This window comes from Homalodisca vitripennis, chromosome 8 (assembly GCF_021130785.1).
Source record: "Homalodisca vitripennis isolate AUS2020 chromosome 8, UT_GWSS_2.1, whole genome shotgun sequence".
Lineage (NCBI taxonomy): Eukaryota > Metazoa > Arthropoda > Insecta > Hemiptera > Cicadellidae > Homalodisca > Homalodisca vitripennis.
Window position 1 is genome coordinate 74,728,341 of NC_060214.1, and position 72,089 is coordinate 74,800,429.

A 72,089-nucleotide genomic window follows, 5' to 3' on the forward strand; every position below is an offset into this window, starting at 1 on the left:
AAACGCCAGTCGGAACTATACGCGGTTATTGAAACTGCACTGCTTTAAGTAAAACCTTCATTGTAATTTTAATCACTATTACATTGTTTTGTACTCATGGTTTGCATTATAGATGATTGCTCTCTAAAGTACACAGAATATTACATAATATCAATTTCAATAATACGATAAGCTGTATTAGTTAGTTTTATTTATTTATTAAAGACTAGTTAGTTGAATGGAAATGACTAATTAAGAGAATAAAATTGTTACATTTAATTGGAAAACCACGAAAAATTAAATAACTAGGAGTAAATTTCAACTATAAAGGGAATATTAAAAGCGAGTACAATTTTATATTACGCATTTTAAAGAAATTTTATTATGATCGTGTAATATCTTTCAATAAACTTTCAATTTAGAGTAATCTTATATAATAATCGTGTAACTAAAAATTATTGAATTAACTATTCAATAAATCTTTCGATAAATCACTGAAAAAAATGTTACCTACATTATTATTATATTTTACATAGTCCATATAGTTTATAATTCCTACTACGGATAGTATCAGTTACAGCTTTTTGTAATGCATTCATGCAGATTACGTAAAAGTTAAAACTTGTATGTGAGTTACAGCCTCTTAAGACGTAACTAATCGGTATTGATTATCAGGCTAACCATGTACAGGACTATACATATGTATTAGTTAAGTAACCCCTTAACAAATTACGGCAACCGAAAGTTGAATTTACACTTATCAGTTAACTAAGTAAACTATGTTACCTTTAGGATAATAAAACTTATATGGAATATGATTACATGTCACATAATTTTATTATACTAAAAGAAAATAAATGTATTTTTGCTATAAATCCAATTTCTAAGTAACAGATTTCTAATCCTGTAAAGTTTATATCAACATCTGAGTGCTACCGAGAAGTAAAAAAACCTCAACGCCCGTTTGTTCTTAATATTCTAGCAGTGGAAGTTCGCTTTCGGTATTACTTGATACATTACCATTCACTATTGAACTATCTAAATCTATCAGTAATGTTACGTTATTAAACTATGGATCTAAAACGTGTAAAATAATTGAACATACTTTTTCACGAATAACTTTCAATCATGTTACTTTTCCCTTGTTTCTTTAGCACAAAACAGTTCCGTTTATGCAACAGTAGAAAATTAATTTTTGTTCCACCAAAGTCAATCCATACTTGGAGCAAATGTTTGCTGAAACAATTTTACATAACATTGTGCGTACGAGTACGCTATATATTGCACACTGCAATCCCTGTCGACGTAATGTCTTCCTTTTACCCTCTGGTCGGAGAAGAGTAATAAGAAACGCTCAATCCTTTGTTATTAATATTTTGATCGTATTTTAATTACCATTTTTTATACTGATGTCCCTATAGTGTGAGCCGGTTCAAAGTCTTGAGCCCAGTTCTCCCCGGCTCATGTATGAGTGTCTTTATATAGTACATATAAGTCTTGTTCTTTGTGGCTGCAGAAGGCACTGTCTGTACTGTAAGCGTGTTCAAAGCGCTCTGCACATCCTTTTCAGAGTGGAAAAGGAATTTATGAAATTCTTTTATGTTAGAGGAAACACTTGTAGTGAACTTTTTCCTCTTCAAGTTATTTTTGTTAATTTCTTTTTATTTTCCCACTAACATGGTGTTAAGTTCTACATTTCTCACTGACGAGGTTTAGGAGAGGAGCTCTTGCCTCCTGCTACTATTCCATCATGGGTGGTCGCAGACACATTCGATTCCAGGAGTTTCCTGCTCTGTTGGAAAAATGGCCTCCATGTTGAGATGAAAAAATACCACTAGTCAAACAACTGTGATACTCTGCTATTTGTTTAATTTATTTATTTTGTTATTGTTGCCAGTTATTATAGTTTATATTTTGTTGCATATTTGTTATGTTTAGTTTAAATGCTTTTAGTTTATAATTTAATAAATGCTTAAATGTTTTTAAATTTAGTTCTATTTCTTTGTTTTCATTAGGAGCCCGCCCTTAGCCGTAAGATACCGGATGGAATTAGCAGTTCTTGTTTTAAATTATGGATGTTCTTAATTTTTGCATTAATCTAGTTGCACCTGAGACACATGACAGATATTTTTGTTAACTATAGTCATGACTTTTTTTTTATTTGTCAGGGCAATAGTTGTTAAATTGACAGGAAGGCCCTTATCTTGGTTAAAGATGTCTTTGATTTTTTTCAACTCTGTGTTTTGGTGGTGACTTTAAATTAGTAAATGAATCTCAACACGCTATCCGTTGTGTCCTTTTTTCCCTTTAGGTTTAGTTTTGATCCGCCATCCCGTTCGCCACCACAGGTGCTCGTTTCCTAATTGCCTACTTTGTTTGTGCAATCACACATGTTTCAAGTGTTGTATTACAATTATTTTAAATAAGTATATGCGAGTTAAATACAATTTTAATGTAACGTATGTAATAGGAAAATCTGCCTATGGTTTCTAAAACCTGGCGTCTGCTTCACGTTTTTCTGGCTCCAATCCCAAGAGGTGTCATAACTCGTTAGTAAGCCTGACTTTTTAAATAATTTTGCAAAATCATATTGTTATAAATAGTATTGCAGAAACTAATATTTGTGTACTTAAAATAGTTCATTGTTTTTCTTCTAAAACTACATTTAATATTTTGTTGGGCTAACAAATATAATTACTGATATTTCTGCTAGTACCAAAAATAGGGCCGGAGGTGGCTGCCCCTACCCTTTAACTAGCCAAACATCGCCTTCATGTTTAAGTGTTTCAGAAGTCCCGCTGGTGTTACATGTGTTCTCGTGCTCGTTACTTGGGACGGTTACTTGCTACATATGCATTGACAAAGCCTGTGTTCATTTTCACGTGTCTTTACTCCAAGTTGATTCGCGTATATTTAATATTTTCTGTGTCTTATTTCTCTTTTCAATGATAGTTAATTGGTTCAGGTTCTATATTATATGTAGTAAAAATATATATCTCACCAGAATTGAAGAGGATGGATTTTAATATAAGAAATGATGTGTTATATACATTGTAATGATATGTTTGATTTCCTACTATCCTTTCAAACTAGAGCACAGAATAAGGTAGCATGCGAGTATATAAATCTTTTATTAATTTAATTATTTTAAATAATCAAGTTTCTCAAGTACGTCCTTTATTGTAAACAACGTTGTTGATGTTTTATTTTCATTAGGCAATAAACATAGTCTCAGTACTTAAAATCTTGTTAGAAAGGCCACTGTAGTCAATACATCTTTCAAATAAACCTAAAAAAATTCTGGAATAATATTTTATGGCCTATTAAAACGCCATAATATCAGGTTTCATACGCATGCAATATAGTGAGAGGCAATGATAATGAGGAGGCATTGGTTGAGGCTAATTGAAGGTCCGGAGGTAGAGTTTGCTGGTTGGGCAACGAAAATACCCATAAAATATAATTTATGTCTCTCTTATCACACTATTACGCACTTTCGTTTATGCCCTTTCTTTCTATGTCGTAAGAGTTTTTTAATTTCATACGCCTAGTCTCATCATCACAACATGTCTTCAATCTAGTATGTTTTTCTTTATAAAAAATCTAAATCATGTATAGCACTAGCTGTATAGCGATATATGAATTAACGCTAGTACATAAGTTGGTATCTAACATATACATACTTATACATTTTTTTAGTAATTGCATCTACACAAAACAAACTGTGTAACTTTAAATAAATTAGACCTGGTGTAAATATCAATTGCTAGAATCAACCGAAGTTACCTCGGTTGTGTCGTAAGTGATGTAAACCTTTCACTTTTACTAGAAGTAAAGGTTATCTATGACATTTAAAATATGAGTATTTTAGACTGGAAGTAGAATACAAGTGCTGATAGCCAAAAGTATTTTCCAGGTAGAAAATTACCGTATATTGTATATTTTGTCTTTTTCGTATCAAAAAAGGGGAATATCAACTTATGACGTTAAGATATAACGTAATTAGTTTACAAGAGCCGGAAGCAGCATTCTTTCTCCGAAGTAGATTTGGGAAACCAGATAGTTGTATACATATTTTATTTGTGCGAAAAATAAAGTTAATCGTTCTACCATCATAAATATATTATTATACCGAATATAAGTTTTTTTCTTCAGAATGACACTGTTGTACTGCTTGGCAATAAAACCTCTATAGACGTAGGACTTTTCAGTCGTATTGCTTCTGAAATGTTACATTATCAAATTAAAGCCAAAATAATAAACGTATTTAATTATATACTAGTGTGATAGTTGTAAATTGCTGTAACTATTTACTTCAACGAATACTTTCGAGCATTTATTATTAAATTTTGGTTTTGCATTAGGTGACACTTTCCAAAATTGGAATGAAATCCAATGGACGTTCTAGTCTTTCGAAGAAGAGTTCCGAAAGACAGTTAAATTGTCATTAGTTGAAGAAAATTCGCTGGTTGAGTTGAAACTCCTATTCATTTTACTCCTAAGTCGTCTTTAAACAGACATAATTAGTACTAGTAGTGATAACTGGTTTACAAGAATATACCAAGTAACTACCAAACTTACATTAAGACATTTGATAGGGTTTTTTATTACTTACTTGCGTTAGCGTCTTTTTCAACGTAGTACTTAAGAAACGTACAGTTTTAGAATAATGTCAAGCCACAAGAATAAACCAGTCAACCTAAAAAGCCTTTAAATATTGTATTAAATTTTTATAAATTTTCATTTTAGAAAATACATTACATTTTTTTAACATATAATCACAATGCGTACATGGACTCACAGAATTGTAAACGTATATGCGTGTTGAAGCAAGTAGAAATACGTTTATTTATTAATTAGTTACAAGTGAGATTTGATAGTGGTTTTAAGATACTGTTGTAAATTATAGTTTTGTCCACACAAAAAAAGAACTGATGCCTTAGATGTATTATTAGATCCAGCTGAGACATCCACTGAACAGATAAATCATTTTAAACGGTTCTGTAAGATTAAAATAATTTTAATTATAACAAAAAAATCTAACACTTAAAACCTTTAAAAAGTTTGACAAATGCGACAAAATACATATTATCTAAAATTTAATAATATAGTATTAAAATATATAGAGGTAAAGAACTGTATCATGGTTACCCATACTTCTTCTAAACGTGTTACTACAAACCTATTGTATGAAATATTATCCTAAAGGAAAATAAAGTAAATATTAAAACGGTTTTTTTAAATAATTTTTAATAACTAGTCCGTTATTTGAAAATTGTAAAGGTAAAAGGAGCACTATAAATACAATAAACACACAACAAACAATGTAAAATTGTAAAAAGATTATAATTAGACTCTATAAAGGGGACGTTTTTAATTGCAAATAATTTAAAATTTTTGGCTTTTTTAAAGATGTTGACAGAAGTAATCTATAATTAATTAGTTTAATGGAATTAAAAGTAGTTACACTTATTAGGTTTCAACTAAAAATTAATTTTAAATTATAAAATTTGTATTAATATTTAATATGTAAGATCCAATTGTGGGCGGGGAGATAGTGTGACAAGTCTAGATGTTAAAGGTAGTGAATTTGCTACTACTAAATCTGCTACTAGTTCGCCTCAGTCCATCTGCTACTAGACAATATTAAAAAATAATTTTGGATTCTGCCTCACATAATGCTATCTTTCTCTGAAAAAGATGGTATACTGGAGAATAATTGTTCCAGCTTAATAAAAAAAACGCAGCATTATATTTCTTGTAAAAAAGAAATATACAGTACAAAATTTTGAAAGTTTGTTTAATTCAGAAAAAACAAATATAATTAAATAAAAGTAAATAATTCCAGAAATGTTTTAAATAAAACTTGGGATAAAAAACAGACACACAATTGCTCTAATGACAGTTCGAAAAATCTATTGGATAAGAAACTATAATATGAAATCAATAAATAAATATTCAGATAAAATATCAAATCAACATTTATTCCTTAAACAAATGCACACTTTAGAAATACAAATTAAAATACAGGAATAATCCCCGCAAAGACTGTAGGTCTGTGAGCGGGGAGAGTTCAACGGAACAGTTGCACATATTATTCTAAAAAATACAAAATAAAAAAACTTCTTACACATAGTTCTTAATTAAATATACATACCATAGTTATCAAGTGAAATGTATATTTTTGTTAAATTAGTTATTGTGTTTTCATAGCAATTATATAAGTAATATTATTGAATATTAAATAAATATATAATTAGTAAGCCATAAAATATATACTTATCGCCAGAATCATATTAATATTATAAATTTCGTGTAATTATGAATATTTTACAATCAAAGATTGTTATTAAAATCCATTAGGTTAGATTGTAATACAATAAAACTTCTTATTTCTTATAACATTTTATAATATTCATAAAAATGTCTTATAACAATATCTATTTAAGGTTACACAAACACACACACATTTAGTTTACATAACGAACGACGTTAATATTTTATATTTTAGTTACATTTCCAAATAAAATTAATTTTTAGTGATCGTGTGTCCCTCATATTTTGTACTATTGCGTATTACTTATAAAATGCTTAATATGGTTTACAGTAAATTTTATATGTCTCATTTTTATAATTTTGGCATCAAAAGATTTTGCAACAAAACTAGAGCTACGCCAAACCATACTTATCAATCTGATAATAATTATATTTGTCTAATACTTTTGAGTGTACACTAAACATAAAACTTTATTGCGAACCAATCATCCATATACACCGAAACTTTACTGTTTAGGTTCTGGTAGCAATAGTTACTATAACCTGCAACAACACACAAAGCTTCATAGTTGATTGAATAATACACGCAAACAGGAATAAGGAAAAACTCACAAACAATTAACATGGGTCCATTGAAATTTCTAGTCTATTATCTGATCAATTTATTCCAAAATTGACAAGTTTGTCATATGTAATTTTACTTACTTACGGGCTGAAATATTTATAAATTTTTGTATTTGCATATTTACGCTAAATGGAATTTTAGTACTAATTGTAATAAAAATAATGTAAATATTTGTTTGCGGAGTCGCCTAACGAAGAACACTTTGGTTTCGAAAGGCCCTGTGCAAAAAAAATAAATTGTATTGAAAAAGTGTTGTTTTAGTAAAATGTACTACTATATTAATAGAAATTTTAGTCGAACAAGATATTGGCCACAGATAAGGCACTACAGACACTCAGTAAAGTTATTTGTCTCAGCTGTGCACTTGGGTCTGAGAGCTTTGATGAGTTTTGTAATAAACTTTCAGTAAGCAACTTACATTCATCAAGTGCTACAACTGCTACAAATTAAGTCTCGTTCTATGACTACAAATTATGATCCCTAACTTTTATACTATCTTAATGTCAATGAATACAATTACGTAAGTCTAAATTTTATATATACATATATATATATATATATATATATTTTTTTTTTTCATAGTTAATTGAGAATATATTTTATGGGCTTTTATATATTTTAGGTAAAACATTGTATGTTGATACTAATACTCAGAGTTAGAGTTAGGTATAAAGCCTGAAAATGGAAATATATAGTCCAAACTACTAAAAGAGGTATAGTATATTTTTATAAATTATAACATATCACCATGTATGCCTTTAGTAAAATATACGATGTTATGTATCAAAACTTATGATTGATGTACTTCAAAAGTAATTATATTTCAACTTTATACACTTATTCTATATAGGTATAGATGTTCGCCTCCCAGTCGTTGTTAGGTTAACAATAAATACATCTACACGGATTGAGCTAACATGGTAGTTCTCTGAAATAGATTGATCAGCTAAAGTCTAGAATAATCATTATAAACAACCCAAGCATATCATAATAAAAATAACTTTAAAAATGCTTTACTCTCTATAATAACTCCTAAAATATGTTAGGTGTTCAATACAATTCTGTTTTACAAGGCAATAGTAACCAAATAACATCTATTTTAGAACTGAATGTTTACAAACAACATTGTTGATCAATCACACTGAAAGTTTAGGCACGCATTTATGTAAAATACATTATTTATGATTTATTTATAGAGGCATCGGTTACTTGTATTCAACAATAATACTAACAGAGAAGTGCAAACTTTGAAGGATTAAATCCTATTAATTAAACTGAAATTTAATCAGCACAAGATTTCGACAGTTAATCGCTTAGAATGTTTTAGCCCATGCATAACCTTTGCATGTAGATATAATCCGTTTAAAAGCTATATTCTATTACGTTTGTACAGTTACTGAATAGCAGGGGACTTCGAAATCAAGTCATGTTTACTTTGGAAGTAATTTTGGAAACTTACACTTGAATAACAATAATATAATAATACTTTAAAAGTTCCATGATTGAATATTCAAAGACCGATACGGTTTACTAGCTAAATTATGATGTCGTCTGCTGTCACGTGCAATATAATATTAAGTTAAAATGTAAATATAAAGACGATGATTGAGTTATATAAAATTTGTTTATGTTTATATCCTATAAAGGGCAATCCATCGAAAGGACCAATTTAAAATAATTTCTTTATGTCTATGAATTTACCTTTTCTAGATATTTAATAAGTCAGGATTGATAGCTTGGAGGACAAAAGTTTTAACTCAATAATGAGTAGTGTAGTTTTAATGTTCTCTTACAATCCTTATTAGCATAGATACATTTGTTGTTAAACTCTTTACTAAATTGCTTTAGTAATTTTTCTATTGACAGCATTTTGAGTAGGGAAATATTACCAGATATGATATTTATAAGGTATAATGCACGTTAAATCGTTATGGTTATGGGTAGTTTGTTCTAATATAACAGCCTTTGCATAGTGTCATATATTGACCATATGTTAGTGTAGCGTAAACAGACTTACCGTATATGATAACAGAGAGCTCGACGCTCACCACTCGGAGCTGTTGTTTTGCTTGAACTTCCAAACCTACGTTGCTAGCGAAAACAAACTTCTAGTGAATGAATCAACTCTATATATTAGGAACACATCACTAGATTATACAAACTTGTGTTGTGAATGGTGAGTTCCAGCTATATTGAAACGTGTTTATTACCGACACTCTAAACTGTCTGCTCGACACAAATCTGTACCTTGGCACGGAGTCCTTGCACAACTTAGTACGCTAAGCGGATACCTTTACATACACTGTTATATAATACCAATACTATGATATTATTATAAGGTTTTAACTTTGTGATTGTATAAAAGTTATAAATACACTAAATCACGGAACGCGTAACCAGCTTCAGATATTATTCATATGATTGTACTTCGTTTCTTTGAAAATTTATTTATTCTGCTCATTTATTGCTGCCATTATTGTTAACCATAAGACCAATTTAAATTATTCACCAATGTTGATCTAAATGATTTCAATAACATTCTGTAGATAAAGCTTCACGGAAATTCTCTATGGTGTAGACACATTGACTAACAAAGATAAATCAAATTGTCGTTCTCCTCGATTAATGAGGCACAATAACGATCAGATATTGAGTGTAAATGTTATTTAAATCTATTTCCACTTAAACACAATTGTTTATTTGCATTATAACACCAAACGTTAGAAACAGAAATAATTATAGTATATTATTATCACGGCATTTGTTGCATTTATAAGTCTTTATCTATCTAAAAAAATCTAAGGTAAATAGTAATTGCTGTCCTAAACCAAAATAGTTACGAATTAATTTATACTACGGCTTACCTATAAATTCATAAGTATTTGTTTACAATCACCTCATTATTTGGTTTTTTTTACATAATTAGTTGACTAGAAATAACTTCGAGTATTTTATCATTCATCTAGTCATAATTAATTATTATTCCGATCACAAGTAGGAGCTTTTACCTGTTTTCATTGACTTCACTGACTGGTTTTTATCGTTACAAAATATGTGTCTTATAAAGTCTCAATCGGGCCTATTTTATATTCTACCAGGAATAGATATAACCATTTATAACGTTCTTATGATGTAAAATGAAAGTAAATGAAATATGAATTATAATTGTGTAGTGCAGAGTGCAAAACTATTAATTATGTTCTTAACCATATAAAATTTACAATAACCAAAACAATTCCTCCTCCGTCAAAAAATTTACATAAAACACTTGATTGCCTTCCAAATGAAATTTATTTCACCAAAAGGTTTTATTTTAATGGACAATCAATGTTTATTACCAAGCGATAATGAATAATTGATACTAATTTAATCACAACTGGTTTCAATTGAAATACTTATCTGGTTTGTACAAATAAGTCAAAACGAAATAACTTGTTATATTTTTTTTACAATCCAACGGTAAGTAAATGTGCAAATATTTTCTCACTGGAAACAAATGTTCCAGATAAAGTTAAATGATGTCAATTTAAATATTTACATTTTTGTTTATGAATTAACGAATCAAAGCGAGGCTTTTAAGGGCATAAAGTACATATATATGGCAATATTTGGTTTGTAATGTGCTGTTAATTTCACTTTACATGTCTAAAAATAATTAAATCTAAGGATTACAGACGTTAAATATGGGAACGGACTTTAGTGGTAACACGTGGTTTGATAAAATACATATTTAATTTTTGGTGTGCTTTATTTATAATGGATTAATTGAAACAACAATTCAATTTTTATTATATGTTTTTATTTCAAGAAAGTTTCGGAATAAGCACCTGTTTTCTTCTTCAGGTTTTAAATTATTGCTACTGGACCACATTTATGCTCAGTTTTACGAATATATAATTTTTATTTCAATTTATATTTTTTGGAGATTAAAGGATTGAAGTAAGGAGGATTATTCCAGATTTGGGTTCACTAATAAAAAAAGTAAACCTCGGTTTCAGCAATCAGATCTGGAATCTGTAGTTCAGTTTAATAAAGGCAGTTGTCTTTCTTTTGTATTAAGTGTTTCTTTTATAGTTAGTGATGTTGACACACAACATCGTGGTCGTAATTCCTGACACATGCGTGTCACAACGCTCTGGTTTGATTTATTTATTTAATCTAGTTTGGAATTATGTGTTAGGTTAGATTTTTACCTGAAAAGAGGATCAGATTGCATATATCCAAACGTAGTTATATGTAATTCCAAATATTAAATCTAAGCTATCAAAAACACTGACTTTATGTGAGTGACTTATTGGTGTTATAACAAAAAGTTGTGCCTGGTATCTGTCCTAGTGTTTAATACAGATATAAAATCATAAACCGTACAGGTTATTTGTCTGCCGAGATCCTGCCGTAACCCCACACTTTCCTACTGCCTCCTGGAGTCAGGCTTAACGCTTATACCCGGGTATTTACTGACTATATTTTTGCGATCAATGCCCCTCATAAGCGTACAACCTCCCGTCTGTTGGACATATATGACCTGTATTTCTAATGGTCTAATGGTCCCTCACATTTTATTAATTACTCCCGTGCTTTGGGTCTTAACAGGGCGATTTATGAATTGTAGCACACCAACATTTATGTGTGAATACAACTCTCACCATTGTATTATCCAGAGTGTCTTAAGACCCTCAAACTCAGAGGAAAACAACACTTCTCGACTGCCCACAGTAGTCCTACCCAAAGCCGGCCAAACCTACCGATCAGTATCCAACGGTATCAAATTCGGTGTCCATATTTTCTCTGTATCTTATACTGTGAGCCTTCACTCACATTTCTAACTTGAACATCTTCAATAATTGTATTCGGATTTGTCCATATATTGGAAATCTGTATGGGGTTACCATAGTCCATATATATATATATATATATATATATATATATATATATATATACATTCATTAAATTTGTATAAATGGCAATAGCCGAATTGTTACTGTGTATATATAATTGTTGTATATATAATGTATACAATAAATATATATAATTTGATTGAAATAATAAAATTATATATATATATTTATATATATATATATATATATATATATATATATATATATATAATATATATATATATATATATATCACCTCGAACACTCTTAGGAGATGTGCCCTCGTGAGATCCAAACTTTCACCTTTGCTACATATGTTTCAGTACTTTCAGCATCGACGAGGTACTTAAAATCCTTGACCGTCCATCACAGGACCTTATAGTGCTTCACCTGGATTTATATCACTCGGACCATCTTACAAGAAGGTGAAGCCGGCAGTTTTTTCTACCTTTGGTGGCGGGAATAACAGCCATTGCGTCATACATAGTTTGCAAAAAGTGTAAGCGGGTCGGCTCTTCTGAGAGACTTGATCGGAGTGAATGTAACTTTTTAATGCATGGGGCGCTGGTGGCAGGGCCATTGCAACGTATATAGCCCCAACCATAGCTTCCCACTCTCACTCCATAGTATAAAGATACAGTATACCTGTATACTACCTTCGGCAAGCTGATCAGCACAGCCAGTCTCCGTCCACGTCTCGTGAACAGCGTTACAATTTTGCACACAGGGCCGCAACATCTTCAAGCCGGAGAATGTCCATAGGACTCTTTCCATGCCTTCATTTTCTATTTTTTAAGGGATCTAAAAGTAACATATCGGGGATTTAAATGGTGTCCATGAATTGTTTTATAATTTAGTTCATAACTTTTTTTAATCTTTGTTAAGATCTTTGATTTCAGCAAAGATCGCAGAATTCCTAGAAGATACGTGCAAAGAGTACTATTTATACTTAAGATTTCAGGCTTTCAGACGCTTATATCTTATTAGGACAGGACACTTTCATTGATTTAATACTCATATAGGAAATCTTAGACCAGAAAGAATTAGTCTCTTGGATGGCCCTATATACGAGAATTTGATAACCAAAGTCTTAAAGAAGATTAAATCATTTATTGGATTATTTAGAAGTGGGGAGAATTCTCACTGATGCATGAAGATTCCAAGAGCTGCAATCAATGTTATACTACCCAAAGAGTGAAATATCTCAAATGGGTTTATGTACAGAATCAAGAGATCATTAAATATCGGAACATTCATTGAGTAACAAATCTGTCACGCGATTTTTGAATCTATAACTTGAATTAATTAGAAAATTCAACGAGTTGAGAAATCTTATAAATTTAAAAAATCGAGTTACTTCAAAATCCTAAAGCCTTCTGACTCCCAAAATCCTAGAGTTGTTTTTTCAGTAGCGTTTAAAATAATTATTTAAAACTAATGTTTTAGTGATTAAAACAATTATAAAATCAATGGAAAACAGTATTTATCTTTTTCATCAGTACTACATTTTAAACAAAATTTCTAGATGTCTTGATTTCTACAAACATTGTATAATAAGGACGAACATAAGACACTTGTTTTATGCATTAGTTTGCGTCAGGAAAACAAACTACATTGTAAAGGTCACTATTATCACTTAATACCTTGGTGTGTAAACATTTGTTAATTAAAACATTGCTATGAATTACAACCTGATAAACCAACATTTGATAATGTTATTTGTCAAAATATCTCGACTTTTATATGAAACATTCACTTTAACCCTTATACATACAGAAGGATGTGTAATATTTTGTAAACATGATTGAAGCATATCACTCAATAGGCTGGCTTATTTCCTCTTGTGTATACCTCAGAAACTTAAAATGTCTTTTCAGTATGATATTTATGTCTTTTAGCAGGCATGTCAAGAATTAAATAAGTTATAAATTATAAATTATGCACCCTAAGCTTAACTTTTTCATTAACAAGTTGCCTATTACACCTTCTTATATAAAATCTATTATATGTATTTTATAGTACGAAAGCATAAATATTTAGACTCGATAGTATGATAATAAGGTGCTTAGAGCAAACATTACAGCCCGAATAGTCAGGTAACTGCAGTATTTACTCTACTAGCAATGTTTTTACTGTCCCTGACAAAGCGTTGATAAATAATAAACAACGAAACTCGTGTTAGTCAGTCAGTTATGACGAACAAAGTGATTTTTAATAGTTATTTTAATATTCGAAAAATTTATACTGTATTTTATACAGAGTAAATATGGACATAATAGTTTATTAATGAGATGCTTAATGCAAAAATTAGGACTGGAAAGGTCATGCGCCTTTTGTATTTGTTTCACTAATAATGTCGATACTTCCCGTCACGATGTTTTTACTTAGTTGTGTAAAAAAGTACTAAATTGAAAATTGTAAAAAGCTGTTTTATTACAAGTATAATACTATAACTTTATTTACAGTTTAAATGAGGTCCTTCATAAATAGGCTTTTTTAAATATTAATGAATGCAAAGTTTTTTTTTATTTTAAATTATATTATACATTTGATCTCAGTTAGGCACAAATCAAATAAATATTCAAAGATGCAACTAATGTGTAATCTAAAAATAACATTTTATTTCATGACATTTAAAAATTTTATTTCAATTGAAAGATATTAATTGAAAAAGCTTTAGAAACATTAGTATCAGAGAGGCTGTCTAAGAATCCAAAAAAATAGTAAGGAAAGTCTTCAGTCCCATATAGTGAATACCTTATTAAGAATAAATACATCAATGTGCAAAACGTTTACTATATTACTGCATATTAATTTTAGCAATAACTTATACAACAGAGTATTTAATTATATTGGAGTAGAACGCCCAATTGAACGCAACGACAGAGCAGTCGGACGGTCGGACAGATGCGCACACAGACGGATGGACTTTCCAATAAATCAAGTTCTTTTTTGGATTAGGTTTTAAGTACCTACGATAAATAATAAGATACCGCATAGACGCCCATAGCGATAAACATTAGCACGACTATTGAGTAAGCCCGTCGACCATTTAATAATTTAGGAAACAAATCTTAATAAAAACCAATGATCAACACTTTTTAATTTTACAATCAAATGTATTGCTTATTTTATATATATATATAAATATTTAAATCGGAACGATTTATAATTAAATGGTAGAATATTGATTGGTTTCCATTTTTAAATTAGATATAAAAATCATTATTTTATTAGTATATACATGTTATGATTTAATCTTTGGGTTTGCAATAATTAATTAAGGAAACACGTCTAAACATTTCAGACAGCCGAGTCACGAAAGCACACAAACTAAATCAGTCCTGGGCCCCGCCCTCTCTTTATTGAGCACGAATGGATGTTTATCACGCAATAATATATTATATAGATAAACTTAAAATATGAAATGTTAAATATTATTTGAATTGTGTGCTTTGTGCTAGTAGTAGTATTTGGTTAAACCAGTAGTTTTTTGTAATATGAATGTAAATTATTAAAGGCCGTATTAATAAAAGTTGTATTTATTATGGGCCTTCATGATGGCTGCCATTTTATATGTTTGTTGGTACGCCTGTCCTTCCATTTGTGTGATAACTTTTGATATAAAACCCCTAAAGTCTTGAATGTCGGTATACAGGTTCTTTTTTGTCCAAATAATAGTAATATTGGTTTCAGAGTCAAAAGATTACATGTCATTCCGGCTGGCTCTCAGTCTGTCATTCTGCCCATCGCGTAGATGCGACACTTCTTGATAGAAATTCCTAAGAAACATGACAAGTAGTAATGGGTTACTCTTGATCCAAATGAGAACCCTTTCGGTTTTGGAGGGAAAATGTCAAGAGCTTGCCTACGAGTTATGACTTTAGCTATATTCTCCTGCATCTTTCCTACTCCGTTGCTTTGATTAATTCTATTTTGGTTTCTACTGTTACTTTTAGGAGTTTGGCAATTTTACTGCATGATCAATGAACTTACCATACCATGCGAATGAATAGTAATTATTATGATATTGTCTTTTACTTTATGACGTAACGCCATGCTGTACTGTAAAGGTTTGATTCAATAGAGGTTTGAAAGAAAATGCTTTATAGAGTATTTATAAAAACTATCTTGTTGGATATATGACCATATTAATTCTAGTTATAACAACATAGGATTAATAAGGAGTGTCAATTCTATTCAAAATCTTTTGTGAATATTTATGTCAATGATTGATAATACCCCTACTTCAATTAACATTACCATTTCCCCTCTCCACAATATAATTTAGTTTATTATGTTCACTATTACAGTGTGTATCAAAGAAGTAATAACAGCTTTTTATTGTATGATTCTAATGAGAAATTCTAATATACTTATTTGTATTCATTTATTTTATACATATATATATATATATATCAAAAAAATTAAATAAAAAACATCATTTGTATGGTGTTTATTGTTTATATATATATATATATATATATATATATATATATATATATATATATATACATATATCAATTTAATAAATAAATAAAAATAAGTATATTTGCATTTCTTTAAAACACACACACACACACACACACACACATATTAGAATCCATGCATTAAAAAGTTCTTATTACTTCTTTCATTCACATAATTTATATCTATGTTTGAGAGCATTGTAAAAAACGTCAATTTAGAACATCAATAAACAGTAAATAATATAATCTCTTAACTTATGACATTTTGACCTATTCACCTTAATATATATATATATTATTTTTAAATGAACATTGAATCACAAAAAGTACTTGCTCCACCGGGACTCGAATCCGGATCTCTCACTTGGTAAGGTGAATGTGCTACCATTACACCACAGAGCCCTACATTTTTACGATTCAATTATAGCATATTTGGCCTTATCTGTCACATATGCGACAGATTTTATTATATATATACATATATATATATATATCAATATGTATTCTCTTCATGTAGAAATAAAAAACCAAATATTGGTAAACTCTGTTTATGAATTTTCGTATGTCAGCATACTTCTTCAGATAACAAATGTGTATAAATATTTACAAAATTAAATAATGAAACTAACTAAATACAAACAAGAAAATGAACTGAAATAGAATAATAAACAGGGGAAAAATACCTCACAGCTGATGTTTCATCACAAATACCAAAGAGTAAAAAATTTTTGAAATTAACGAATGTTCAAACCTAAAGGAAATTTTGACTTTAAAACAAGTTGATGAGCAGTTTCGCTCCTTCTCAAATTAAACCTATTTATATTTTCGTTGGCATTCAATGGAACATTGTTGATGCCTTTTAATTTGTAACAATTTTCAATTTTGTCCTGATTATGTTCTCTGGAATGTACAGCGAGGGGCTTGTCATCTCCATGAACAATACTGTAACGGTGACCTGTCATTCTTATACGAAGAGGGTTAGAGGTTTGGCCAATATATTGTTTATTACAAAAATTACAATTTATCTGATATATTATATTACTTGAATTACAATCAATTGTTCCTTTAATTGGATACGTTTTATTCGTTATGTTACTACTAAAATTTTGACTATTTTAGTATAGTATATATATATATATATATATATATATATATATATATATATATATATATATATATATATATATATATATATATATATATATACAATAAGAAGAATTGGACAGAATGTCATAAGTTAGAATATTATCTTATTTACCGATCATGGATGATATACTTTTTTATATAATATTGCTTATGATATTATTTAGCTATTTTTAAATAAAAGAACAACATAGATTTGCGGATAAAAAGTTTTTTAAATAAAAATTCTGTGAGTAAACTGAGGGAGTAATCAATAATCATCTTATCCTCAACAAGATGTGCATTGAAATACTAGCTTTATAAATTTGTTTTTAAGGTGGATAATGTCACAAAGGGAAATATTCAAAAGTTTCAGCAAAGAAGTTTCGGATCGTTCCAGTTTTCTTTAAGGGTGCTAGTACACGATTGTGTTTAGTTCTTGCTTTAATTGTGATTTCATTGTAACTTAATTTACCCAAATTAAATTATGACAATTTTATATTTACAATATTAAAAATATTATTTTTCAACAAACATTTTTCTAAGAAAAATACTTTGAAGTTTTAAATATATATACTAAGTTTTTATATAAAATGTAAAAATATCCAGAATATGTGGTTAAATTTAGTTTATTGTGTAGCAATTACACTGCTACACATTAATTTTAGTATATTGTGTATGTTTAGTTTGAGTTTTGTGCGTTTTTTACCTGATAAAGCGGGAAGATTTCATTGCTCCAATGTGTTGTGTTAATAACAACGTAAAAATGAGCTCAAATTAAATTATCACCAACTTTCCACATTTAATTTTACTACGTTGTTCTGTTATTTTTTATGCATGAACCATGTGATATATAAATATGTCACTAATTAAATTTGAATATGATTGTGCTCGGCTTTATAAAAACATATATTCTTCTATTTTCTCGTTGACATCTTTGTTATCCATAAGACTAATGTAAAACTATTTGCTAACACCCTAATGAGTGACATGTGCCGTCCTACAACTCTTTTTAAATTCTTTATTCATACATTGTGCGGAAAAGAGAAATATAATTTTTTTCCACAATAATAATAGCTTTCCTTAAAATTCAACCAATTATTTAGAGGTATGTAGTTCAGTCAATACTGAAGCCATGGTATGAAAGTTAGAAAGACAGACATTTAAGAAGTTTTTCTAAACTCCCAGGTATTAGTGTTTGCTAAATCTCGAATAAGAATATTTAATTGTATTTTATAACGTGATTTAAAACACATTCACAGCATGTTTCTTAAAACAATGGCCAAGACTTATCTTATAAAACGTGTTTTTATGTAAATATAATGTGTGCGCTCGCGCGCTTGTGTGTGTGTGTGTGTGTGTGTGTGTGTGTGTGTGTGTGTGTGTAAATATAAATCAGGGAATGCGTCACTTAGTTTTTGTTTTTGGTTTTTTTGTCTTTTTCGAAGTCTGAAAGAAATGCTTGTTTAACTAAAGCTGAGAACACTCGAGACAGATTGGGGCCTGCAGCTTTATTCAATTTGTCACGCCAGGCTGTTCTGCTGGGCTTGTTAGTGGATGTTGTTTTTTTATGTTATACATTTTATCATATGCGTTAAAAATAAATATAACCATTTTTTCTACCATCTGTTAGATTATTTATTCTGACAGTTAAATCATATGTATTATATAAAAAAAAAGTATTTACTTTAGCAATAATTTGTAGAAGTTTATCCGTAACGTTTGATCATACAAATATAGATGAGGTACGAAATTATTTTATAAAATATATGGATGAGCCCTAATTTCCATTCATCAGCTGCCATATAGCAGAAAATGTATCTATACTTCTTAAGACATTGGCTCATATTTCTTCTATCATCTGTGATGATTGTTTTAATACAAAAAAACTTATTTCAGTAATATAAATATCCTACTATTTCAATTAAAATATGGATTAATTGATTCCTTTGAACAGAAAGTAACTATTGATTCCCCTTATAGAACCATTACATGTAAATTGTAATTACAGTACGTAAATATCAAATACACAAATAAAGATGTAAGCTTAAATGAGGCATTTGTAATATTACTTGAGATTTATACATTGGGATGTAATCAGAAAGCCATAACTGGTACTTCTCCTTCATTTAAATTTGAAGTTATGGATAATGTATATTGTAGTTTTTTCCCAAATATACTGTGAATATAATAAACAATTATTTATAATTTAATATTTACAATGTACTAGATTTTTTTAATACGTCACTGGTGCAATGTAGAATAACGGTTAGATATCGACTATGCACTTACTCTCTCTATTAAACTACAGATCGAGCACTGTATAAATATTATTTTATATAATTTTAATGTAATCAAATGTTTTATTCGATTTGTATAAATTCAGGTAAACATGTCAAAAACCACTCTTTGTCACTTTTAATTTCTATGTTCGTGGATCTCCAAATATGACATTTTCCATAGAGTCTTTGAAGTCTGCACATAGCCAAATTATGCTGAATTTATTTTTGCAAGACAGAGGAATGTAAAACTTGTATTTCTTATGATGTACGTGTTTCCATCCGACCGCATGAAATCTTGAAGGGGGAATTTTATACCCTCACATTTCTATCACCAACAAAACTATTGCTGCCGATAGTACATTTTTAAAGAACATTTTCTCAGTTTACCTAAATGAATACTACGTTGACTTTGTGTACTCTAAAATTGGCGACGTTTAGTCTCTTATACGAAATAGTTTTTAGATATTTTAACTTATGTTTAAGTATGTCTTCCTCACGAGATAGAGTACAGGTTTTTGTATTCCATTTACTACAACTAGTTTAGAGGTCAAGATTAAAATAGTTTAAAATCTTAATTATAAAAAATGCAAAGAGGTATATTTTACATTATAATTGGATAGATATACTGGACAAAGTATTACATTGTCTTAATCGTGTTTTTTATACGTAATATAGTTCTAAATATTGTAATTAAAAGCTGTAAACAGTTTCGATACGTTAATTTAACAATTTTCTACTATTTTAGTACATTGTTGACTCATTCATATTAGTAAGTAGCCTTAAGCCTTTTGTTTACGGCGGGTTTTCCAAGCCTTAAACCTAAAAATTAATAGATCTATGTATAACATAATATGAACTGTAACTATAGGACTGGATCAACATGAAAGCTAAAGCAATATTTAAATGATACAATCAGAGAGCCATTAAATGTATTTTACACACGGAATCGTTTCCCGATTCATTTATAAATATTAAAAATTATGTAGAATATTACATGAAATTATGTTCATACCAAACATTTATTATCTTAAATAATAAGTTATGGCTTGACATTGGACATGCCGCTCGACTATAGAACGCAAGTGGTCCCTGTCACGACACTCTCCGCGAACCTCTGACCTTTACTCTGCTATTTCCAATACTGTGACTGTACATGCCATTGGACATGCCGCTCGACTGTAGAACGCAAGTGGTCCTGTCACGACACTCTCTGCGAACCTCTGACCTTGACTCTGCTATTTCCAATACTGTGATTGCACATTACATTGGAGCCACTTTAATAACCACTAATACTACTGGACACTGCTTACTTCCATAAGGCCATTTGAAAAATGCTACAATTAAGTTACCAAGCAATATGTTTATTAGTCATTGTTTAGTTCTACAGTAAAAGAACATTTGTTTCCCTGTTTAATGAACTTTCAACAATGAACGTCAATGAGCAACAATAATTACTGAATTCATAAAGACAACTTGCAATAAATATATTAACATTAATAATATTGAGGTAAAACATTAAATACATCAATGATCCACAGGTATTTAATTTGAATAAGAATATTGAACCTAAACACTACATTATAAACGATTTAAACGTTCCAGGAATACGTAATAGTCTTAGGATTTTGCCTTGTGTGTGAGGCAGTTTACGTATTATCGAAATACGCTGTCTCGAAAGAACGACCTACGACTGGAATATTTTTGTTAAGCTTCATTGACAGACTATCATTGAGAAAAAAATTTGTTATAAATATTATCTATAGTTAAGAATGTCCTTAAAATAAAGAAATAAATATATTTTGGAACATTAAAAGAAACTCTCTACTCTAAAATATGTTTCGATAAATTATAGTCGTTTAGTAAAAGAATATCACATTCGGGGTCTGGAGTCTTTACATATTTTAGTCTTGATTAAATAATGTACAGCAACATCTTCTAAATCAATAATATTTATTTTTATTCTTTGCAAGAATCCACATTCCACTTAGTGCACTGAAGTCGCTTTTGCTTTCAGTAAACAAGAGTCAAAATGTAATTCACTTATTTAAGCTTCATAAGCGCTGATACGCTTTACGTAACCTAACCTGGCATTATTAGCTAACTAACAACTACACTCTGTGAAATTGAGTAACATTACAACAGGAACTATGTACGTGCTTTCAGTGTGTCTGTACAAATAAATCGCAGCAATACTGTAATAATGTTCTTAACAAAGGTATGTGATATCTAAATATTCATTGTTGATACCGTACAGAATTTAATTATATATAGATCTTAAATGTCATGTAAATGCCAGTATGAAAACATAAATGGATCTTAAGAGTATGACACTAGTTATATATTAGCTAACCCATTCCTAGAAAATATTTATGTATTTCACAAAATCTGTTAATTTAATAAAATGTGTGGACAATACCTCAAGCGGAACAATTCCATAAATACTAGAGATTGCTATCCGCCCAACTATACAAAAGTGAATAAGAAATCCAAGAAATGAATCAATAATAATTTGTGCTGGTACTCGCAGAAACTCATTAATATTTAAATTACTATTCACCACAAGTAAGAGGTAACGTGCATGACTCTGCAAATTACCCATTGTTCTTGAAGCTATTTTCTTCTACACAATTATGTAATGTAAATGTATTGAGTATATAAAATAGTACTCGTAACACCACAGTCGTGATTCACTGTACAACACACAGTACCACTATTCGTGGTTCACAGTACATCCAATCATGATTTATAGTACTATGAAAATAGTTCGTAGTAACAGCAATCTAGATTTATAATATCGCTATTCGTATCGCTATTTGCATTACCACCGGTAAATATATGCAATGACATGATTCATAGTAACTCCTATTGTGATTAACGGTACAAACAATATGGCTCACGGTATCACTAATCATGGTTGGTACCGCCATTCTCCATTCACAATACTGCAAATAATGATTCAATGTAACAAAAGTTTTGGTTTATTATATAACTAATTGTGATTAAAAGTACCTCCAATTGCGATTTATTTTACCTCCAATCGTGTTTAAAATTACAGTCAACCATGTTTTATACTACTGTAGGTCAATATTTATTATTTATATTACTATAAGTCGTATATATTATTAGGGGGCTAGATATAGAAATACTGTATCAGGTGACTAATCCCAACATGGTTGAGGTTGGGCAACATTCAATATAGACAGTATTACCGGTTAGAACAATGATATATCACAGCTAGCAAACCATGGAGCTTCAATTACATGAGCACCAATTTCAAAAAAATAGTCAACTTACATAATGTAGTAAAGTTAGCCAATTATCACAAGTTAACATAACCAAATTCATGTAACAAATAAATTCAACCTTAAAGAATGTATCGGATTTGAGGAATTTTCAAAACGTACATCAGCTGTTTTAGAACTCTGGGCTACGGATTATCAAATTTTAAGATGAATAGATAATTTTTTAAATGGAATTTATTTCTTGAAACAGATATTCTATATAACAGTCGATGGATATTTTTGGATGGTAATTGCGGGTGAATTCACGGTTAAGTGGCCGTAATCTATAAGGTAAGTTACTTAAACTAAAATACTTTAAAGCATAGATGGAAGTTTTGTTTTGATGTGCATCCCAATAATAAAAAAGGCATTCATGAAAGGTCCTTAAAAAGTCATTCGTGTTGTTTTATTAACGTCATGGGAATAAATGGCTAGTTTATATCAGAAAAACTAAAGGTAAAATTCACTTGGGTTAATTTGAAATTCGTCTTGTGTTAAAAGTCTCTTTCTTAAATAAGCATCATAAATAAGTGTAAGCGAGGAGAGAGGAAGGCAGTAAAGAATGTTATGTCGTCACTAGGAGACTGCGGTAAGATGAATTGAACGGGCGGTTAAACGTCTCTCCTGCGACCAAACATTGTATAGCCTCTGCCTCTCTTGTTTACACCCTAGTACGTATACACATAAAATGACAGTTATATTTCAATTATATGGCACCAATCTAGTATATGTTTTGTAAAAATAACAGTCTTAAACCTTTGTATAGTAACGATCAGAATGTTTAAACCCCAAAATAACACTATTCATTACAGGCTGAAATGTGGAGTACCCTACGACTCGTGAGGTTAAAAGAAATGCATTTCTTTCCGACTGTCTGTATGTCGGTCGACCTGCGTCTGTGTCCGCACCATACTACAGAAACACGCAGTCCTATAGACTTGAAATTGTGAATGAAGTGTCATTTCTAAACAGGAAACAATGAGTTCAATAGAGGGGCATGCCACTTTGTGAAATTTGTCTGAGCGTTAGCGAATGTTTTTACATCGGCATGAGATCAATATGTTAACGTGTTGGCATCGAGAAAATAGCAGTATAAATCTAATATTTAAACAAACTTAATACTAATATAATTATTTTACATGTTACCACATGTGTTCTACTTAAAAAACACATTAAAATGAATTTTTGTGAGTTAGGTGTGTTTGTTATTTACGCTAATATGAAATCCAATTTAATAAAAAAATTCTCACCGAATCATGTAAAAATATACGTTGAGTCAGATTTCTCATATGTAAACTTTAAATTTTGAATGCTGTTTTATTTAAGTAATAATGAGTTGGACGATGCTTTTTTATCCGCCTGTCTAGTTCTCCACAGGAAATTCCGAGAGAGAAAGAGCCTTAGGTTTGGAATTTTTCTTGCAATCTAAGCGAAGCCTGTTGCTACGCCTGATGTGACGCACTTGTCCCTAGTACATACCTAATGCTATGTAAGGTATCGTATCCACTTAAGTTGGATAATTTTTTACTGAAAACTAGGTATTGTTTGAACCCCATGTTGGGGTGATTTGTGATTTCGTTGATCACTGTCAGAATGGTGTGGAGCATATCTCTAGGTAATGTTGAGGCGCAGAGTTGTAAACATTAAAGTTTATTTTAACGTTTTAAAATTTAAATTGTTTGCTTCTTATTGAGCATCCTTAATCTTGTCATTTAAATTACCATAAAACTCATTCTTTTGAACTAAGGATGATAAGTCATTGGAAAGAATTTCTGTCTTGTTTAGCGGTAACTATCAAACATTCAATTCAATAATACTTTCAAAAATTATATAATTAAACTTAGGCTAAAAAAATTCTAATTTATCATCTTATCTATACCAAATGTACATATTAATAATACTTTAGTCTTAATAGTTGATTATTTGATAAAAAGAAAAATTACATATCTTCAAATGAAAACAGATATATGTGTTTGTGATATTTTCCTATGGGGCTACTTAAAACTCAAGGTTTTTCAAACTAACCCAAGATATTTTAATGAACTGATACAAGATTACAAAGAAGTTAGTCAGTTCCTCAAAAAATGCTGGAACAAGCGTCAGGCAGCTTTTTGAGGCGTCTTGCGAAATTTCAGCGGGTTCAAGTTCATCATTTAAAGGTATTATTTTTAAAACATTACTTTATAAATAAAACATTATACTTCATATTATTATCGTTGCCGTTATATTTTACTGAGCTGTTAAATGTGGAAAGAGTTAAGTTATTTGTCACGTGAAATAAATATGAATTTCGATCACTAAATTGGGTTTCTTGTTTCTTGATTGTTTAATTAATAAAAGTGTACACGGAGAGTCACCGTACAATGATGTTTATTTTATACAGGGGTGCTGAAAAGTCCCGGGACGGTCTAATAACTTTTGAACTAATTACAATATAAGAACCAAAATTTACATCAAGCTTTTGCTCATATAAAACTATTATTTCATGTATTTCACCATGATATCCTGCTATTGGGGGACGTCTACAATCTTAACCTAAACAAAATAAACCTTACATGGTGGAGGCGATAAAACTGGATTGGCATTCAAATTCCTCACATGGGCGAGCACATAGATTTATAGGCTAGCTGTAAATTAGAACTAAATAATATTCATAAGAAAGTATTTAACTATAATAGCCTACTTTAGTGACAAACCACTCATTTACCTTTAAGACTTAGATTAAAATTCCAAATAACTCAAAAATCTTGGCAAACCCGTAATTAGAGTATCGCTAAGTAAACTAACTAGGGATGTCAATTGGACATATATAAATAAATGGAAACCATACTACATGAAGATGTAATACCATTAGACACATACAGGACTTCCAAAAGTGACATAGTAAAAATATTAAATAAAAATGGAATACAATCTAGAGACACAGACACTGTAGCGGACCTCAGACCTATCCTAGCGGCACTTAAGAACTTAACACTTCACAAGTCACCCTAATATTAAAACCATCTTTAATAATTTATCTACACGAAAGACTCACCTTAGTGAAGAGGACAGGGGAAACTATAAGTATCTAGGTATAATCGAGGGTTTTCTAGCGCAGAGAACAAATTTATATGGCACAGTACATAACCCTGAGGCGGACATCAAGACACAAGCACCCCCAACGTTAACACAAATTTACAACCATGGGTGAAAACATAGCGTTAATATCAGCTGGGATCTACACAGGTCTCCAGAGTGAAAAATCCTCTAGATTGTTTAGACAAGTTCCTAGTGGCAGCAACTTCAAACAGATGGACAAATAACACTAAGGTTAATTTATTCCCATCACATTTATCAGGCACAGCATTAACTTGGTTCAAACACTACAAGCAAAAACAACGAGGGGAAGCCATACAATGGGATCGACTTGCTAAAAGTTTCAAAGATGCTTTCACTCCATTAGCACAAACCCAGAGTATACAAATGATTTTACAAAATACAGGGAGAGAACGAGCCAACACTAACCTATTTTTTAGATATATTACCAACATGCCGACTATATGACCCTACAAAACAGGACAAGCAAATTATAGCCTACATTTATTATACAGGAACTAAAACCAGAAATCTGTGAACGAGTTATAGGTTTCTAAATCGACACCTTAAGTGATCTAGAGACTACCCCAAACAAAACCAAAGGCCACCTATGATTAACAAAAAGTCGTCGGAATTCAGATCGATTCCACTTTATTTATTTATTCCACTTAATTTACTTTTTGTAAGCTTTTATCATTTTAAATGTTCACTAACTTTTATGTTTTTAGGAACAATAACTTTAGAATCTTTGTTCATTTCATTCAATGAAATTCAGAAGAGCGTTAGTTTAACCCTGAACTATATTTGTAACAAGAAAATAGAAAAAATAATAAATTTGTAAACAAACTCAGTACACTTTTTATACATTTAACATATATAAGGTGTATTTTGATAGATTAATTTTGTGGAATATTATAATGTATTATGAGCAAGGGCTGTTGTGAGAGGATTTAAATAATAGGTTCGATTAGCGATAATAGGTTAAGATCTATGATAGGAGAAGACAAAACCATTCCCAAACACAACCCGCTAGACAAAATATGTATTGCACTATTTGACGTGCAACGTTCATTAACTCCCCAACCCCAAAGTAACCGCTTGGCATCTAAAACGAACAATACATAAGAGATGTTCTGCAGGTACTGCAAAAGAACAAACCACAATATCGAATCATGTTACAAGTATTATAAACAGAATCAACCAAAAAAACGGGAAATAGGGGGAGGTCATACTAACCCTTACCGAACTTCCCCCTTACCAACCTCAAAAACAAGTAAACACTATAGATCTTAACCAAAGGAATCGACAAAATTACAAATGTATAAAGTCTACGACATTTAAACCCACTAACCCCAAAGTACTACCACTATCAACCCCTGGAAAGACCAGTTCAGAAGTGATATTTAAAGCCACAGATTATAATCAAGAGTTCCCACCCCTAAATAAGATGCAAGAAATTGAACAACCAAAAGCCTATACACACCATACAACTTCAATCTGTGTTCAATCCAACCCCAACCCTAAGCAAACCAAACCCCAAGGGGACATCAAATATAAATAAACCCAGCTTTAATAATAATATGATATTAAACATAATTGGTGTTAAAGTTTGTGTTCAATATTGCGGTTGATGATATCCATTGTTATTTAAAATTTTAATCAATATAATGAGATGCTATTACAAATAAAATATGTGTTGGTTTATTTGAGGGTGTTCTATTCCTAATCGAAACTTTTATTTAAATTTTCTCACAACAGCCCTTGCTCATAATACATTATAATATTCCACAAACTTAATCTATCAAAATAAACCTTATCTATGTTAAATGTATAAAAAGTGTACTGTGTTTGTTTAAAAATTTATTATTTTTCTATTTTCTTGTTACAAATATAGTTCAGGGTTAAACTAATGCTCTTCTGAATTTCATTGAATGAAATGCATAAGCTTCTAAGTTATTGTTCCTAAAAATATAAAGGTTAGTGAAAATTTAAAATAATAAAAGCTTACAAAAAGTAAGTTACGTGGAATAAATAAATAGAGTGGAATTGATCTGAATTCCGACGACTTTTTTGTTGTTCTTCAGGTAGCAGATATACAGATTGGTATTGAATTATTCGTACATATTATATGAAACTGTTTTTGTTAAATTATTCTATACTAAACTTACGCCCTCGATCTGAAACTTTATTGAATGTTTGTTTAATAATGGTCAATCAACAGTGATCATAACAAATCGCTTTCAAAAATAACCATCTTGTAGCTTGTTGAATTAATCGAGGAGAGAACTTCCGAGTCGGTCCTAATTATTCATTGCCAGGTGTGCTTATTTGCCCTGTAAAGGAACAGTAATATATTACTTTCTTTTGTAGTAAGCATAATTTGAGTGTTAAATTGTATTGTTAAGTTGATATTTACACTCCTTGCATGGATAATATTGATTGCTGTTATGACCTGGCCTATGCTCAACTTACTGCTGCTATTATTTGATTTAGTATAGGAGAGAGATGAGCAATAAATTCGCATTGAGTAATCGTATTTGAGTAATAAAAAAGTAAATTTATTTTATTAGGTTTCAATAAACTTATAATTTCATAAATTTTTTTTTAAACACAATAAATGTGTTAAATAAGTTTCAAGCCAATTTAATTACTCAAATATTGTGTTAAGTTGCCAATAAAATTCTGGAATCCCAACATAAATTTGTTGTTTAAAACAAAACAAGGTTTATGGGTTCAATATAACTAATTTTAAACTTTGTATGATGTTTTATGATGTTATGTAGGGAATAATTTCACTATATGATATATTATATGTACTTCAGTATTTTTAGTAATAAGAAAATAATCAAGTAATATAATACAATAGTTAAATTTAATTTTTATCTATACATTATTTGCTATGTATGAAATAACCATAGGCTATTGTATATCATCATTTTACAATTTACTGGGTTAGTTATAAATAGTAATACCACATATTACAACTGCGAAATTATAGAATTCAAAAGTTTGGTAGTGCAATTTGAGTAATGCACAATTATGTAACTCTGCTGTTTACTTAAACAAATATGGCATGAATTGATGAAATTGAAATGATAAGTAAAATTGTGAATTTTACGAATTTTCTAAGTGAATGCTCTTCATATTTTTTTTCACAATCAGCCTAATCATTTCGGTACACGACCTTGAATAAAGAACTGAGGGATATACAGGACAGCTGCAGATAGCGGAACAGAGTCCACCAAACAAAACCACTGCAGTTGTATTTCAACAACAATGGCGAGTGGCTCTGACCAGAACACACGGATTATCTATTGTTGTGTGTGGAAGTTTATTGCCCACTTTTGTTTGTGTTCTGTGTAATCTGTTGTAAATATCATACAGTGTCAGAGTGCCCTGAATGTGTCTGACATGCAAACTGGTAACCAATAAGAGATAACATGGCTAAACCAGTTACTGTTATTCCAAAGACTTTCTAACGGGCTTCGGTCAGTAAAATCAAGATCTAATAATATTGATTGATAATAATTGTGGTTGATGTTTGTTTAGACTTGTATTAAATTTTCATACATCAAAATCTGCTCAACTGATCATATAAACATCCCTTAAAGTAAATCACTTAATTTATATTCATAACAAAGTTAACATGGCTGGGTATGAGGGAGGTGATACTTTTAAGGCACCTGGTATACATGGGGTGTTTCGAGAGTATAACTAATAAGTAATTATACAGCTATCATTGTAAATATTAGTACAGAAAGGACTATGTAAATATACCATGAAATAGAAGAATATATTTAGAAATTGTTGAGGGAAGTCCAGGTACAAGCATATCAAATATTTAGAATGGACTAAATGTAAACTGCAGCGTTGTGTAAGATCAACTCCAATGGCCTTCCATTTCATCTGAATACAATCTAAAACCTCCAAGAATTGAGTTTTTTATTTGGTAACTTTCAAGTCATATTCACAATATAACTCATTTTAAGAAAATATTATTTACAGAAGAAGCTACATTATCTAGAAATGATATAACAAACTCTAACAAAATGCATACTTGGGAAATAGAGAATCCTCACTAATTAATAATTAGATCTCACCATCAGCAGTTATGTTTCAATGTGTGGAGACGTATACTTGGAGATCACTTACTGCGACACAGATTCTTCCACCCCGTCCCAATCGAAATATTTACTTAGAATGTTTAGAAAAACTTTGGCACATTTTGTTATAACATTAGAATTTCCACAAGAGAAGACACGTTGTTTATGCATAATGATACGCAGATCCATGTCAGTATTATTGTAAACGACTAACTAAAGGCTTGTTGCCTTCTGAAATAGATTGAGCCTGCTGGAACTTAAATCACTGAACCTCAACACACCGTATTATTTTTATGGGGTCTCATAAAGTACAGTAACTACAATAATAATTATATATTGCTGTGAAAAATTTTAAAACTATGTATTTCAAATGTTATTTATAAAATATTGTTTTAAAATTAATGCTACCTTAGTTATGTATAGGTACATTCAATTAAAAACAGAGGTGTACGAAACTAAGACTTCTAAGGTACAATAAATCCTCCTACATATGCAAGGACGATGTGAACCGTGAAAAGATGGCGCATATTGGGCAGCATTTGTAACTTCGAATCTTAATGTAAACTTTGTATAAAAATTAACTGTCCTGTGCTGCACGTACATGTTTTATTGTATAAAAAATCTGTTTACACTCAATGATCATTAAATAGAAAAATATTACATGATTCTGAAAATGTCAGTGATAGGAAGAAAATTAACAAAATAAAATTGATAGAACTACATTATTTCTCAACCGATTGAAAAGAATTTTTAATGTCAGTTTGTAATTAAATTAAAAAAAAAAATAGATTGTCCTGCACTTTTAACGAGTAAGTAGGATTCACATTTCTTTGGATAGAAAAGATTTAACATTTTAAATGTTGCCCAAAATTTTCAAAAGCAATTTAAAATTTAAACTTTACACATGGTACATTTGCATTACTGAAGTCCTTAAACCCTGCTCTAGCCTTTATCTTTGATTATGATACGGTCAAGAAAACGTACGTAACCTTCATTTGTACTTCGTAGCGTAGCCTACACAACTCTTAGCACATCCATGTTGTTTTAAAAAACTAAACCTCTAAAAATATGCATTCCTAAGCAATTTAATATTGTTTTTTCCAAGTGTACATCAAGGATCTGTCAAGAAAAAAAAATCATTCATTTTCTACATAAATGATCTATACATGGTATTGTACAAGAAAAAATAACTTATTTTCTTGATGATACAGCTCTCTGCTAATCAAAATATAATTGTAAAAGTATAACATCCAGTATAGAAAATTATTTAGAAGCACTTCATATTTGGTTTACTGTTCTTTACAAACTACTAAGTGTACAGAAAACGAAACATATAAATTTAAGTCTCAAAGATATCTACTTGGTCAATAAAATTTATTACAAATGTACTGAGTATCTAAATATACTAACCGTTTGTATCGGGAATAGTTTTCATGTTGTTGATAAAGCAACGCATATACTTGGAATATTGGTTGAGAGTAAAGTTAATTGGAAATTCCTCGTAAATAATTTTATAAATATAATAAAAAATGTGTTATTCTTTTTTTCTTGGAAGATTATGTATGTCTTTTTACAAAATTTATTCCATTCTTATTTTTATTTAAATAATTTCTCATAAACTAAGCAATCAAATAAGCACTGATTGTAAGAATTAGCAGTGGCTGAAACGAAATGTATAAACATGCAATCTTTCACAGGTCAACTGCCTTGGAGGCCTTAAATTTTCTCTTCTGCTTTTTACAAAATTCAGTATATTTACAAGATATTATAAAGATTAGATATGTAAGAGGACTGCTAAAAGTTGTACTAAGTAAAATTATGTGTTTTAAAATCTACAAATATGGTAAAATTTTCTTTTAGTTAATTTAGTAAGTCTTGACAAGTGTAATTATATTTTTTATTATTCTGAACTATGTAAGTTTTTATTTTTTTTTTCGAAAAAGGTGGCAGCGTGACAAAATAAATACATGTATGATGTATAATTATAATTGATAATACTTTAATCCTACGTCAATCTTTTCAATTTAAAAGAAAAATAACTATTGCAAAAAATTTATGTTTAAATAGTGTTCCTGAAACGACATATTTCTGTGGAAGTTTAAAATAATAAATGTAAATAAGGGAGTCGTTATACTACTGTAGTTTGGGGTGTATTCTATTGATTTTAAAGTATATTTGATTATATTTGCATATCTCACTAACATTAAAAGGATTTAATATTAAATTTATGAGGAATAAGGTCAGCCGATAAGGAAGTAATTGTTTGTAAATACTCTGTAATAGCTTTTGTTTTTATTCATGATTATGAATGTTTCATAACAGTTGATCCAATTCTGGCAATTAATATCACATTACAAAGCGTAATGCAAGATAATTTCATAATACGAGGAGAGGTCAAACATTTACAATGAAAAGTGGCAATCGGATTACATCTAAACGTAATGTTGAGATTTAAGTGGTTTTGATGAATTTATCCTCCTTTGTAATAAAAAGTGTTTAAAATATATACCTAAATACTAAAATGGTAGTCTCTTTTGATATAAATTTAAACCACTTATATTATTTTAAATATTCACATAAGAACTTAATCTAATTTCACTTACTAATTTTCAAATTGCTGGTTTTGTAGTTATAATTTACGTTACGGTATGGCTTCTCAGAGAGCAGATGCGGGTTTCAAAGCCGAGAACAAAAATTACGTACGTGAACAGTTTATTGAGATAACTCGATGAATCGAGGCTACACTCCGTGTTTGTGTACAGATAAATTATGTCACCATAGCCGCCACTCTAGTATTGGCGATCGTTGTTTAAATATACGGATAGAACTGAGTATCTAAGAACTTTCCATAACCTATTGAAAGGTTTAGTGCATATAAACGGAAAGAAAGGCATAGAGTAAATACCTTTTGCTTTTTACCATAAAATCAACAGGCCTATTTCTTAGGCCAATAAGTAGTTCTATGTTTTACATTTTAAATCTCTAAGACCTTTTCTTGAAATGTATTAGCTCAGGCTGATAGGCAAACAGACTGAGTGTCATTTTCACTTTTCACTTCAAAACTAATAACTGTAATTCTTATACCAGGCGTAACCTGTGTTGCGAGTTTTAAGTTTCTATGATATTAACAGTAAAGTATATGACACAATCGGACATCCAATTATTGAACTAACCTTTTTTATTTGACCTAAAAACCATCTTAGATCATTACTAGTATAAGCAGTTGTAACATATAGAGAAAAAAATATTGAATCACTAATACACAATGTTAACAAATGGATTCCAAGCATTTATATTTAAAAACTTAACATTACTGAAAAATTGAGAAATTCGTTATGTGTATTCTACAACATGGAAATGGAGATCAAATAAAGATTAGGATAAATTTACCTTAAGGTTACGACAGTTTTATTATAGAAGTTATTATCGAATACTCATCAGCAGACATCTGCATTGGACAGAGGTGATTAAATTAGTGTAAATACATTTATTATAATGGGAAATAGTTATAAAGCTACAAAATATGAACTAAACGACTACCTAGTTCAATATTATAATGTAGAGTATAATAATTAACTACAGTTGGTTTGTATATTGAACGCAGTATTTGATACTGACAAGATCACCACAACCACATTCACTATGGACAGACCGATCACGACTGGTAATCTAATTCTGTCAATCAGGAAACGAGAGCCGAATCTGAAATATGGCAGGCAATGTATTTATGTGTTTCATTGGATTTAGTTTATGACGTACATTATAATTATACAATTTTTTTTTCTTTTCCTTGTAAACAAAGCATTATTTACAGTACAATGAAACTCTGTTGAAAATTTTTTATTTTATACAAAACATTTTAATTAGACATTAAATCCAGAATTTAAAAATCGCTTGTATACAATATAGTTTATTTTTTCGTTCATGTGTATTATGAATATAATACATTATTTATCAATACAATAAAGGTTTGAAATTTGTCTCACATTTAGCATTTTGAAATAAATAATTAATCATAAATCTCAGATCATGACAAGACACCAAGCATCAAAAGTTAATTATAAAGAAGTAATCTGTGGCCACGTAAAGTAATATAAAAAACTTAAATGAAGATATATGAGAGTTCAGTTATAAAAGCACGTTTAAAGCTTACTAATATATAATAAGGGAAATAGAGTAATGTGTTTTCTTATCAAATAAAAATCAATTGAGATTCCCGGTTTTGAAGAAGTGTTACCTAATTAATTTTTATCTTTAACGTGTTTTTATTAACATTTATTAATTATAATTTATACAAATCTTTGTATACATTGTGTTTGAGCAATTCATTACCACACTGGATGTCAATATAATTTCACATATTGTACTACAGTGATAAGTTTAGAAGAGAGGTACTAAAAGTTTGTTTGAAAATACTAAACTAGGTATAGTTACGATTCAAAATTTTCTACTTAGACACTTCTAGCAGTCAGTGAGAATTTTAAATCTACATTTCAAATGTTTGATTTATTTTGATTAATAATTTTGTGGTAATATTTTATTGGATAGCTAAGAACAAATTCATCCATAGGTCTAGTAAATTTTCGACAATGGTCTTTACAGTGAAAGGGAAACCCTTATTGGTCAAGATCTCAGTAATCCAAAACATGAGGGCGAAACCACCTTTTTTTACCTGAAATATAAGTGTTTGAAACAGGAATTAAGCCTGACCTTCTTCCCAGGAGGTGTAGCTAATACAGTGCCATTTACAAATACTTGGTGGCTGTGCTATGGTAAATCGGATTTAAATAATCTCAAACCCTCACACTTAGCCATAATAAATATTCTGCTGTGCAGAATATCTTTCAGGTTCAAGGGAATTAATACTTTGACCACTTTCTATAAAGTGTAATACTTTGATAGAAATATTTTCTGTACATTAGGCTAAAAGAACATTCCAGATTTTATTGAGATCCGGCTAAAACCAAAGTCAGAATAGCTGTTGAGGGCTCATAAATATTCGAGGGCATTTAAATATTCGTTACAGTGGATCCAATAGAAACAAGCTTTAGACTATTTGCCTGTGTGATGAGTTTTTTACAGTTTTTCCTCCTTTGATTATATAAGTATTCGTAGGTTTTTATGAGTGAATAAAAAAGTACACGTTTCAAATTTTATCTGTTATACTGTTTTTATTCTTAAATGCATTTAAAAATTTTTAAAATCATTACAATTACGAAATTAAAGTAAAAATTTGCCCTCTGTGCTTAATATATTATAAATATAATTAAATATTTTATCAACAAACTATTGTTACAATTTTTAAGTTTTCTAAAATTAATATTCAAGACCACATGAATACAGAGAAACTAGTACACTTATATAGGACGAAATTTTGCTTGCTTGAAGAATTATGTTAGCCTATTGTACCTCTATATTACAGGACAGGAAATATCTCGCAAAAGTTTACGTATGAGGGGTTGGATAACAAGCCAATTTTGCGATCTCTTACCATCTCAGAGAGAGATGAGAGCCGTTTTATGCACAACCAGCTACAGTCCTCTTACTAACTCTGTCCTGTGGTTATTTCCACAAATAAAAGTTATATTTGATAGCAAGGTGTTACTTTTGTTTACTTAAACATGTAGGTTATCATCGGTTTCTGAGAAAAGTAATGCGTTATATGGTATTGATTTTAAACTTAAATCAAACATATCCGTTTATAAAAAATGCGTAATTGTAGTCGTTCTCAATTTAGGATTTACTGAAATTGCAATTAATAATAGACTCTAAATATGACAGGTAATTAGTTTTAGAAAAGCTTATGTAGCGTATTCACTACATTTAAGCTCCATAAATGTCGAAAATTCCTTCTAGGTTATTGAACATTAACTTATAGTAAGAATAAAAATCTTAAAGTTTCCATTAAATCATCTAATCTAAATAAGGTTGCAAAAGATCGAATTGAAGAAAAATCTACAGTAACTAAAATACAAATGATAAAATATGAAGAAATAATATATAATTAGCATTCAGCTAAAATAGTTTCATTGTATAAGTTACTACAGAAAAATGAGGGATGAAATTGTTTTATGTTACAAAAAACGGACATTTGACAAAATCTTATACGTCAAATTTCTAATGGATGCTAAAATATTGTATGATTTCCATAATAATAACATTTTACAAGTTAGAGAACGATTATTCTAATATTTACTAAATTACATTCACCGTGATTTGCTTTGTAAAATTTACTTACCTTGTATTTAACTATTTTAATTTTATCTGACAGATCTTTTCCCGAATTACAAACTATCGTTTTTTGCAGTTTTTCTCATATTAGGGATATTGAACAGCTTTTGAAGCTTATGATCAGTTCAACGTGTTTACAAATGTAACAAAACATATCACGTGTTGTCTAAAGTTCCAGGACAATATTTTGTAGTTTATATAAATTATGAACTTACAACAACAATAGGGAAACCATGAACTGATACAAGATTCAGGAAAAGGATCGGCGGTATTAGATACGAACGTAAGTTGACTGGTAAGACGAGATCACTGTATTGACAGGATATTATTGCCTCAATAACAGTTTTCTTCGATATCTTTCTTCATCCGTTGTAAGGGAACTGTATTAAGTTGCAAAATATGTTAATCAGTGAAATTTTATATTGCGCTTTATATAGCCACGGATAAAAACGCTAAAACAATAATTACATTACATGATCACAAAAGTGGATATTTTTCGAAATTATATATAAGAATATCTACATATTATTTCTTTGAAAAAAATGTAATAGTGTGTTACGTTTTGTCCCTTTGTCCTAAAATACGTAAATAAAGGAATAACAAAGTTATTTTATGTCATAACAAACTGACCGTACTGTATTTTATATACACACATACGTCGCAAAAACATATTTGACAGTAAACAGCTAGAGAAATTCGAACTTGATAGATTTTGAGGTATGATAGATGTATGTATGGTAAATATAAAACTCATAAGGTTATGTTAACAAGGTTTAAACACGGTAATATATACATAATTTTGCATTATATTTTAGGCACTATTTTTTAAGCGTCGAATTTGAGTGATATCATTATACCTTTACGTAATTTAAATATTAAAAAATTATATTATAAATTTAAAACGAGCCTTACCTTAGGTAATAATTCAATCAGCGTGTTTACACATGTATATAATTATTCTATTTTACAAAATAATGCTGGTTTTTCGATATAAGTGTTACGCAAAATGTATTTTATGTTCGGGATAACATGTGGCCTGATAGACATATAAACAATTATACGGACAAATTGTACATCCGCTCTGCTCACAAAAGAGAATATGTGGAAAGTTACATAGTGACAGACTTCCATGACGCTTATGGTTAACTATCTTAAATATATTAGTAAAAGTTTGCAGAAGGTTTCTTATACTAAAATAGCGGTGCTGTCCCAGTAGGCATTTGAAAAAACGTTTCACTTTTTAGACATTGTAAACTTATTAAATAATTATAATTATAATGATAGAATTCACTATAATTACATAGTTATAATATAATAAATAAATTGTATTGCTACGCAGAAACTCTCGTCACAATAGTGATTGGAGAGAGACGTTTAAAGGCAACAAACAGATCATCCTGTCTGATCATAATGGCGACTGCTTTGCAGCCTAATGAGATGAAAAATAGAGGTGAATTTTATCCTTTTATTTGTTTCGCAACACAACTGTATATTAACAAAATTAATATTGAGTCATAACTAAAATTGGTGTCTAGTTAAGATGGGTATACACACTTTATATAAACCTAAAATGCAATACTACCGTTTACCACCTAATAAATGGTTAACTTGAAACGGGTGTAACATTTTCACATACAAATAAGCTGATATAAAATTGTTAAGACAATGTTATATCCAATGAGCTGATAGTTTTTGATTAGTTGATTGTGCATAACTGCCTCAATTAGCAACTCGTGTGTTTTAATAATAAGGTGATTAAACTATACGTGATAACCACATAAGTTTAATATTCAGAAAAACAGAAAATCCAAGACAGGATTTCTACTACCCAATTTAATTAAAAGTTCATAAAAAGCACATCTAGGGTGGAAGAACATTTTATTAATTCATCTATGTATACCAGGTTAAATAATGCTAATAGTCAACTAAGAAATTCAATATATTTTATATTATTATATGTTCAACAAGTGTTTTTATTAAGTGTTTTTCAAGTTGCCAAAATGATGTTTACCCATTTTATCTATGTAAAGAAAGTTACTTTTTGAACAAAAGGAGTCAAAATTTCAAATGTTTTACTACCATAAATTGCAATTTTGAAACGGTAAATGTACACATTTTCCATCAATAAACGCACTGGGCCATTTTATGCAGCAGCTATCATGTTTGCAGGAAAAGAAAAAATTCGATTTTGAAACTTTGATACATAAAGTTGCCGTAGAAAATCGAGAACACTTTACGAATAAGATTTGGAATATGGAATTTCCAATTAACTTGGATTAAACTATATCTTAGATTTTTAAATCTAGTTGTCTAGCATAACGCAAGAGTCAAATTTGCTTGTTTTAAAATTTATTCGTTGTCGACTCTTATCGACCTATTCGGACCAAAATGGCTCCAGCAACATTTTCCAGAAGCTTGTGAACGAAGGTGAATTGTAGCTAAAATTAACATTAACATTGATAATGTCTGCGTGCAGGAAACGAAAGCTGAAACAAACTTACGTCCTAACGACATTCCTCGCTAAAGTAAGGGTCACTTTAACATGCAACAGGAAACCTAGAAAAAACCTGTCGTTGGGTTTGAGTAGGTCAGGTAATTTTCTTTTGCTACATTCCGTTTCCTTCGCATGTTATTTTTAGTGAACGGGTTGATTTGACATTAAAATTGGGTTTTGACTCGATAATGAATAGAGTGAGTAATTGAAGGTTTTTTAGTTTATGAATATGCAGTACATCACGAGGTCGGAAATATAGTGCCTACTCAAAGTCAACAGGCCAAGCTCGCCGAATACTACTTTACACTACTCTCATTGATTTAATTTTTAAATGATTCCTACAGCTATCTTTTGTGTTCTAAGCACTATTAAGGGGGTACTCAGAACGGCCACTCTACAAACTCAGACCCTATACGAAATGTGGGTGTATTAGGCCAATGTAAGCTGTCTGAAACATATCCAAGGAACAGAACTTTACCACATTGTTTCAGAAATAAATTCCCGAGACAAAAAATATACACATCTATGTTATCGTCCCCATGTCAGCCGTCGATTACGGTCCATCCCAAGGAACTTAGTGGATACTTACTCTTCTATTATGGAATTATACTCTATCAATGATATTATATAATTTTAAGTTAGTGTGTATATACACCATGTATCTGTAATAATATTTCAATGGAAAACACAATTTCATACTATTATTTCAGCATAAGGAAGAATAACTTAACATGTATTACATTGTTTTATATGTAAATCTCAAATAATAAACTAAAATACTTTTAAATATTTAATTACAATAATAGCTATTAAATCCCCCTGAATATATGTTTATACTAAACGCATTCACTTTTAACTTAAATCCATTTAAAATGTATGGGATTGGAAGCTGACTCAACAATAGTGCAAGCAAATTTCCCACAATAAATGTCTCTTTACTACTTATCGGCCTTTTTTCTTCCCATGTTTCATTTGTTCCTCCCTTACTCAAGCTGAAGAGATCGTCCTGGAGGATCACAAAGGAGTTTAGCATATCCCTGCCACCTCACACTCCTATTTAGGTTGTGGCTAATAATATAACCCGTGTATTGGTGAACTGGATCACACAACAAAAAACCATAAAGTAAATCAAATATTGGATTGTAGTTTCCAGTTTGTCTGTTGGTTTTGGAAGCGATTCCTCGATCCCAGGAAATACACGGTCCATTTTAAGCTGAGACATCTGAGGCAATTTCACCAATATTCTAGTAAAGATTTTCCATCAAAAGCGGAATATTTCTCGCACGGTGGCTACGAATCCTAATATTTGCTGATAACAAACAGGAAAACATCGGAAAAATTAACTGCTTGTAATTAATGTTATTGGCTTCTTTGCGTGGTAAGGATAATATTTTTACTAACACTTGTGAGTTAGAATTAAAGTTAATTAAGATATTAAATTAATTTTAAATATTTTACCCAAACCATTTCCTCTTCCATCGTACCTATTGAAATAAATATGTTCACCCAACACAATTACTTCACTAAATTATAAAGTACTTTTAAAATCATGCATAGAATAACTACTACGTAGGCACGACATTGACTTTTGCAAATTTTTGTTTGTTTTTCTCATTTGGTTCGGGTTTATACAAAACTGTTCATTTCAGACGTAAGACTTTAGTGTAGAAACTAAATTTTTGTTTGTTAAAAGTCAAAATTTATGTATTAAATGCTTAGAAAAACACAGGCTGCTTTTTAGAATTTCGCAAATAAAACGAGGGAAGATATCAAGGTTTTACACTTTGTGATTCATAATTGAAAAATTTTCCGTATTACCGTTATTATTAGAGAGCATCCGTTTGCAAAGAACTTTAATGAATTAAACAGGCTCATTTTTACTTGTTGGCAATTTCTATTCTATTCCTAAGAGTAAATTTACATACCAATACCCATACCTTGATGTATGTTCTACGTAATCAATAGTCATATGCTTTACTAATTCCGAGACATGATACGGCAATAAAATATACTAATTATTACCCTGTTGTTTCGCTACTGTTATAATGAATGATGTAAATACATTGCATAGTCTTGCTGTTTTAAACATTATTTTAAGGTTTGCATTTATCTTATACAGGTTGAACATTACACAGAAAAATATATTTACAATGTAAACAGTTTATTTCATCCCTGTTAAATTTACGTATTCATAATATTTTTTTAATTGTACCATAAATAAAGGTTAACGGAGAGAATGCAGTAAACAATGTTATGTTGTCACCAGGAAACTGTGGAAACAAGTATTCATTATTTTAACGGTGAAATATAGGTTGTAAGATACTAAAATTAGTATAGCTGCTATTTTACTTTCTTAAACTGTAGTACCAGTACACAATGAATTTATACAACCTTAACATTGTTAGCCAGATTTTACTAGACAAATTAAGCTACTTTTCGAACAATCGGCATAGAGCAGCTCAAGGATCGTTGCTGCATGCAAGGTATGATATAATTCAAGGAACTTTTGTTGATCCTGGGGTGAGTTTCTCTTTTACTTGCTGGGTAAATCCTACAACTGCCCCACAAGTGAAAACGATGTCTGTGTTTCAATCATCATTGGTTTTATTAGGTCCACATTACGTCAGGAGTAAAATCATTTAACTCCTGAAGTGTTAATCTTTACGAAGGCCTCTCAAACAACCATCTACTCTTGTATGCTTTAGAGTAGACCATACAAATGAAAAAACGTATTCCAAATAGTCATTTTTCCGAGCATCTTGACATTGATTTTCCAAGTCTCTAAGATTAGATGTAATCATTTAACCATTAAGCTTTTGGATATGATATCATCACAGTAGTCATCTCGTCATCACAATACATGCATATCGGATATACACCTTCACATATTCGGTGCATGTATGAGTGACCAGTTCTATACTGAATGAAGTAAATATTAATGATCAACTTGTGTATTTAACTCGAATTTGTAGGTTCCTAACATTTATAAAAACAACCATTGATGAGCAAACCATTGAAATTACTCAGCAGTTAGAATATGTTCTTATCTGAATGCCTGATTATATAAATATGTGAAACTGAAATCGCTCATTAGCGAGAATTTTTTTCTGATCTGACTTCCTCGTGTTGTAAATATTTGATATTGAAATTAATCAGTAGCTAGTATATTTGCTGCTCTGAATGCCTGGCGCTAATATTATTTGCCATTGGATTAATAGCTGAATAATTCCTGATATAACTGCCTGGTGCTGGTAATATTTGTTACTGAAATTACTCAGTAGCTGGTATATGTGTAATTCTTCTCTGATTTTCAATATGTCTGTCTAGCTATATCCGCACAAAACCTCTAAAATAAATTTGATTTAAACGTGAGTCTGTTTCGTGACACGTGTATTGGTATACTTATGCCATATTACATAATATGATATGAGTACGCGATGTACCATATACATTAATAAATACTCAATTCGATAAAAATATTACACCACGAACATAAATGTAAGCAGCAAAGGTAAAATTAGCACAAAGGGTACACACATAACGTGAGTATATTATTCTATCTCAGGTAGTCGTGATTAATTGTTATTTCGCTCATTATTATTGCTCTAAATAGAGGTATATTCCAGTACAAAGTTTCTTCAGTTTCGAATCTGTCACTGACTATATATTACGGTTTTTACTATATAAATCTTTTTATGAATTAATGAATATTTAACCTTATTCATTGCTATTACTTCAAAAATTCATAATTGTTTCTACAATCTCCCATAATAGTATAATTAATTTCTGTCATTGTTGTGTATTTATATCCACATATTACTTTAAGCTGATATAAAATAAAAAAATTAATAAAATTATTGTGCTTTTTGACTTTTCTACACAATTATCTCAACATTCTTTTATAAATAGAAAGTATTAAGAGTAACCTTTAAAGTTACATTTTAGTAAATACATTTCTTTAACTAATTCTACAAGTTATAATACCACCATGAAATAATTTTGAGTTCTCAACTCTTTAACCTCGCTAATAATAATTTTAAGAAGTAAGGAGATAAAGAGTATGAGAGCCAATCATACAAGCTGTTGGAACTTTTTGTGAAATAAACAGGACATAACAACAAATTTTTATGTGAGCAGCGTAACTTACTGTACATTTACAATTTCAACTTGTCAATATGGAGTTTACCATAATGCTTCAGACAGTAACAATGTTGTGTATTGATTTAAAGACCTATTCAGTTGAGCATTGTAAAGCAAAACCAATCTCAGAGAACACGCAACTCTAGCTATTCGATGACTGGCTCCAATATGCTGTTGTGTATATATGTGATTAAGTCTGATACTAGAATGGCTGGGATTACGCATTACATCGTAGTTACAATACAATCAAAATAAGATGAATAATACTATTAATATATAAGTTTTACTTCAATGACATAATATTATTGATGATTAAATAATTTTTCAAAGTAATTGTATTTAATCAATAACGTATAAAAATTCCTACTATCGGATCTTACATATTAATATATTTTCTAATTTAAAGTTATAGTTGTCTACATTACTGCACAAGAACAAGTCGTCAGTATTATATGTTAAAATTTGATATGTAATACCAACTAATTATATTCTAATATAATGTTTACAAAATACACAACTATTTTATCTTGGTTCATGAAAGTATTAAATTCAATTTCAGCACCCCGATCGTCTGAATGTCTACCCGCATACCCGTCTAAGCAAAACCTCTCTCCATAGTAGAGGTTCAGGAGAGAAGGTACGCCGTCGGAGAATTTCAGGCAATTCCCTGAATGAAGTATTAAATTTCACGTTCTTTATGTAAAATATCTATAAAATATAGTCACGTACGATTAGCGTGTATGTTTTCTAAATTAATGTGAACTATTTTAGACATGTACAAAAAAATCCAGGAATACTAGTTTCCGTTATATTTACTTAGAAGCGATGAAAATCAATTGCAAGAAATACATCAGTGCCTTATAATTTTAGTAATTTATAAATTTGTTCCAAGATTAATCCTAAAAATTTCGCGTTTATTCTAACACATTGCGTTAATATTCAACATTATTATTTCTCATGTTTTCCTAACCAGTCTGCTTTTATTTTTTCAAAATTCTGGGAATTTTTAATCGCCGCAATCGTTTTCCAAAGTACCTATTTTAAAATATTTGCAAACACTCAAATAAATCATAGGTAGAGTCATCGGTCGTTATCGAATACATTGCTGCTTATGTTGACTTGAAAATAAAAGAAAAATGTCCAGTATATATTCATTTTAGAGTTATTCTTGCGGACAGAAATATAGACATAAATTAAATTTATCCAACCCCTATAATGATTACCCAATATGATAAAGCTAAGAAAATAATTATAAAAATGTCTTGGACAACCTAATAATGATGCATGGAAGAAATATGTTCAACTGACTATAAATATATTAATATACTGTTAAATGACCGTATTATAATAAGTAGTTTTTCATAGAGAGTGTTTAGCAACAATACTAATGTAAAACTATTAGGGAATCTAGCATGTAATATTATTAATTAAAAACAGTAGGGAAGAGATATTAGAATTATAGTCCTATTTTTATCTTTAAATTCGTTTATTTTGGCCACTAGAAACGTTTAAAGATTTTCAATAATATTCCTTGTAAATTAGTTTCAGTGTTTGAAAAGTAAACATTTCAATGATGTTACTTTGGTTGTCACCGAATTTACAGAGATCAGTAGCTTTCGCCCTACCTTTTACTTGGCTTGTCTTTAACCATTACAACTACATAGAGTAGTTAAATGAATTATGGTTTTGATAATTTAAGTATACCACGTTATACAAATATAATTTACTACACACTTTGTTTCATGGAAGGGAATAAATATAGTATATTCCAACTTAACACGCTTCTACAAATTCAAATGAAGCTATACCATTCCTGATCTTGTAAAGTATAAACCAATATGTGAGGAAATTCCAATAACTGACTGTGGAAATTCTTCAAAGGCTGTTTGCTCTTAATATTCTGAGAGCTGAAGTTGACTTTCAGTTAGGATAGGTAATAGATTAAAATTGTTGTGTATTTATCACCATGATAAAAATGTTAAATACTAAATAATAGATTTATTACTCAGGGAGTAATCCACAAATTTTGATTGGGGTATTTAAAATTAGTCTCTTACACATCTGTATTTTTTATTTTATTTTATAATATAAGCTATTTAATAAAATAGTCATACGCAACTGTGGAAAAAAATCCATAGTCTTCCTATAAAAAATCCCAACGTAATACGACTAATCGTACGACTAATTTGTATTAGTACTAATACAAATATATTTTTCTATCGGAATAGAATATATATATATATATATATATATATATATATATATATATAGTACATATTATTTAAGTGTTCATAGGTAACAGGTCTAAATTGCGACTTGAAATATTAGGTTTTTCACGCGCAAAAGAATTTCTGTTTGGAATGAATTTTATTTCCAATGTGACAGTTGAGTTAAAATTGTTTACCCCTATAGACACGAAAGTCTCGAAAACGCAATCTATGAAAACTGTACATTATTTATACGATTTATAAAACAATTTGTGCTTAGGCTATAAGTAATATATATTTGAAAACAGCTTAATATCCCATGGGATGATGAAATCAGTATAATACTCACCTTTTTTGTATCATTGATTAAAAGCTATTAAAGATAATGTATTTATATGTTAATGTTAAACTTTCTAAATCATAAAAACTTTGATTTTATATGTTTCCACTTTTTAATTAATATATGTACAACCTTTTATGTGACAAACCAATATTTATTCTCCCAATATTACGAAAGTTTAGCATCTGAAGTACTTTTCACCGGCTTCAGCCCCAAGAGATAACAGTTTTCACTACCTTGTTTGCGAACGTAATTCAAGTAAAAGTTCTTTGTAAAAAAATATTTCTATAAGTTATAACCAACAAATCTAATATATTCATAATCTCATATGAAGACGTCAGGGGAAAAACAGGCTCAGTCCATTTTTTTTCAAAAATACGTTTTTTTCTATTTATAATAAAATTGAACATTGTTAAACATATCTATACATCAATTTTGGGCAAAAACAAGCTCAGTCCCCTAGTAATAAGAATAAGAAAAATCCACGTCCTGGGGAAGAACGAGCTTAGTCCTACTTTTGTGGGGAAAAAAAGGCTCAGTCCAGCTGAGAACTGTGGGAGTGGGATCAGCTGATCTGTTTATTTTGTCTTTCTTGGATTGGATTGGTGGTGTTGTTTTAAAAGTTAATCCTGTTAACATGTTCACTCTGTTATGATTGTAAAGTTCCTCTGCAAGTGAAGATAGTAAGCTTATGTTTTTATGTTTGTAGTTGAGCTAAAGAGGGAAATGTGATGTAGGCTAATTTTTTTAGTGAATGTGTCAGAACAAGTGCAAATTCAACATAACCTCCAAACATTAGTTGTGTGAGTAGCAAGATAACTGTAGATATATTGCTTAGGCCTTGTATATTTAAGTTATTGGCATGGATAGTGGAGAGGACGATATTCCTCAAGTGCAATGCCTTGCTGCAACAAAGCAAACCAACGAGCAGCTTTCAAAAAAAACGGAAAAAAAAATATGGCAGGATGTCGGCTGTGAGTAAAATGCTAAAAATTCAAAGCCATGAAATGGGCAGTGACTGTCAGTGTTTGCGTGGCTGTTTCAGACGAGTAAATGAGACATCTCGGAATAAGATTCTCTCCGACTTTAATCTTATGAGGTCACATGATGAACAAAATAGCTATTTATGTGGGTTAATAACTGTCATACCTGTTCAGCGTAGAAGGCCTAGAGTAGAAAATGCTAGAGAAAATCAAGCATCTTATGCCTATAAAGTACGAGTATTGAAAGATAACATGTTAGTAGAAGAAAGCATTTGTCGTAAGGCATTCATTTCTATTCACGGAATTTCCAAAGCCAAAGTTGAGTTCTTGGTTAAGAGTCTTAAATCTGCTGGCACATCACCAAAGGACAAACGTGGTAAACATTTAAATAGGCCACATAGAGTATCTAATGAAACTGTAGATCTTATACGTGATCACATACAATCATTTAAAGGAAGATCATCGCACTATAGCCTCCACAAAAGTAACAAAACCTACCTACCTGAAGAATTGAATGTTTCGAAAATGCATCAAATGTTTCAGACAAAATATCCAAATGCAAAGGTATCATATGAAACATATAGACAATGTTTTTGCAGTGACTTTAACATCAGTTTTGGCTACCCCAGAACTGACACTTGCAGTAAGTGCGATGAACTAACGGCCAAAATTACAGGGCTACAGAAACAATTAAAAAATAACAGAGAATCCGATGATGTTGCTAACATTAATAAGGAAATAACTTCTCTTGAAAATGAAGCAAAACTCCACAAAATCAAAGCAGATGTGTTCTACAAAAGGAAAACACGTGCCAAACAATTATGTAAGCAATCAGTGGAACATGAGGCCATAAGTATGGACTTTGGTAAGAATTTACAATTGCCGAATATTACCACTAATGACATCTACTACAAGCGGCAGTTATCAATGTATGCTTTTAACATACATGAGTTGTCTAGTGCGAAAAGTATTTTTTACCTATATCCTGAGACTGAAGGAAAGAAAGGGAGTGATGATGTTTCTTCTTTCCTACACAATTTTGTCTATGAACATCTGGATGAAAAAAATTAGACACCTTCACATATTCTGTGACTCTTGCTCGGGCCAGAACAAAAACTTCACAATGATAAGATTTTTACATTATCTTGTTTATGAAGCAAAGAAACTTGACTCCATCAAAGTAACATTCCCTGTGCGTGGCCATTCATACATGGAATGCGACAAGAATATGGGGCTTGTCAACACAAAATCTAAGGCAGAACTTCCTTCAGATTGGATTGAAGTTTTTGAAAATGCTAGAAAGAACCCTTTTCCCTTTAAAGTTGTGAGTATTGACAATCAATTCTGTAGACAGTGGACAAAATTCTTGGACACATTATATATGAAAAAATGCCCATTTGCTACCAGGACTATAAAGGAGCTTAAAATTTCCAAGGAAGGCAATGGTAATGAACAAAAATTGATGCTGAGGAGTTCTTACTATGCAGCGTGGGACAAATGTTCAATCCTGCCAAAGAAAAAAAACCCATTCTTCAACAGTATGTGCTGAAAATGAATTTCTAATGCCAGAAAAATCTTATGATGGTAAGTGAACATTTTAAAGAACCTAATTTAACTGTTAAACAATTTTAACTTGCTAGGCCTTATTGCAATTTATTATTTTGTTACAGGTCCACTGCCTATCAAGAAGGCCAAATACAATGACTTGAAAGATTTAAAGATATTTTGTAGTAGTGCTGCCCAAGAATACTTCACCAATCTTCCCCATTTGGATGAATAAAATTAGGGTCTTAAATGAAGCAATCCAAATTAAATTATATTTTCAATGTGCTAAGTTTTATATGTAAAATAAATATCTGTATTATTTTGGACTTGGGTTTGTGTTAACTATCCTAGTCTCAATCCTCGTTTAGTACGATGGGGAAGAACAGGCTCAGTCCGGGACTGAGCCTGTTTTTTCACTGTAAAAACTGTACTTTAACCAAATATTTTAAAAACGTTGATGTTAATATTTATTTTTTTTTAAATACACTATTAAATAGTGAAATTAAAAGAGTTAAATATTAACAATAGCATTTAAAAAATAACCTGACCTTAAAACTAACTTAGAAACTAGACTTTAAACTTTAAAATCTATTTCCTGAAAAGTTTGCAAAATGTGACTGAGCTTGTTTTTCCCCTGACGTCTTCATATGTGTTCAAGATATATTTAGTTTTACATATCATTTGTTATATAGTTTTTTCACCACCTTAGTAGATATCGTACTCTTTTACTAGTTTACCGTCGATAAAACATTGATAGAAAAATGTAAGCTTTTATTGTTTATTTTATAACTATTAGACTATAAAAATAATAAAACTTGCTTTTGCCTTTTCATTTTCGTAAGAGATGAGATAACTGAAATGTAATTTTAAGTAAATTTATTGTTATTATTACAATTTATTGTACATCATTTTTTAAATTTTTAAAAATCTTTTACCAAACTCGGTTAAAATGTTGTTAACTGTTATTTATAAGGTACCGCTGTAATTGACATACTTTATATAAAAGCAGTAGTTCGTAAACAGTTTGATTGTAACTACGCTTTTTTCCGAATGTTTTTTACTACTGATTTACGCGTGATAAAATTGATTTATGTTTATCTTAGTTTAAATAGAACTGTAATAGTTTAATTAGAGAACTGTAATACTCAGTATTTAAATATTTATGTTAGCGTAATAGTGGATCTGATTTACCCACAGTGTGCCATTTATTAGCTTTTAGACTATTTGTGTAGTCAGATGCTAGCTATATGGGTAAAATAGCTATGTATTATTGCTCATTAAGGATGGTTTGAAAGGAAACAATTATTTTGTACATTTAAACCTGTAGTATATAGATAGTACAGAAAGTTCTGTGTCACAAAACTTAAGGATTGTAGTTAAGGATTTGTTTTTAATACAATTTGTTCAATTGTCAAGTTAGAGTTTGGCGAGTCCATTGCTACACTTTCATTTGTTATTAATGGTTATGCTTGTATAATATTAGCAATAGGTCCAAATAGAATAAGTGTAGTTGCCTACGTAGAATTAATTTTTTGGAATTGATATTCACGGAGCAAAGAAAATCCCTAAGAAGATTCAGACGTAACCTCCGATTCTCATTGAACAAACTCATCGCATGGTCCTGTCGATCTATCTCTATGCTTATACATAACTTCTCCCGACGTCCGAGCCGGCGGTGAACCGTCGAGTTCATTCTGAACATTACACAGACCGGTTTGAGGTAACTCAACAAAGGTTCCACCCTTTGTTCTCTTGTCTTTAGTAAGTTTTGTTTAAAATTCACAGCCATGTGAAGTAGCAGAAGCGGTATTATTTTTCTCTCTACCAAGGTTCGTGGGTACTGAATCCCCTTTGTATAGCTTGTTCGCTGTATCGTTGCCTTCCTGGTCCCGATGCCCTCTGTTCTCTCGTTTGTAATGCTGATATTTGCGACAAGCAGATGGATATCTTCAAATGTGACCCTCCTTCTTGCAAGTGACTACTATAGTGACACGAAAAATTGTCGTAACCCGTTCTTCTATCCATGGTTCTCGTTTTCATTGATCCTGAAAAATAATCCTATATTTATTTATATTTGAAGGAGGTTACATTTTTTATCCTGCAGTTTTACCCGTTTCCTACCTTGTCACGCACTTATTTTATTATTATTCTTAACATATATTGACTTTAGTAAAGTACAGCCGCACATCTGAAAGTAAATATTTTCTTACCTAGCGCAGCAAATTTGATTATTTATTATTCTAAACTACATAAATCTGTTTATCCAAATGCGTACATATTTTAGCAAAAAAATGGGACAGAATATGCATTCATATTGCGATGCATGCCTTAAAAGGTTGGGTAAAGCAATATTACTGTAACAAATGCTATGGAAAACTTGGTCATCCAATAATAAGAATAGATTATTTGTAATTCTTTTGATGAATTTATACAATGGGATATAATTAGAAATATAACTGTACAATAAGTTACAAAGGCCATTTTATTGACATAATTTAATATATTTTACGACATGTCAGTTTATTAGTAGATTATTGTTAATCACTGGGATGGAAAAAAAAATTATCAGTGTTTTATATATACTACCATTTGTTATTTTATATTAGTAGGGTTAAGGATAGATATATATGGATGAGCTTTTTGCAGCTTTTGTGGTCAGACGATAAATAATCCTTAATACGAATACTCACATATACGAGGTATACTCGTAAATGAGATAAGTAACGTTTAATTCACTGTTTCTAGAACGCACTTAGAAGAAATACAGTTGAGACAATACTTTGCGTCATGCCAGTTTATAAAGAACGTCCCAAAGTAGAAGTCCTTGTTTAACTTAAAGTCTGAAACACTCGAGACAGATAGGGGTTGGCAGCTTTATTCAATTTGGCACACAGCACGTCACAGCTGTAACTGTTACTGGATATATTTCTTTCTGTGGTATTCTATATTATAACGTAAATAATAGACGTTTCGAAAGTTCTACCAATCATGGATTTTAGTGTTTTAAACTGTAAACAATATTTTGTTGTTATAAAATTATTTTATTCATCGAAAGTCTTAGGAAATGTCAACATACATTGCTTACTATTTTTTGTGATTAATTAATTGCTATAATAATAAAACTTTTAATAAATTAAGTGAATAAGCTCGAACTTCCATACAAAATTTTAATAAGGTATTCAATAGTATTTTAATTACCTGACAGTTAAAACTATCAATAAAAAATAATAATAACCATCAAATTACACTTTATTTGTAGCCTATATGTAAAAATTATTATATTTAGTATTGTTATTTACTTATTATAGGCTGTTTTATTTACTCTTCAATCATGTACTGCCGGTCTTGTATTAGTGTCTACCAGATTATAGAAACAGTACTTTGAGAGAAGACTTTGAAAGAATCAAAAAGCTGCAGAACTCAGCCATCAAGTTAATTTTTAACCCGAGATGGGTTGTTAATGTCTCTCCACTCCGGGATGCTGTCAAGTTACTTCCAAAGGAGGCAGTGTGCAGGCTTGCATGGTTCACAAGGTTCTGAAATTTAAAGAACCACAGTATCTTACCAAGAAACTATTGTATCGGGTGAGGTCTCTTAATGAAGAATTGGCCAAGGTGGAAGACAACTTTCTGAAAGTGAGGCTAGAAGTTGGTTTACAATGGTCTTTACTTAGATATTACAAGTATTGTATCTCGTTCGTCTTTCAAATGTAAGATGAAAGAATTTGTATTGTATAACAACTAGCTTGTAATGTTGAATAGTGATTGTGTAGTATTTGTTAGTACTTACTGTTAATTTGAGTTCATTTGAAAAGCAATTGTTTGATGAAATACGCTATTGAAAAAAGAAAATTGTATTTAGTTATCAAAATGCTAAATATTTATATATAAATATATATTGTTATGTAAAACGCTGAAAATTTCTAGATAAAAGCCATATTTGTTTTATATAGATCCTCTTCAAATCAATTCTCTCGCAAAATTGTGTTAATGGTTTCGTTATTGTTAAAAAAGTTATCATTTACCATTTGATGGTTAATATGACAAATATTTTGTAATGACAACCACAAAATATGTAAAAACGTGTTGGTAAGATACTGCAATACATCAATAATATTAACCAGTTTATGTTTTAATAAAAAGACTTAAGTTAATGTTCACAAAAATGTCTCATCTAGAGTAATGTCTTCTATAAGGGATATTCCAGACATGGATTTCTAAATATTATACAACCTTGAAACAAGTTGTTATTTCACAATAATCTTATTCATGAGGTCCTTTGTAATGTTATATGTTACTATATTATTTAAAATTAAATTTCATTGGCTCAGCGTTAGCGAAAGCCATTACTTAAATTGTTGAGAAAAGAATTGTTTCTGTCTCCACAGTATCTCAATCAAATAATTTATATAGGTATGTGTTATTTCATAGGAATAGCAAAGGCGTCTAAACAGTTTTACCGGATTGAAAATTAAAATTTTCTTAACTTAAGAAAGTTACATTTTGACTGTAGAACAAATTGAATGATGAAATTTAAACTTTGTGTGAATCTTTATTGACTGTTATAAAATCAAGACTCATTTATTTCTCGAATAATAGGCTGCATTAATTTCATACAATAAATGTATATGCAAATTTAAACCAATAATACTCTTTTTCAAGTCAAAATGGTGTTGGAATTTTGGTCGGAATGAAGAGGTGACAATCTCTTAAATTTACTGGTTATAATTAATATATTGTAACTTTAGAAATTCCAAAGATAGTGTTAACAAACCCATTTATTCTTATTTATAGGAAGGTATTCAGTAACATACACAAATTACATAGTTTGTGTTTGTCTTTGAATCATAAATTCAAGCATTCTAATGCCTTAAACATCTTCAATAATATGCGAGGAATAAATGAAAGTTTAACTAAATTTATTCCATGCAATAAATCGTAATCATTTCAATAAACAAACAAAAGTTTAATTTGATAGTAATTGTTGGCTTGAGTTACGTCCTAATAGTGTTTTGGCACATTAATTAAAACTCCATAATCAACATATACGTTTCGATAATCTATGATTGAATTATTTCAATAACACCGTATAATGGTCCAGTTGTGAGTGTTTAGAATATGAAGAAAGAAATTAATCGGTTTTAAAAGCATAAACAATTTTGTTTTTGACATAAGAGAATTCAATTTCTGCTTGGGGGTACTGAAATCCCTAATCCATTTATAAAAACCCAGGTCGAACAATAATAAACTTTGTTAAACTTCCATGCGGAAGTTAAACAATCCCGGAAGAGATCGTGCTCAAGAAATATTTATTATTATAGCTTTAAATATTGCAATAATGATAATTGAAATTAAATAATTGCAGTTAACATCAAGGGACATGAAATGGTCTTCTTATTTATATTCTTTCCCTTGATATTTAGTTCATTTGAAAGATATTACATTAATTATATTGGGTAAGAGTTTTCAATAGTGCATTTTAAAATGTACTTAACATTTGATTAAGATTTGGATTACAACTTCTTTATTCTCAACTTTTCTTCATGTCGTTTTTGGCTGAACTTTAGTGAAGTCTATCACTCGTGGCAATAAAGCATTTTATTTCTGTGTAACTGTTTACCTGTCTGTCAATCAGTCTGCCTATTTAGTTCATTAATGTGCATTTTACTTCACGGATGAGCGAGCACTCGTAAATGGGCCATAAGGGTAACTATTACGGCAACGAATAAGACTATATATTTATTGCTTTGGAGTAAATGAATGTAAATAAAGCCATTAAAAATTAAACCTGTGACATATTACCACATTTATCCACATTTACCAAAAATAAAACATAATTTTTAGTGCCTCTGTGTGTAAACTGTTATTATTTAATCACTGATATGCAACCCAATTTAACGAAACAAATCGAAACGTATCATGTGGTATGATACGTCGAGAAATATTTCATACGTTAAGTTAAAATTTTTCAAAATCTTCATTATTACAAGGATGAGTACCATCATGCATAATTTTCGTTGGAACCCGTATTTTGTTTAATCATCTATCAGTTTAAATTTTCGGATAACATCTCAATTATGAAATTAACTATTGATTTGAATTTTATTCCTCCAATCTAAGACTGTTATGACACACGGTGTGACGTTATATACGTTGTAAATAACAGCACCACATAACAACGATTTAGTGAGTTTAAATTTAGTTGAATCAGTTCACTATCCATACGAACACCACTGTAAGCCTTATTATCATTTTTTCTTCGAAAAAACTTTGCTACACGCAACATTTAGAATCAGTTTCGTGTAAAAAAAAAACGCATATTCGGTACATAAAACTACATGTTAAACTATTGTTGAATCTTAGATAAGTGACGTCTTTAAATAGTATCCACCTGTTATTAGCGAACACATTATAGTAATGAATGTCTCAAATTTAGAACATAAAGTAAACAAATATCAAGAAACGAAAAATTATTTTGTCTGGTGTTTTAAAGGGTTATGGTATATTACAAAAGTGCAGGTGAACTAATCTGACAGCAATCTGCAAAGCAGTTTTACAACTTTAACTAGGAAAATACTATTCTCTTGAAATATTAAATGAAAAACCAGTTTATTAACTTATTAATACCACTTAGCTTCATAAACACTAATATATTTACTTTAAATAACCTACCATTACTCCATTCTTGACAAATTAGGAATATAATAAATATTAGGGAAAACACAGTCTGTTTTTTACAGGAAATATAAAACCCTTTTGCAAAAACCAAAGTGGGAAATTTGTCATTTGAATTTCCAGTAGGGACAAGAAACAACATACTGCACTTTGTTGGAGCCTTTAAGCTGATTCTGTATCCAAACCAAGATGTTCCTAATTCACCACTATTAATATTAAAATAATATAATATTACACTCTACTACAGAATTTTTATTGCAGTTTAAAAGAACAGGTGATTAATAGCAGTCGTTGAATGGTACAAATATAGAAAAGTGCTTTTCAGGGTTTGTAATGTTTCTTTTTTCCTGTGAAGAAAAACATGAAAAGGTTCACTAGGAAAAGTTTCTGATGATTATACTTTGATATTCAATCATAATATATCTAGTAACCAGATTTGGAGAAATTTTGGCAGGTATACTACATACAGTAGATACAAAACCTGTATATTTATTCCAAAATTCTTTATAAAAAATACTTTGAAATTGAAGAACTTTATACACTGAAGGATGGACAATATTTTCGACAACGAACATGGTCCTAGAAAGGAACGTCCCAGGCAAGTGTCCCAATATATATATTTGTTGGACCTTTATAACTAATGGAGGAAATTGTGAAGGTTAAATAGCAATGGACTCGAAATTGTTTTCATTTGGAATTATGTATGTGATCGCATAGATTAAAGTAGCTGAATGACCTAAAGCGGAGATATCGCGCGATAACATTACTCAAAGATGTATTCGCTGCGTGACTGGAATTTGAGGAAAAAGCGAACAGAATGGGCACATTTACAAATAAAATGCAATTGCAGAGCAATCAACAAGATACTTAAAGCAATGTTGATTACAGATTTTATTCGACATGTTATATGTTTTTCAGTAATTAGAGATAAGCAAATGGGTAGATATATAGATATAGCTATAATTCCAATACTAATCCATGAAATAGGATGGTATATTGAATTGTACGGAAAAATTAAATATAGGGAATCGTAAAAAAAAATTATTAATACTGTATTGTATCAGGAATACAGTTATGCATATCTTTAAAAAAAGAATACGAAGAATAAAAGTAAAGTTGCCCGCAAATTAGGCAAACCATTATTATTACGGAATTCAAATTTCATAGATATTTTATTTAAATCTATATAGTTTGCAAATTTAAGTCTTTGTCTGTCTGTATACGTAGATTTCTCTACACATTATCTTGAATCACGTTTCATGTATAGCAAAGATACTTTAAACCAATTTTGGCCTGTAAAAGTTTATATTATACACAATTAAAAATTGTTACTTTACCCATTACAGCTGAAACAGAATATAAGCACTGCAAGTTTTTATTTTTTACTGAATTTAGGCATCTTATTACAACATATTTATGAATTAAATCTGTATTAATATATATATTACTTAAATATTGAAACCCATTATAGATTATAATATTTCATTTGAAATATTTAAATGAATATAGAACAAAACTTTATTTTATTTCAATTGATTGGGAAAATTTTGGACCTAATTGTAATTTGGAGAATTTTAAATTGAATAACTGTGCCATTCTCCATCCTATAATGCAGCTAATTTTGTTGTAAAACTAAGATAGGAAAATGAACCCTCTTTTATAATTTCACAGCAACATTAACAGTAGAAAAATGTATTAAAAGTTTGATTTAAACCTGCATATTTTGACCTGCTCTTTGCTGTTTATGAGAACTTGAAAGAGTATTTTAATTTACAGGTAGTTTTTATAATTCGTATTGTAGCCTTGGTTTATACATGGGTTATTAGTAGTGAAACAGCATATTGATTAACTTTTAGAATTCACATATATCTGTGAAGTTCTTAAAATAGAATTTGTCAAATTAGGTTAATATAACATACCTTTCCGATAAACACCAAAAATATATTTTTCTTATAGTGTCTCAAATTTAAAAACAAGACACACGATAAAGACAAAGGAATTTTAACAGGAAAAATTACTAAAGTTTTGCAAAAAACTGTACAGAATATTAATTTTGGTCAATAAGTTAAGGTTTTATACAGGGAAATATGTTACAATATTATGTTTAGATATTTAATTCTTTAAATTATTTTCTATATTAACTATTAATTGATATGTGCTATTTGTAACGTTTAGATCCAATTAGTAAAACTAAAGAAATTAAGCATTTGCCACAGATTACACACCACACAAACAAAAGTGAGCAATAAACTTTCACACACAACAATATATAACACGTGTGTTCTGGTCAGAGCCACTCGCCATTGTTGTTGAAATACAACTGCAGAGGTATTTGGAGGACTCTGTTCCGCTATCTGCAGTTGTTCGGTATATTCCTCAGTCCTTTATTAACCGCCGTGAACCAAAAGATTAGGCTGATCGTAAAATATAAAGAGCAGTCACGTTGACAGGTTGTGGAATTCACAATCTTTTTACATGTTATATTCATCAAATAACTGCATATTTGTTCAAGCATTCCCCACACTTTATTTGTACATTAAACAAAACTTACTCTCCTACTTCAATTATCAATACTTTTTAATTGTAATATCAACTATTACAGTTTTTAAAGAAACTCAGTCCATGAATGAGTATTATTGAAACATTATATTTTGCTTGTGTGTCTGCCTATCTGCTCTGTACACTGGTCTGTCCTAAAATTCATAGTGGAAAGTACCTAGCATTTTATAAATGTGTACATTGATTTCTCTTGGTTCACGTAGGAACTCTAATCACTGAAGTAACAGTTTCTAAAATCACCACGACGGTTCTATGTAAGAATGTCCGTCTGTCTCTGTCGATAACTCTTGATAACGTAGGTTGCTTTTGGTCGAAGAAAGAGCCCCATTGCTGTAAAATGTCAAAAATCTATCCGTATGTCTTTATATATACCCCCCCTCCCCGGCCGGCTGTACTATAACTTTTAATAAACACACTCGTAAATACGTTAAGGATAGCACATGGTTTTCGATAATGAAGAAAGTCATTATTATTAATATAAAAGGTCAAAGGGCAGTCTTCCTGTCTCTCTGTCCGTCCGTCAGCTAGTCTGTTCCAAATCGGTTTAAAGAATTATTTCTTTGACTTAAAGTAAGTCAGACAGAAATTTCTGTGGAAAGTAGGTTTATGGTTTTCTAAGTTAATAAACAAGAGGTATAAATTAATTAACGTTTCCCAGGAAACATATAAACATAAAATAGCTCTTAAGTATTAAGTTTTATAACAATAATTAATAAAATAACAGTAAACATATGTTCGGATATAGTATGAGGTGTTACGATTATGAACTTAAAGAAAACTTCATAATTTAGTTTTTTTTACAGTTATGTTTAAAAGGAGCCTGTAACTAAACTATTTACGAAACAGAAATTATGCGACATGAGAGTTTTATTCTAGCCTTTCAACATTATGAAATTATTGTAAAACGTATAGTTTATTTTTATTCACATAAAAAGTGTAAATTAGCGTTTAGATTATTCACATTTAATTTGCAATTTGAACAATATACTGTAACTTATAATGGCTCAAACATACAGTATCAGGTTAAAATGTTTCAAATACAAGTGAATATTACGACATCTCACTTACTATTAGTGCATTTACATTTCAAAAGTTGCCACCTATTATTGTTTAAAATGTTCAGTCTATTTATATCACTAAATGTTTACTATATTTATGACATATATACTAATATAAATTCAACATACATCATCATCATATAATGTGAAACCGTGCAATAACTTAAGCAAGAAACGTTGTATAAAGTGTAGTCACGGAAGAAACATTTCACCGCCCGAACAATCCATCTTCCCGCAGTGTCCTAGCGACAACATAACATTCGTAACAGCCTTTCCACGGTTTACCCTTATTTATGTTGCGTTTAAGAAACCAGATTTGAATACAAGTTGTATTTCTCGTTAACACGAATGAGTGTTCTTTTCGTTTTGTTAATAATTGTGTTGCCTTAATTATCTTGTCTTGAAATAACTGCAATGCATATTTATGAGACAAGCAGGAAATTCAAGATCATCGTATATCTAAAAAAGTACAAAATAATCGAGAAGACTCTCATATTATTAGTTTTTTTTTTTTTTTATCTGTGGATGCACCATTTTAAAGTTCCACTTACGTCTTTAGTTAAATTGCATAAATGTTGATTATAAAGCGTAAGCCCACGTCTTACTAATTTTATACTCAATCTTAAAAATATTGTTTCTTAATTAATAAGAATAAATTAATAAATATACTAAACAAAAAGATTTTTCAGCTGTAATTTTGAATATTTATATAAGTTTCATAAATAAATGTAATTTAAAATTGATAAAAATGGATTTATATTATATTCGAGTTTGGTTCTTTGCCAATAAATATTTGGGAAACAAATGTACAGGTACATTTATTAATGTATTCCGTCACTTCATTGAGTAATAATAAATACAGAGCGCCTGTTAATCCAAATAGTAAACACAATGAATTGTTTTTTATTATTAGTATTAAGAAAATAATGTTTAATGACCAACTAATTATTCTTCACAAATATTCTACACCTTTCAACTACAAAATACATATCCAGCTGTTCAATACTTAATAATAAATGCATCGAATGCAATTTTACTTCAATCCTCATCAAATACAAGAGGTTGGAAACTGACTCTACACTAATGGAAGAACACTTCTCACAATAGATGTCTCTTCACCAATTCTCAGCGTTCTGTCATGTAATGACTTATTTGTTCCTCCTTTATTTAACCACTCTGGCTTGCATTTCCTGTACTGAGAGACTGTTTCATTTCAAAAAAGCCGAATAAAAGAAGGCAATATATAAAATAAAAATATCGGTTGGAATAACTTTCTATAGTCATTATATTATAAAGGATTCTGAGTTTAATTAATAGTATTAAGGAATCGACTGGTTCTGCTAAAAATCGTGTAGTTGTTTGTCCCTCTGGCTGAATGTCCATCTCTGCAATAACTATTGACGAAAAGCAATAAAAACTGGATATTTGGAGCATAAGTTCCTCTTTATCAAAGGAATAAACTTAGTTATTTTGGCGTCAAGAGGACTAACCGTTCATCTGTTAGTCTGCTGCTTGAGATCCCTTGATCGACGTTGTCGTTTATTTGAATTTTTAGAATTAAATTACACAACTCAGACACAAAATTTATGTAAACATTAATATTATCCTATTTTATAATATTTTCTGTAGTTTTATTCTAAAAGTTTGCCTATTTATAATCTATTTAATAAAGTCGATGTACTTCAAGTCTGAACATAGAATAAACATGTTTCGAAACAGAATTTTTCATATTTTTGTCTAGTATCCCAGAAATGGGTGGTCTTATAGGTCTGGGATGTTTTTATTAAGTTTTTAATTTAATTTTACATTCAATTTTTACATAAAAATAAATTTAACAACTCTCCTTTACACCATAAAAACATAAGTTTAGCTTTATTTCCGAACCATTTCTAAAAATATCCGGCAAAATAGTTCGATAACCGTAGCTCGTTAACAAAGCTTTTCCGGAAATCTGCTCATATGAAATGCTTCATTATTTTACTGGGAGGAAACCACCTGAGAAGTTTTTTCTGATTACTCGTGGGACACCCTGTACATGTTCCTAACACATTAACTTCGGCACGAGGAAAGTACTTACTCTATAGTCTTATTACACGTACAATAAGTCGGCCTGAGTTAATTTAATTACTGTTTTAGAAAACAATTATCAAATATAATTTAAAAAAAAAACTCCTAAGAACAAGGATATCATTACTAAACGTAACAGCACAACATTTCTTTTGGTTTCGGTTTAGGTTAGGAAATAATATCAGGCAATTAATTTAAGTATTTTTTTACTGTTTATTATTTAAGTATTTTTGAATGTATTAGTTAAAATTGGGGAATGTTACATTTATCTTTTTTTCATTGAGATTTGCTTCTTGATGATACATTGTTTTGTTAATAATCAAATCTTTTAGATTATTTTATACACACAATAAAGCACCTTATTTTAAAGCTAATTTGTTGCATATTTTATATTACACGGAAATGACCATTTATGTAGGTAAGATTTAAATTGAAATTCGTTGAAATCTACAGAACAGAGTAGTAAGATCTGTGTCCGTGTCATACCTAGTTTACAACATAATTAAAAAACAAGGTCAGTTTATATATGATCTGTAAGAGATTTAGAACTCTCTTGGAGGTTTAACAACTTTGTATACATATAGAATGTAAAAAATAAAAATAATATTAATATAAATCTTTTTATACAAATACTAGTTTAATTTGTGTGGTTTTATAGATAAGAGACAAGGAACAAAGTTTCATTTGGCCCTTGTTGGCATATAGACATATACTATTAATATATCCTAATGTTGTATTCATTTTAAATGAAAATGAAATAAATAAAAAATTCATTATTTAAGAGCGTTTCTCGATCAAAAACTCGTTTCATAGCTTACTATAATTACAATTGATTTTAAAAATTAGTTACCTTATACGAAAACTAAATATTTGTTATTTTAAATGATCGAAACCCTAGATCATAATATTAGATCTTCAAAAGGGGGAAAACTTTGTACTTGCTATTTTTATTACATTTAAAAAAAAGGAAACAAACAAATATGTTTAAAAAAGGTCTATTGATATGGTATCAAACCCACTCGTTATATATAATTATTATTTATAAAACTAGTGGCATATGAAAATGTTATATTGTTATTTTATACAATTTTTTACTCACAAAACAGAACGCAAACAGATTTATGTAATACAAACAGATTAATGATTAATTATTTAACAAAGAGTGCGTGCAGGTAGGTGAGCCACAATAAACACAAACTGAACCCCCGAGATATGAATAGCTGGGGAATTGAATTAGCCAATTGAGTTTGCCAATTTCACGATGTATTGTTTCCGACTTAATAAGGTACCTTTTATAAACAATTCCTTTAAACGAAATCCCAGAAGGATTAAAAGGATTCAAATTGTAATCATATTGTGTAGAATAATGTAACTGTTGAAATTGATCTAACAGTGAAGATGTTGTTTTTGTTTACTTTACTATTGTAAAGATATTTTACATTAATATGACAAAACATTTTTTATTCGGATGATTACAATCTTACGACACACAATGAGTCCCGTAACTTCACTTCATTGAGATGGAATGAAGACCTCAAGTTTATAACTCATTTTATTCTCAAGATATCTTATATAACACAAATAAAATCATATAGATAAATTTTAATTAAACGTCCCACCTAGACAAATTGAAATTGGTGAGCCCACTGAGTGATAGTTTTCAATAACAGTTAGCCGAATTGAATCATTGAACATGAACCATCGTAGAACCCATTCCTATATATCTATATTTGTTATTGTAAAATCTAAAGACACATACATAATCTATATCGGTTATAATAGAAATTAAATTGTTTCAATCTTTACCTACACTGATGACAAAAAATTAAGTTTATCGGCCTTAATAGTGATAGGCTTAAATGAAATTTATTTTAGCCGCATTCCATGGTTAGGACATATACCTTCATAAACCCCATTATATATATATATATATATATATATATATATATATATATATATATATATATTATATATATATATATTTAAATGACGTTTAAATTATTCAATCAAAATAACGTAAAATAGATTTTCATACGCCATTTTGAAACATGTGAAAGGATTTTGTTAATAATTTACTTTCAAAAAGGTCTAATAAAGATAATTTCAAAACTCAAGTATCAATACTTTACCTTAAATAGTTCAAATATATTTTTTTATACAGAAAGATACAAGTAAAACTAAAAGTTTTAGTACATTCCTTCATACTTAAAGTATTGGAACACTTTTATTGAAATCCCTGAGTAGATTAACACGTTTTAGCTAGATTCATTTTCACATTACGTGAATGTACAGTATTACTAAATTGTAATAGTACAGTCCAGTAAACATGTTAAATGTTATTTTTATTGATTAATGTATAATATAATTTTAAAACACTTTTAAAAATGTGTTGAAATGTAAAATAAAATAAAATAAACCTGTTGATACTCTTAATTTATGACGTTAAGCTATTAGTGTGTCTCTTCATTTATTTTTCGTTGGAAATGTGTTATCAACTATAAGTAAGTAATAATAAATTGTGAAGAATTACATACGGTTATGTAACGGGGGAAATAATTTGAATTTTAATTTGACTTTTTAAAGTTTTAAAAAGTTACATACATTTCCACTTTGAAGTTAACAGAGAATCAAATCGATCATCCAGAAATTCTTAATGGATAATATATGAGTAACTGAGACAGAAATAGCGGCTTAGGTTTAAAAATAATTTACAGTTCGTCTGAGTGTATTGAACGGATTATCCTACAGGTTCAGGTTGTTTACATCGAATAATCTACGCCATAACAGTACCAACTAGACAGTAATTTCTTTTACAAGTTAAAGTAAAATAATGTTTTCGCTATAAATAATATTTTTATACATAAATTGCGATAGTTTTCTGCAATAATATACTACACAATATTAAAAAAAATCATATTAATGCATAAAGTTTCCTATACAAACTAATATGATTATGAAAGTGAAATTTTAAAAAATACTGTGTTTTCTTCTAAACTGTCTTTCAAAACATTTCCTGTCATGGCAATATTCAAAAGTAGCCAAAATAATATGCTTTTCTTTCACTTCTAAAATAATTATTTTAAAAATCCTTAGAAAAATAACATTTTAATCTAAATTTATCAATCAAAGTGAACACCAATTGTTTATTGTGTTTGAAAAAAACACTCGTACAGGCCAGTGTCCCACGAGACCGAGCTGAAGAGTTCTAAGCTGAAATTGAACTCTCAATTTGATTGTGGAACAGTTATGTAGATTTACCACACATTACGTATAAATAAATAAATATTAAATTAAACAGCTCATAGCTAATCGTAATTCTGAACTGTTATTGCTATCAATATCTGTCCTTCTAATTTGTTCTAGGAAAGAAAAGCGACTGAATTACAAGATATGTATTTTAAAGGATAATAAGGTCAGAATTATAAAATACCTCAAAACACTGTGGAATAAACTTAGTTCATTAAAATCATATTTCAATATTATAATCTTCATAACTATATTGTACCAGTTAAGGCATTTATTGATTGCACTGAATGTAATCTAATCAATGCGAAATCTAACGAACCACAATTACACTAAGCTAGTGGTACGACTTTAACTAAAAAACTATTATTATTTTCAAAGTTGCGAGAAATTACCACCAATTTTCCAGTTAAATTTTTCTGAAAATAAATATTAGTAACCTCATACCTACTTGTGCAATATACAACATTAGTATTGAGATAGTGTTTAGTTTTATATTTATAAGCTATCAACTCATTAAAATATACAATAATTTAATTTTCAAATATAAAATATAATTATGTAATACTGAAACATTTAAGATAAGTAGCCTTTGGAGCTGGAAGCTAAAAATCTTGTAGTAGCTGGCTATTGGTGCTCTATTTACAATCATTTATTCTCATTTCACTTCAAATGCTGTGTTTTTTTAATTTTATAAGTTTCATTAATTTGTGTAAATAAATGTGATTTTATTGGATAACGATGTCAGATGTATTTTATTCAGTAATATTTTTAGAATACTAAACAAAATACTTATGAATAAAATTCATTGATCTACATATTTTAAACATTAGGTAAAACTTAAAATAAAACAATCAATTAACCTAACTTATAATTCTAAAATAGCTAAAAGAGAGAACAAATTTTTACTTTCAGAAATTATATAGTTGTATGGGAGTTTTATAATAACATATAGTTTTGTAAGCCATTACACAAACCCCTGACTATTTTCATTTAAGTATACAAGTAACTGATACACTCACTGGCAAAATACTAACATTATGTCTCAAAAATGTCAAACATGCAGTACATAACTTGTACAATAAAATAATAAGAAACTAAAATAGTAAGACAAATCTACGTAAATCAAGATATTGGACAACAACTGTTAGTGAGATGAACCTTGATACGCTTATCGGAAGAACTCCAAAACTATCAGAAAGTTGAAACAAAAATAAAGAGTTACATAATTATAACCTATTTTTTCACCCACACCATTAAAGTAAACTATATCGTTCTTCAAGTAACAAACACATCATATTCAACCACTGAAATAAATCCTATAAAAAAACTATAATAACAACGCAGTAAGCATAGACTGAGTTACCAGACGAGAAGGGCGACTCTTCAAGAAACAATACGACATTCCATAAAAAAGCAACAGTTTAGAAAAAGAATAGGATTACTAACCTTTTTTTTGTTGATAAAACATCTCTTAGTAATTTCAATTGTACCTAAATATCATCGCTAAATATCAACGACTGCAACAACAGCGACGGCCCCTGTCGTTCAAAAATAAACGTCTAAAACACCAGGGCTCGCTGGCGAAGCCGATCAGTCGCGGAACTGGAAAAAATATATGTATGAAAAAAACTTCCCTACCTCAACGGAACTTTTATTAACGGGATAAAAAAGATTTCTTTTCTATATTATGAATGTCTTTCTATTCATTCACAGGAAGTCCTGACAATGAATTGAGCTATAGATATGATACGTTGCATGCAAATTGTTTTAACTCTGTTACATTACACATCGTTAGGTATTTATTACAAATAAAGGATGAGGAATACATAGTTATAATTATTTCTTTAAATGAATACGTTGTCACAACACTCAGGTATGATTTGTTTAACGGGATTGTAATTATGTGTTCGGTTGTTTATTTAACTGAAGAAGAGATCGCATATTTAGAAACGTTCTGTTAATGATTTTTTGTATCACTGAACGGCGTGAAATCTCCCACAAAAGCAGGGCTCCTTTACAATGTGTTGGTGTTTCAATGCCATTATGGTACAGCAGAATAATGTCAGAAATATGTCAGAAATACAACTAGATCGTTAAAGGCTAACCGTGCTTTATAACCAAATAATTAGGAACGGTACATTGTTGGAAGTTTGTACACAGACGGTAATGATCGCGTCAGACCGTTAACACCGGCTCAGGCAACAGCCTTATAATGATCACTCCCCTGGGGTATAATGATCTTTTCTTATAATTCAACATATAAATATACAATTTTTGTAGGCCTATCCATGTTTAGGGATATTTAGTTCTTAATTACGATATGAAATACATGTTTAAGGATTGCAACTAATATACGTATAATACATAGAATATACAAACACAAATACACAAGTGTGTCTAAATTTACATCTATCAATGTGTATATTAATTTATTTTTACTCTTGCAATTTATGTATATATAAATATGTATTTATATGCATTTAAACAGTCTAATGTCTCACTAACGCATAGAATTTTAGTACATACATATTTAGTGTATTTTGCTGCTAGACAAGTGTTTTATTTCACGTGTTTCATAACAATAAACTATTGCAGGAAAAAATATTGTAGGAAGTGAAACTAAGAAAATAGAGTAATACAGTAGACGGGCTTTAATAGTAATAAATGTTACGAAAATCTCAATTCGCTAGTTAAGAACAAAACATAAATTATATCTTATATATAGGTATTAAAATATCAATCTACTTTAAAATCATTTAAATTTAAATTTATTTCAAAATTAAGGTTACTGAAATGTGTGAGAAATGAAATTTACATGATGCGGTATATAGTTGGCTTATTCGGAACATAGTTGTCTTTCATCAAAACTCCCTCCGGCCGTAACGTGTCTAGGAATGAGAAGGTCTGTAGGGATTTGATAACATAATTTTGTAATCTAGTTGGAGAGTAAATCCCAGTTTCTGTTTGACAGGATGTTTGCTCTGGCAGGACTTGTACTCTGAGCTACGTGTATCATGAAAATTGTGTTTCAATAAGTTGTGCAATTTATATTGATAATTGAATAATTTGGATAGTTGATTTTTATGTATGTATAAAAACTACAACCAAAGAAAAGTAAATAAAAACAATTAACGTTTTCTCGTAATTATTATTATTTTTCTACATTTTCAGTAAGAAAAAAACCATATATATATATATATATATAATATATATATATATATATATATATATATATATATATATATATATATATATATTACAAATTAAATGTTCTTCAAAATTAATTGGTAAAGATTTATTGTAAACTAGGATACTGTATTCAAATCATAGGAAATATACTTTGAAATATAGTTTGAGTCACTGAAACTTTGATTAAGATGTTTGTTTTTCCAGAGTGTTGCGGAACTATCTAGCTTAAGCCATAGTTTAAGGCATTTTTTATTTGCAAGGTCATTACAAAACTCTAATATTATAATCGTCAAATTTTAATTTTGATCATTGACTTGTTAAACACCCAATATAAGTACAGTTTTTAAGTCGTGTATGCCGCTTTATCATTACAAAATCCAAACATTACACATGTTTAATATTTGTCAATGTAATAATTGAAATTGTTATTTCATTATGTAATATTGTAAAAAATTGTTTTGTTCTGACCTCGTAACATATTTTTTAACATGTAATGAAATAAGTGATATGATATATATTTTTGTATTATATATTTCTTGCAGCATCTAGTAAAGTAAACAACTTTAAAGTAATAACAAAATATTCGTTCGTTGCATATCAGTTTAACATTTTTGTATTTGTAGATTTCTCATTTACTTCCTACAAATGTGTATAAGAAAAACAGTTGTTAAAATTTAAAGAATAATTGATTAAATAACTTTTTTAACTTTATAGTTGATAATTTTCAAATAAACAAAATTTTTGTGATAATAAGCATTTATAAGTAACATTAGAAGAGGACAAATAAACTACGAGGTTATTATTCACAATATAAATTACTGTAAATATTAGTAATAAATAAACTAATAAATATTTTAAAACAATATAAAAATTTCAAATTTATAAGTCACTAAAGAATCTTCCAGCTCGGTTTATTTCAACGCTCCTAGACAGAATATTTGCATTTTCAATTCAATAATTTAAGAATAAAATTTAAGAATTATTGTATTACGCAGTTTTCAGGTACACCTTAAGATTGCATGATGAATTCTCAAATATTTTTTTTCGGGATTCTCTAGTAAATTTTCGGGCATATAATGCAAGATTTTGTAAGTGCAGTTTCGTAAAATGAGGTACACTTTCTCGTGGTATACTTGTAATCAGCACAGATGACAATATTTTTCTAGTATATTTAAATTACCTTATATTTGATATCTACCTGAATTCAGGAATTATTATGCATACAAATATATTATTAGATATTCATTGGTGTTTTCCTTTTGGTAAGACATCAATAAATAGACCCAGGTCAGTTTACATGAGTAATTTATCTAAAGTGCCTGAGGCTCCAGGGTACCATAGGAATACCATCAACCCTCATTAAGCCTCCACATTTAAGCTTGCTACTTATCCATTAACAAGATGTTGTACTACCTTAAAAATACACCTAAACATAATTAAACCAGAAATCTTTTAGTAATTTGTCCTTTTATGTCGAAAATTATTTATAATTACTTCTCGTACATAATATTTAATTTTCACTATTCTGTTAATATACAATATTGTTTGTTACAAAAGTATTTTTTTTAACGTAATAACGCTAAGTGTATTATAAGTAAGAGTAAATTCTATTCCTTAAAAAGAAAATAAACCTTTAATTTACGAGAAAAAGGGTATTTATTACTTAAAATAGAGGCATTGGCTATAATGCGTGTGGCCGCACATGTAGGGAAATGAACTATGGATTAGGAACTGTGCACGTCCAAACATGCCTTTGACCGAAACTCTAATTAGTGTACTTCTCCTCTACCAACTTCCTACGCAATCCATTCGATTCACAGCTTGCATAGCCAACAGTTTTAAAGGTATTCTTATCAAAGCGTAAAATAAAATATATCTGTCTTAAAAATCGTATATTTCAGAAAAAAAAAATAGATTAAGTGTTCTTTGCCACTCATATTATTCTTCTAATTAACAGCAAAAGTTTATTTTCATAATCTTAAGTTGAATATATATATATATATATATATATATATATATATATATATATATATATGTATGTATTTATATTTCGTTCATTATTCAAATTAGGTGTTCTTCTTTCATGTAAGAATCTCATGCGTAGTCACGTATTGCGCTAAACGTAGTCACATACAACATTAATGTGCACTAATTATTGCTTCAGTCAAAGAGAGGATGGCAAGCCTGAACGTGCTTTTTGTATTTAATAGGCAGTGATAAAGAAATCTATACTTTGTAAGGTATTATTCAGCACGTTTTACCATATAAATACTTTGATTTTAATATTAATATCCATTGAAAATTTTAAATTACAATTTAATTAAATTCAAACTACTGAGTATCGGCTAAATTAGATTTTCAGTACCTAAGTAATCGAATCTTCAGCTTGTATAGATGTATTTTCCGCATTTTGTCCAGTGTGGGGTACGTATACAGTATTATTTCTATTTACATTTTGATAACACTTAAAAAAATATTTTAATTTAATATGCTACAAGCCACGTTTTTAGATATAAATTAAATTTTGGTTAATAATAATTAAATAATGAACACTTCGTAATAATGTCTAGTTATGAAGTGTGTTTTGGAATTTATATAATACATACAAGAAGAGATATTATTCGATGTTGTGCGTGCAGAAAATAGGAGTAAAGTTATAGTTTATAGTGAAACAAAAATTCACTCAAGACATAATGCGCATAATTTTGGCTTTGTTATAAATGATGAATAGTGACGCTGTGAGGTCAGAGATGGCTAAGGCCGTTACCTGAACTGGTGTTAACAGTCTGAGGCGATCATTACCGTCTGTGCACAAACTCCCAACAATGGACTACTCCTAATTGTTTGCTTTTGGTGCGAGGTTTACCGGTAATATTTCACTTGTATCAAATTTTACTTAAGAAAACTAACATAATTTCGTTGTATCCTAATGATGTTAACGTAAAAAATACTAGCTATATAGTAAGATAATTGAATATTGAGTTAACATTATTAGCAAGTAATATTATTATTAAATGACAAGGAGGCTACTGTGTAATATCAAAGGAAAATACATAACAAAATGATTTTACGCCAAACAATCCCATGATGTAACTTCCTCAATTAGGATACTATGCCAGATAGTAAAATATAATTTAGTTTTACTCCGTTTATTTACAAATATATATATATATATATATATATATATATATATATATATATATATATATATATATATATATATATATATATATATATATATACTCATTTTCAACTTGGTTATCATAATTTAACAATTGCCACCGTTATGATTAGACAAATTTAATAATGGTAGAGTTTTAAATTTTATTTTGAAATTGACTTTTATAATAAGGTCTCTTTGGTTAAAGTGAAATATATATAGACAACGTTCCATGCCTCTGGGGCCTTTCTAATTTGAGTTATTGAACGGGATTTTTGACGTAGAAAAGGACAGACGTCAACATGACATTAAGGAGGCGGCCCTGGTAGATTCTTAATAACTAAATACATGTTTATAAGCCAGTTAAAACTGTTAAAAGCCTCACAGATTGAGCATGCAATATTTCGAATCTATATTGTATTTATATCTTGAAATAATTTCTAAATATGTATAGTTATGTTAATATCCCCACTCCCTTATAAAACAAAATATATATCGCACAAGCCTACTGAGTGGTATGATAATTTCGGTGTAATGCTAAATCCCACAGATGGACATTCACCACCTAGAACTCATACGTTTCTGTAAAGACAGTTAAAGTTTAACTCAAAATTTCAAACCAGCCGTAGAAATTCTTACTCGAGGTATCTTTTGAATAGCCAGGTTATATGTGTTACTAAGAAATAATAAAATTCTTCTCGACGTGACAATAAAATTACAATATTGTCCCGGTAACATCGTGGTTACCAATAGGACTGATGTAAAAATGACCACTAACGCTAATCCACATCCCATGAAGAGATTTGCACCATCATCGATCTCGATATCGTTTTTGTATAGAAATGAAGTTTTAAATAGTCTTCAAGTCATCCTCTCATTTTATATATAATTTTTAATAATTTTACACGGTTGTATTAATATTGCTTACAAAAGTATTTATCCAGCGTTTTTAAAGTTTTTGTCATAATTAGTAACAATAACTATTGAAATATAGCCAAGAATGCTTAGATAAATCCAGTTGAGTACGGCCATTCATTGAACTTGACATTGCTTAAATAGAAATGAAGCTTCATTCAAAATGTCTAGTCTATTTAATAGTTTATGTCTCGAATTATTGCGTGTACAGTCAGGCAGACATGCAACAGAATGTTGAATATGGAGCTTATACTGGCTTTACTCAGTTCAATTACTACATTGAAAACACACCAACCAATACGTATAACTTTGTACTTGTGAGGCATTTCGATAGCAAAGGCTCTCTTCTTTAGACACATTAAAAGATTAAATAAAAAAGTACATTTATTTTAATAATAGACACGTGATTTTAATATTAATAATTTGTCTTAGTGGCTTATTGTGTAAATTAAAAGAAATTACTCATAGAAATTCTATATACATAATTAAAGTTATTTTTGTAATCTTCGTGAAAATATTATTTATTGCTTGTACAGTCTATATCTTAATGCATTTATCACATTTCATTTAATAAATTTATGCTTGATTTATTCATAAATTCTTCAGTTAAGTTGGACAGAGAAAAATAAAAATTCCTAGAAGATGTAAAGATCATTACTCTGACATTACATAGAAAACTCTAAAACCTCACACCACTGTAATCATACTGGACTCAATATATCAAACGAAAACCTAAAACTATTAAAACACGATAACACACCAAGATATTTGGAAATCCTATTACATAAATGAATCAAACTCAAAAGATTTATTAAATGAAGAATTTAATATTACTTTTACGAAGATAATAAATCTTATATATATATATATATATATATATAATATATATATATATATATATATATATATATATTGTATTTCTTGTAATAATTCATTTTAGTTTAAACACTACAGTACATAGGGAAAATTAATTTTAAAATCACAAGTCCTAATATGATTATAAATACATTTGATTTTTTAATTTTCTTTTATAAGTATTTACACTTATAAAAATGTATAAGTATTAGTTGGCGTGTTTTCAATGTACTGATTGAATAGAACAGAATGTTTCCAGCCTCTCGAATAAGAGGCATTCAACGCAAAGCTAATTATAATTCTTTGCAGACAGGGAGAACAGGAGTAAACAGCA

The 72,089-nt window shown here is 29.6% G+C and overlaps 1 protein-coding gene across 2 annotated transcripts; it reads left to right on the forward strand.

Annotated features, from left to right (window-relative positions):
* The first annotated feature begins 46,460 nt into the window (after positions 1-46,460).
* On the forward strand, positions 46,461-48,358 carry LOC124367709. Of its 2 annotated transcripts, none has more exons than XR_006922927.1 (2): positions 46,461-48,071; positions 48,158-48,358. XR_006922927.1 is itself a non-coding variant. In XM_046824782.1 (2 exons), the coding sequence occupies exons 1-2, from the start codon at positions 47,969-47,971 to the stop codon at positions 48,265-48,267; spliced, it is 213 nt and encodes a 70-aa protein (XP_046680738.1). In that variant the 5' UTR covers positions 46,938-47,968; the 3' UTR covers positions 48,268-48,358. The 2 variants fall into 2 exon arrangements, 1 of the variants encoding a protein (XP_046680738.1); XM_046824782.1 differs by having other exon boundaries at positions 46,938-48,071.
* Positions 48,359-72,089: the final 23,731 nt, after the last annotated feature.

What these genes read in the sequence shown, in the direction of transcription:
- LOC124367709 (XM_046824782.1), top strand. Translation starts at nt 47,969, where the DNA reads ATGCAGCGTGGGACAAATGTTCAATCCTGCCAAAGAAAAAAAACCCAT. An exon ending in GCCAGAAAAATCTTATGATG is followed by an intron (nt 48,072 to 48,157) that starts GTAAGTGAACAT and finishes ATTTTGTTACAG; the next exon opens with GTCCACTGCCTATCAAGAAG.